The sequence below is a fragment of the Pseudophryne corroboree genome (assembly GCF_028390025.1).
Source record: "Pseudophryne corroboree isolate aPseCor3 chromosome 3 unlocalized genomic scaffold, aPseCor3.hap2 SUPER_3_unloc_1, whole genome shotgun sequence".
Lineage (NCBI taxonomy): Eukaryota > Metazoa > Chordata > Amphibia > Anura > Myobatrachidae > Pseudophryne > Pseudophryne corroboree.
In genome coordinates this window covers 1,663,211-1,735,299 of record NW_026967493.1, presented here as the reverse complement: position 1 = coordinate 1,735,299, position 72,089 = coordinate 1,663,211, and the positions used below count along the sequence as shown (strand labels likewise).

The 72,089-nt window shown below is 49.2% G+C and overlaps 1 protein-coding gene across 1 annotated transcript; it reads right to left on the bottom strand.

Annotated features, from left to right (window-relative positions):
- Positions 1 to 35,744: 35,744 nt before the first annotated feature.
- LOC134983106 (uncharacterized) lies at positions 35,745 to 67,779 on the bottom strand. Its single transcript, XM_063948814.1, has 9 exons — positions 67,664 to 67,779; positions 63,947 to 64,025; positions 63,730 to 63,827; positions 63,015 to 63,579; positions 38,091 to 38,257; positions 37,372 to 37,891; positions 36,945 to 37,298; positions 36,733 to 36,855; positions 35,745 to 36,623 (listed from the first exon to the last, which is right to left on the bottom strand). The coding sequence occupies exons 2-9, from the start codon at positions 63,975 to 63,977 to the stop codon at positions 35,932 to 35,934; spliced, it is 2,550 nt and encodes an 849-aa protein (XP_063804884.1). The 5' UTR covers positions 63,978 to 64,025; positions 67,664 to 67,779; the 3' UTR covers positions 35,745 to 35,931.
- Positions 67,780 to 72,089: the final 4,310 nt, after the last annotated feature.

Below are 72,089 nucleotides of genomic sequence, written 5' to 3'. Positions count from 1 at the left end.
TGAGAAGCACGGAGAGGAGCGCAGTGCGGCGGTGGAACGCACCGCCATTAAATGAAGATAGCGGTGGAACGCTATCCACCGCTATCTTCATTTAATGGCGGTGCGTTCCACAAGGGAACCTCAGACTCTGAGGAATTTTCTGAGGAGCCTATGCAGATTGGGGCTACCCGCCTCTCCTCGCGTGAGAAGACGCGGAGGAGACAGCAGGGGTTGTGTTTGTACTGTGGGAATAAAGGTCATGTGGTAGTATCATGCCCAGAAAAGCCGGAAAACTTCAGGGCCTGAGGGTGATGGGAAATATCCTGTCAGGCCAGAAGTCAGAATTTCCCAAGAAGACTTTTATCATTCCGGTGACCTTGAAGATCCTCGGTCAAACTGTCAAGACTGAGGCCTTTGTGGACAGTGGGGCCGACGGTGTTTTTATGGACCGCCAATTCGCCCTGAAACACTCTGTTCCCTTAGTACCCTTGGCATTGGAAATTGAGATTTGTGGGTTAAACGGAGAACAATTATCCCAAGGTAAAATTACCTCTTGCACTAGCCAGATTTCTTTGTTTATTGGAGCCACACACTCTGAAAAATTGTCCTTTTATGTGACTGTCTGTACTTTTGCCCCATTGGTGTTGGGGTTACCCTGGTTAAGGGCCCACAATCCTCAATTTGACTGGGTCTCTGGGGAGATTCTTAGTTGGGGTACTGATTGTTTCAGGAGTTGCTTGAGCCTTCCAGTCAGGCTCTCGCAGCTAAGTTTGCCAGGATTGCCAGGGTGTTATGCAGATTTTGCGGACGTGTTCTCCAAAAAAGTTGCAGAGGTACTACCTCCCCATCGCCCCTATGACTGTGTCATTGATTTGTTGCCGAATGCTAAGCTTCCCAAGAGCAGGTTGTACTCCCTGTCACGTCCTGAGACTCAGGCTATGGCAGAGTACATTCAGGAGAACTTGGCTAAGGGATTTATCAGACCTTCACAGTCTCCAGTTGGGTCGGGGTTCTTCTTTGTGGGTAAAAAGGACGGTTTGTTGCGACCCTGCATCGACTTCAGGGAATTGAACCGTATCACGATTAAAAACTCATACCCACTGCCTCTCATTTCGGTCTTGTTTGACCAGCTTCGTACTGCCACCATTTTTTCTAAGATTGACCTACGTGGGGTGTACAATCTAATCTGAATAAAGAGGGGGATGAATGGAAGACTGCCTTTAATACCCACTCAGGGCATTATGAATATTTGGTGATGCCTTTTGGGCTCTGTAATGCCCCGGCAGTCTTCCAGGATTTCATGAACGATGTACTCAGGGAATATTTGGATAGATTCTTAGTTTACTTAGATGACATCCTAATCTTCTCCCATTCCCTGGAGGAACATCGGAAGCATGTACGCTTAGTCCTCCAGAAACTCAGAGACCACCGGCTTGGGGCGAAGCTGGAGAATTTGAAGTTCAGCAAATCGCATTTCTAGGATATATTATCTCCCCAGAAGGTTTCCAAATGGAGGGTTCCAAGATACAGGCAGTCCTGGATTGGGTGCAGCCCACTAGTTTGAAGGCGCTTCAGCGTTTCCTGGGCTTTGCAAATTTTTATAGACGATTTATCGCTGGATTATCGTCTATATTGGCGCCCTTGGTGGCACTCACTAAGAAAGGGGCGGATGTTGCTCACTGGTCTTGTGAGGCTAAAGCGGCTTTTGCCCATCTCAAAAGGGCATTTGTCTCGGCCAAGGTGCTGCGACACCCAGATCCAGAGCGTCCTTTTGTGGTGGAGGTGGATGCCTCTGAGATGCGTATTGGGGCAGTGCTCTCTCAGATGGGAGTGTCTGATAATCGCCTTCATCCCTGTGCTTACTTTTCCCGTAAATTTTCGCCTGCCGAGATGAATTATGACGTGGGTAACCGGGAATTGTTGGCTATTAAGGATGCACTCGAGGAGTGGAGACACTGGCTTGAGGGGTCTAAGTTTGTGGTCTCAATTCTCACCGACCATAAGAATCTGGCATATTTAGAGTCAGCAAAGCGTCTCAATGCCAGGCAAGCACGATGGGCTTTGTTTTTTGCTCGCTTTAATTTTTTGATAACATATCGCCCTGGGTCAAAAAACATCAAGGCTGATGCGCTCTCGCTGAGTTTTGCTCCAATCCAGGAGACCACCGAGGAGCCGTTGCCCATTGTGTCCCCATCATGTATTAAAGTGGGCATTACCCAGGACCTCTTGTCATTAGTCCTTAGAGCACAGGAGCAGGCTCCTCCAGACCTTCTGGTAGGTCTTTTGTTTGTGCCTCCTAGGTTAAGACAGCGAGTGTGTTATGCACACCAGTGCCTGCAGGAAAGTACTGGTGTCAGAACTGTTATGCACTCCAGTGTCTGCAGGAATGTACTGGTGTTTGAACTGTTATGCAAAACAAATGGACTCACAGACAAACTGGGGAATATGACATAACGTACACAGAAGGTGATAGGGTAACAAAACACACACAAAGTGAACAGGGAAGCCCAGAGGCTAAGGAACTGGGTATCTCCCTTGTATTAGAACTGCTCAGATGTAAAAAGCAAGATGTTGTGTTTTAATACGTAGAGAACCCGAAATGCTGTTGCTAAGGGCAACAGCAAAACCCTAAAGGGTTACCAACGGGTGTGGCAGTAAACTCCTTGGTCAGAGATGGAATTATAGACACAAGGAGAGTCTCCACAATCCTATTTCTCACTTGCAGTGCACAGGTTTTAGCTTACTGCCACTAAACTGACCCCTGACACCTAGCACAGTGAGACAGGATTAGACAGGCAAGTCTTAGAATACAGCCGCAAACTTGCTAGGTTCACAGAGTAGTAACAGAACTCCAGCAAGCTAAACGACTGACTCCAGTCTTACTGCTAGGTCTGGATTGGCAGAGTGTAATACCAAATCCCCAGGCCTATTTGCAGTAAGCAACAAACAAATACAAAGCTACACAGTACTGGCTAATTTTCATGAACTGACTAACCAACAAAGATTCAGCAGCATCTGCTTACCCTGAAAAGAGGCCTTATAAAGCAGGTGCTGTCCACGCCCCACTCAGACCTCACAGACTGTGAGCACAAAAACCAGCACCGGATCCCCTGCCGTGCACAGAGCCTATAACCACTGCACAGCAAAAGACCCGAACCGGAGTATCAGCTGCGCTCAGGTTACTCCACTAGCACTTGTCTCCCGGTTGCCATGACGACGTGGCAGCACAGGGCAGGAGACCCTAACAGTACCCCCCTCTGACGAGGGGTCAAAGAACCCCTACCACCGGGTTTATCGGGGAACTGCGAGAAGAAAGAGCGTATCAGTCTGGGGGCATGAAGATCACAACTGCGCACCCACGACCGCTCCTCCGGGCCATACCCCTTCCAGTGCACCAAAAATGACAGCCGACCCCGAACCACCTTGGAGTCAAGAATCCTTTCAACAACAAACTCCCTCTGGCCACGTATCAGAAGAGGGGAAGGTCTTCCACTGGAAGAAGGATTACTAATCGCCCGTTTTAAAAGGGAACAATGAAATGTTTTATTGATACCCAAAGAACGGGGTAGATCTAACTGAAATGCCACCGGATTGATAACCCTGGTGTTCTTATAAGGGCCGATGAACCGGGGCCCTAACTTATGAGATGGCTGTCTCAACTTCAAATTATCGGTAGACAACCAGACGAAGTCTCCTAATTTGAAGCTGCAGGGTCTTTTCCGCTTATCAAAAACCCTTTTGGTCACTAATGACACAGACACAAGGGCTTTCTTCACTTTCCGCCAAATACCTCTAAGGACCGAAACCACAGAGGAACCACCAGGCGTGGAGTCCAGGGGGTCAAAAGAATTGGCCTTAGGATGATGCCCATACACACAAAGGAAGGGAGAGATCCCTGTAGCAGAGTGAGCCGCGTTGTTATAGGCAAACTCCGCCATGGACAGATGAGCAACCCAGTCAGTCTGACACTTGGAGACATAACACCTGAGGAACTGCTCCAAGGACTGGTTCACCCTTTCAGTCTGCCCATTAGACTGCGGATGGTAGCCTGACGACAAGCTGACAGAAATCTGGAGATCGGAACAAAATGCCCTCCAGAATTTGGCCACAAACTGGGATCCGCGGTCAGAGACCACATCAAGTGGCAACCCGTGGAGACGCACAACATGCAGCATAAATAATTCAGACAGGCGTCTGGCTGATGGCAGCCCAACCAGTGGAACGAAGTGCGCCATCTTCGAAAACCTGTCAACGACAACCCAGATGGCTGTCATCCCCGAGGATTTGGGCAAGTCCACCACAAAATCCATTGAAATGTGGGTCCATGGCTTAGATGGGATAGAGAGTGGATGTAATGGGCCAACAGGAACCCCTCTAGGAGTCTTATTTCGGGCACAGATGTCACATGCCCGAACCCACTGATCCACATCCTTAGCCACCGAGGGCCACCACACCGCCCTAGATAGCAACTCCCGAGTTCTGGCAATACCCGGGTGACCTGCCGACTTCTTGGCATGGAATTCCAGGAACACTCGCTGTCTTAACCTAGGAGGCACAAACAAAAGACCTACCGGAAGGTCTGGAGGAGCCTGCTCCTGTGCTCTAAGGACTAATGATAAGAGGTCCTGGGTAATGCCCACTTTAATACATGATGGGGAAACAATGGGCAACGGCTCCTCGGTGGTCTCCTGGATTGGAGCAAAACTCCGCGAGAGCGCATCAGCCTTGATGTTTTTTGACCCAGGGCGATATGTTATCAAAAAATTAAAGCGAGCAAAAAACAAAGCCCATCGTGCCTGCCTGGCATTGAGACGCTTCGCTGACTCTAAATATGCCAGATTCTTATGGTCAGTGAGAATTGAGACCACAAACTTAGCCCCCTCAAGCCAGTGTCTCCACTCCTCCAGTGCATCCTTAATAGCCAACAATTCCCGGTTACCCACGTCATAATTCATCTCGGCAGGCGAAAATTTACGGGAAAAGTAAGCACAGGGATGAAGGCGATTATCAGACACTCCCATCTGAGAAAGCACTGCCCCAATACCCATCTCAGAGGCATCCACCTCCACCACAAAAGGACGCTCTGGATCTGGGTGTCGCAGCACCTTGGCCGAAACAAATGCCCTTTTGAGACGGGCAAAAGCCGCTTTAGCCTCACAAGACCAGTGAGCAACATCCGCCCCTTTCTTAGTGAGTGCCACCAAGGGCGCCACTATAGACGAAAATCCAGCGATAAATCGTCTATAAAAATTTGCAAAGCCCAGGAAACGCTGAAGCGCCTTCAAACTAGTGGGCTGCACCCAATCCAGGACTGCCTGTACCTTGGAACCCTCCATTTGGAAACCTTCTGGGGAGATAATATATCCTAGAAATGCGATTTGCTGAACTTCAAATTCGCACTTCTCCAGCTTCGCCCCAAGCCGGTGGTCTCTGAGTTTCTGGAGGACTAAGCGTACATGCTTCCGATGTTCCTCCAGGGAATGGGAGAAGATTAGGATGTCATCTAAGTATACAACTAAGAATCTATCCAAATATTCCCTGAGCACATCTTTCATGAAATCCTGGAAGACTGCCGGGGCATTACAGAGCCCAAAAGGCATCACCAAATATTCATAATGCCCTGAGTGGGTATTAAAGGCAGTCTTCCATTCATCCCCCTCTCTTATTCGGATTAGATTGTACGCACCGCGTAGGTCAATCTTAGAAAAAATGGTGGCAGTACGAAGCTGGTCAAACAAGACCGAAATGAGAGGCAGTGGGTATGAGTTTTTAATCGTGATACGGTTCAATTCCCTGAAGTCGATGCAGGGTCGCAACGAACCGTCCTTTTTACCCACGAAGAAGAACCCCGACCCAACTGGAGACTGTGAAGGTCTGATAAATCCCTTAGCCAAGTTCTCCTGAATGTACTCTGCCATAGCCTGAGTCTCAGGACGTGACAGGGAGTACAACCTGCTCTTGGGAAGCTTAGCATTTGGCAACAAATCAATGGCACAGTCATAGGGGCGATGGGGAGGTAGTACCTCTGCAACTTTTTTGGAGAACACGTCCGCAAAATCTGCATAACACCCTGGCAATCCTGGCAAACTTAGCTGCGAGAGCCTGACTGGAAGGCTCAAGCAACTCCTGAAACAATCAGTACCCCAACTAAGAATCTCCCCAGAGACCCAGTCAAATTGAGGATTGTGGGCCCTTAACCAGGGTAACCCCAACACCAATGGGGCAAAAGTACAGACAGTCACATAAAAGGACAATTTTTCAGAGTGTGTGGCTCCAATAAACAAAGAAATCTGGCTAGTGCAAGAGGTAATTTTACCTTGGGATAATGGTTCCCCGTTTAACCCACAAATCTCAATTTCCGATGCCAAGGGTACTAAGGGAACAGAGTGTTTCAGGGCGAATTGGCGGTCCATAAAAACCCCGTCGGCCCCACTGTCCACAAAGGCCTCAGTCTTGACAGTTTGACCGAGGATCTTCAAGGTCACCGGAATGATAAAAGTCTTCTTGGGAAATTCTGACTTCTGGCCTGACAGGATATTTCCCATCACCCTCAGGCCCTGAAGTTTTCCGGCTTTTCTGGGCATGATACTACCACATGACCTTTATTCCCACAGTACAAACACAACCCCTGTTGTCTCCTCCGCGTCTTCTCACGCGAGGAGAGGCGGGTAGCCCCAATCTGCATAGGCTCCTCAGAAAATTCCTCACAGTCTGAGGTTCCCTTGTGAAGGAAGGAAATCTCAGTCTCCCTTTCAAGCCTACGCTCTCTCAGCCGTCTATCCACCCGGATGGATAACTGCATGAGCTGATCCAAGCTATCAGGCAAGGGATATTGTACCAGTTGGTCCTTTATCTGGTTAGAAAGACCTCTTCGGTACTGGTGTCTCAGGGCTGGGTCATTCCACTGGGTATCATGGGCCAACCTCCGAAACTCCGTACAGTAAACCTCAACTGGCCTTCGCCCTTGCTTAAGGATCGAAATCTGAGCCTCGGCTGAGGCCGTCTTGTCAGGGTCATCATACAACATGCCCAGTGCCGTAAAAAAAGCATCAACACTTTTAAGCGACGGACAGTCAGGCTGCAACCCATATGCCCAGACCTGTGGGTCTCCTTGTAGCAAGGAAATCACTATGCCCACCCGCTGAATCTCCGACCCAGAAGACTGAGGCCTAAGCCGGAAGTATAGCTTGCAGCTCTCCTTGAAACAAAAGAACTGCGAGCGGTCTCCAGAAAAACGATCCGGGAGATTTACTTTCGGCTCCTTAACCCCTGCAGGTGCTGCTGCTGCGGGAGATCCGCCAGCAGCCTGGGAGGTGTGCATTTTAATGGACAAATCATTAAATTGTCGAGTCAGGACCTGCACCTGATCGACCACCTGTTGCAACGTATTTTGAGGGGTATGCTCCATATTCCCACAAAATTTCAACAGGAGTATTAGGCTGCTGAATATGTTATGCACACCAGTGCCTGCAGGAAAGTACTGGTGTCAGAACTGTTATGCACTCCAGTGTCTGCAGGAATGTACTGGTGTTTGAACTGTTATGCAAAACAAATGGACTCACAGACAAACTGGGGAATATGACATAACGTACACAGAAGGTGATAGGGTAACAAAACACACACAAAGTGAACAGGGAAGCCCAGAGGCTAAGGAACTGGGTATCTCCCTTGTATTAGAACTGCTCAGATGTAAAAAGCAAGATGTTGTGTTTTAATACGTAGAGAACCCGAAATGCTGTTGCTAAGGGCAACAGCAAAACCCTAAAGGGTTACCAACGGGTGTGGCAGTAAACTCCTTGGTCAGAGATGGAATGATAGACACAAGGAGAGTCTCCACAATCCTATTTCTCACTTGCAGTGCACAGGTTTTAGCTTACTGCCACTAAACTGACCCCTGACACCTAGCACAGTGAGACAGGATTAGACAGGCAAGTCTTAGAATACAGCCGCAAACTTGCTAGGTTCACAGAGTAGTAACAGAACTCCAGCAAGCTAAACGACTGACTCCAGTCTTACTGCTAGGTCTGGATTGGCAGAGTGTAATACCAAATCCCCAGGCCTATTTGCAGTAAGCAACAAACAAATACAAAGCTACACAGTACTGGCTAATTTTCATGAACTGACTAACCAACAAAGATTCAGCAGCATCTGCTTACCCTGAAAAGAGGCCTTATAAAGCAGGTGCTGTCCACGCCCCACTCAGACCTCACAGACTGTGAGCACAAAAACCAGCACCGGATCCCCTGCCGTGCACAGAGCCTATAACCACTGCACAGCAAAAGACCCGAACCGGAGTATCAGCTGCGCTCAGGTTACTCCACTAGCACTTGTCTCCCGGTTGCCATGACGACGTGGCAGCACAGGGCAGGAGACCCTAACAGAGTGTTCCTGGAATTCCATGCCAAGAAGTCGGCAGGTCACCCGGGTATTGCCAGAACTCGGGAGTTGCTATCTAGGGCGGTGTGGTGGCCCTCGGTGGTTAAGGATGTGGATCAGTGGGTTCGGGCATGTGACATCTGTGCCCGAAATAAGACTCCTAGAGGGGTTCCTGTTGGCCCATTACATCCACTTTCTATTCCATCTAAGCCATGGACCCACAGGGCATTTTGTTCCGATCTCCAGATTTCTGTCAGCTTGTCGTCAGGCTACCATCCGCAGTCTAATGGGCAGACTGAAAGGGTGAACCAGTCCTTGGAGCAGTTCCTCAGGTGTTATGTCTCCAAGTGTCAGACTGACTGGGTTGCTCATCTGTCCATGGCGGAGTTTGCCTATAACAACGCGGCTCTCTCTGCTACAGGGATAACTCCCTTACTTTGTGTGTATGGGCATCATCCTAAGGCCAATTCTTTTGACCCTCTGGACTCCATGCCTGGTGGTTCCTCTGTGGTTTCGGTCCTTAGAGGTATTTGGAGGAAAGTGAAGAAAGCCCTTGTGTCTGTGTCATTAGTGACCAAAAGGGTTTTTGATAAGCGGAATAGACCCTGCAGCTTCAAATTAGGAGACTTCGTCTGGTTGTCTACCAAGAATTTGAAGTTGAGACAGCCATCTCATAAGTTAGGCCCCCGGTTCATCGGCCCTTATAAGATCACCAGGGTTATCAATCCGGTGGCATTTCAGTTAGATCTGCCCCGTTCTTTGGGTATCAATAAAACATTTCATTTTAAAACGGGCGATTAGTAATCCTTCTTCCAGTGGAAGACCTTCCCCTCTTCTGTATGTACTTAAATACCATGGAGTATAGATTGGGTCCATTGGAGCCTGGCACTTTAAAAAACCATTAGTGTGTGCTGTCTCCTCCCCTTTATGCCCCTCCTAGCAGACTCAGTCTAGGACACAGGTTCTCAAACTCGGTCCTCAGGACCCCACAAAGTGCATGTTTTGCAGGTCTCCTCACAGAATCACAAGTGAAATAATTAGCTTCACCTGTGGACCTTTTAAAATGTGTCAGTGAGTAATTAATACACCTGTGCACTTGCTGGGTTACCTGCAAAACATGCACTGAGGACAGAATTTGAGAACCACTGGTCTAGGAAAACTGTGCCCTAGGAGACGGACATACCATGAGAGAAGGAATACATAACAATAAAGCGGTGAGGTAATGAACCAACACACAACAATATAGGATAGCAGCGCTAACCAAAACAGAGGATAGCAACGCTAACCAGAACAGCGGATAGCGAACGCTAACCAACCTGGAACAGGGACAGCAACAGTAGACCCAAACAAGAACACTTACAATCATGTAAGCAGAAACACGAAGCACTGAGGTGGGCGCCCAGTATCCATCACGGAACTACGAGAAATGGAATTACCGGTAGGCACCAACAGGATAAAGCTTTGACTGTTCCCAGGATGCACTGCCTCCTCTATAGCCTCGCCTCCAGGCACTGGAGCTCAGTTTTGTTAATCAGTCCAATGCAGTAGCAGGTAAGAGAGACGGCAGATGTTAGCCACATAGAACCACATTCTCACGACAGGAGAAGGTACCAGCGGCTAATGCCATACAAACTCAAAGAAGCTAAGTGCGTCAGTCTTACCATCAATCTCCTTTTATGCATCGGGGTACACTGGTATTCCACAGGGAATAACATCGGGGATGTCCTAAACCAGTTCCTCATGGGAGGGGACGCAGTGTAGCGGGCACAAGAACCCGGCGTCCAAGGGAAGCATCCTGTATCAAAGGCATAGAACCTGATAAACGTGTTCATTGAGCACCACGTAGCCGCCTTGTACAGTTGTTCTGGGGACGCGCCACGACGGGCCACCCAAGAAGGTCCGACAAAGTAGAATGGGCCTTGATAGCAGCAGGAGCTGGGAGTCCAGCCTGTACATAAGCTTGTGCAATCACCATTCTAATCCATCTGGCCAAAGTTTGCTTATTCGCAGGCCAGCCACGTTTGTGAAAACCAAAAAGGACAAAGAGAGAATCAGACCTCCTGATAGAGGCAGTTCTCTCCACATATATACAGAGAGCCATGCCCCATCCAAAGACCGCTCTTTGGAGGACAATTCAGGAGATATAAAGGCTGGAACCACAATCCGTTGGTTAGGTGTAAAGATGACACCACCTTAGGTAGGAAACCAGGGCAAGTTCTAAGAACTGCACGGTCACGGTGAAAAATTAGAAAACGTGAACGACAGGACAAAGCATCTAAGTCCGACACCTTCCTAGCAGAGGCAACAGCCAACAGAAAAACGACCTCAAGTGTAAGACATTTAAGGTCCGCAGACTCAAGAGGTTCAAATGCAGGCTATTGCAGGGCATTCAGAACAACAGACAGATCCTATGGAGTCACAGGCGGGACATAGGGAGGCTGAATCCGTAAAACACTGAGTGAAAGTATAAACGTCAGGAAGAGACGCAATTTTTCTCTGAAACCGCACCGACAAGGCGGATATATGAACCTTGAGGGAGGCCAAACGAAGGCCTAAGTCCAAAGCTTGTTATAGAAAAGCCAAACGTCTGGAAATGCTGAACTTGCATGCATCATAATTCTTAGTAGCACACCAGGTGAAGTAAGAATTCCAGACCCTATAATAAATCCGAGCTGAAGCCAGTTTATAGGCTTTCAACATAGTTTGAATGACCACCTCAGAAAATCCTTTGGCACTCAGGAGTGAAGCTTCAAGAGCCACGCCGTCAAAGCCGGTCATGCCAGGTCCTGGTAGACACAAGGGCCCTGAACGAGGAGGTCTGGACGTTGAAAAGTAGAAGAGTACGCTCTATCAAGAGACCCTGCAGGTTTGAGAACCAATGGCGTCTGGGCCACGCTGGAGCGACTAGAAGCAGTACTCCTCCTTCTTGCTTGAACTTACGTATTACCCTGGGCAGAAGAGACACTGGCGGGAACACTTATGGCACTAACGCTGCTTGAGGATCCCTTGTCCTTGCTCTGAAAACCGGAACCATGTGATTGTGTCGACACGCCATCACGTCTACATCTGGTAGGCTCCACTTGTCCACTAGGAGTTGAAAGACCTCCGGATGAAGGCTCCACTCTGCTGCGTGTACGTCCTGACGACTGAGGAAGTCCGCTTCCCAGCTGAGGACTCCCGGAATGAACACTGCCGAAATGGCTGGCAGATGGTGTTCTGCCCATTGAAGAATTTTTGACATTTCCATTATTGCCATGCAGCTTCGAGTGCCGCCTTGATGATTTATATATGCCACCGTGGTGGCATTGTCCGACTGTACTTGAACAGGCCTGTTCTGTACCAGAGGCAGGGCAAGTTTCAGAGTGCACTGAACATTGCCTGCAACTCCAGAATATTTATCGGGAAGAGAGATTCCTCCTTGGTCCACCGACCCTGGAGAGAGCATCACTCCAACACCGCGCCCCAACCCCACAGACTGGCATCTGTAGTTAGGAGGACCCAGTTGAACCTTGCTCAATTGTTGGTCCAGTAGCCACCAGCTCAATGACAGATGAACCTCCGGAGTCAAGGAGATCATGTGAGATCTGATCCGGTGGGGGAGGCCATCCCACTTGGAAAGGATTAACCTCTGCAGAGGGCAGGAATGAAATTGAGCGTACTCTACCATGTTGAAAGCCGACACCATAAGGCCTAGTACTTGTATCACTGAATGTATCGACACTCTTGGACGAGAGAGGAAGCCTCTTATCCTGTCCTGAAGTTTCAGGACCTTCTCTGGAGACAAGAACGTTGGTTGTGTGTGTCCAGTAATGCCCCCAGGTGCACCAATTTATGAGCCACCCGTGGGCTTGTAGGAATTGTACCGTCAGTTCCAGATGACTGATGAGAACCTCTGGGGAGTTCGCTAGGATCAGCAAGTCGTCCAGCTACGGCAGGATCCTGATACCTTGACGGCGAGGAAGGGTCGTCATGACCACCATGACTTTGATGAAGATCCAAGGAGCTGTGGTCAGTCCAAAAGGCAAGGCCTGGAATTGATAATGTAGGCTGCCAATAGCAAACCGCTGATATTGCTGATGCGACATGGCAATAGGTATGTGTAGGTAAGCATCCTGTATGTCTAGGGATACCATATAATCCTTGGGCTCCAAAGCCAGTACAATAGAACGCAGAGTTTCCATACGGGATTTGAATACCTTCACAAATTTGTTCAAAGATTTGAGGTTGAGAATGGGCCAGGAGGATCTATTCGGCTTAGAAACTAGAAACAGCGTTGAATAGTACCCCCTGCCTCTCTGAGACAGAGGCACCGGCACTATCACTCCCGTGTCCAGGAGGGATTGTACAACCAAATGTAGCGTATTTGCAGTTAACGAATGCGAAGGGATAATCGTCGAGCAAAACTGGTGAGGGGGACGTTTCTTGAAAGAGATTGCGTATCCGTGAGAGACAACTTTCTGCACCCAGGTATCTGAAGTGGTCTTTAACCAGGCCTGGGCAAACTGCAGAAGTCGGCCTTTCACCCTGGGGTCCCCTTAGGGGGAGGCCCGCCCCGTCATGCAGTAGGCTTGTCTGATTTGGAAGCAGGCTCATGGGCTGCACAAGAATGTTTAGGTTTGAGCTTAAGAGGATTTGGAAGCGCAAGCTTGTCTCGGGTACGCCTTACCCTTTGCTTTACCTGAAGGTTGAAAGGAACGAAAAGTGGTACACTTAGCCTTCGGAGCCGAAGGATTAGTACTTGGGAGACACGCAGTTTTGGCTGATGCCAAGTCAGTCACAATCTTGTTCAAATCATCCCCAAATAGAATATCTCCCTTAAAAGGGAGCACCTCCAAGTAATTTTAGAGACCAGGTCCACTGACCAGGACCGTAACCACAGAATCCGGCGAGCCAGGATAGACGTAGTAGACGCCTTGGCTGCCATAACACCTGCACCAGAGGCCGCCTCCTGAATATAGTGGGAGGCTGTGTTAATATATGACAGATATTGTCTGGCATTGTCAGGAAACTTCAGAGGTAGCTACCTCAACTGCTTGAACCCAGGCTTCAATACCTTTTGAAACCCAAGAGGCTGCCATAGTGGGTCAATGTACAGCACCTGCAAGAGTGTAAACAGACTTCAAGCAGCCCTTCACACGCTTATCCGTCAGTTCCTTCAGAGAGGTGACGGTGCTGACAGGAAGAGTAGATGACACAAAACGGGCTACATGTGAGTCCACTTGTGGCGGGGTTTCCCACTTCTTACTTAACTCTGCAGAGATAGGATAACGAGCTAGCATCTTTTTAGACAGAGAAAATGTCTTTCCTGGAGAGGGACGCGGTCAAGGTGCCACCGGCCTGAATCCCGGCGGTCGAAATCCCGAAGCCGGAATCCCGACCGCCACAATCCCGACATAGTCTCCCTCCGTGGGTGTCCACGACACCCATAGAGGGAGACTATAATAGTGTGCCGAGCGTAGCGAGGCACCGTGCCCACAGCGTGGCAAACGAAGCGAGCCCGCAAGGGGCTGCATTCCGCTCGCCACCATTGTCGGTATTGTGTGGTCGGGATTCCTGCATGGGTATTTCGACCGCCGGGATTCCGTCCGGCGGCATTTGGTACTGATCCCCCTGGAAAAGACCAGAATTCCTGATGTATGTCAATTAAATGGTCAGAATGTGGTAAGACTAATTTAGAAGTATCAGGAGGGTCAATATTATCAATCTGAAGAATCAGCTTGATAGCCTCCACTACGTCAGGAACATCAACCTGTGTTGTAGATTCCTCATCAGAAGCAGCTGTATCAGTGTCTGATGGATCAGTATATTCCCCACCCTCATCGGAAGAAGTATCCGAAACATGGGTGGATTGTGAGGAAGAAATGGCCCGCTTAGGGACCCCCTTGGTCCCAGTCGGGCGAGGGTTAGGTTTTTGTTTTACTAAGGACTGATTTAATTGCTGTAACTGGGTTGACAGGGTATCCGCCCATGGTGGATTAACTACAGGGACAATATGTGGCTGTAATGGCACAGGAGGTCCCAGAGGGAGCGAAAGTCGTGTTACAAGCGTAGACAGCATATTTGAAAAAGCAGCCCAAAGTGTCTCCTGATTTGCCACTAGTGCTGCAGGCTGACTGGAAGGTGCAGAGCACCCAGTACTTGATCCCTCAGCTGAAATCTTTTCCCCAGGTAAATCCGTGGCATCAGTACTGCATGATGCAGGAGCGTCTGCGGATTTGCCGCCCTGTGTAGCAGACATTATTGGGAATGTAGCCTTAGGGCGTAACAGTACAATATAGCCAGGCAAACACAATACCGGCATGGAACCCCCTGTGTTATGTGACCGCAAATGCAGAACACAAACAGAGGATTTAAGCGGTATGAGGTGACTGAAACACAGTGAAATATACAAAACAGTATATCTTGTGGAACACTATATGGTATATGAGACCCTGATGCACTTAGACCCCCAGGGTACAGAATATAGTGGTAGCAATATGTGTGATACACAGAATAGAAACCACACAGCAGTTACAGGCACACAGTCACATGTACAATGCAGAAATTATCACATATAACAATAAAACTGCACTGGACTAGTAATACTACATATATGTATGAATCCAGATATAACAATGCACAGTAAACACTAGATGTATATCACAGAATACATGTACTAAATATTCATATATAAGTGCACTTGTTCTTAACTAATGCTGTCTAAATGACATGTAGAATACTTAAGTGTCCTGTAAATGCACAGCGCTGATGAGACAGGCGGCTTTACAGTGCTCAGCAGTCCCAGGATCAACGCAGCTCTGTGAAATGGCGCCCAAATGCTGACAGGGAGTGAGGGAGAGAGAGAGATGCAGCTCCAGGGTTGGAACACCTGCTGTAGATGGCGCGTGGTGCTGGGAAAGGGGCTACAGGTCTGCGCCTTATCCCCTCTGCTGGATTTCACCACCGGGTACTATGGAGCCTATAGAAACAGATTTTAGTAAATCCCTGCACGGCCACAGTGTCCACGCCAGCGGCGCGGTCCATCTCCTGAGACCGCGACCAGATCGCGATTTCGGCGGGTCCCACCTGGGAGACCCTCTTACCTCCTCACTGAAGTGCGGCCACACGATCCAGGAGAACATCAGCGGTATATGTGCATGATGACCGGAGCGTCTCCCATCAAGTACCCGGCAACCAGGGCGCGCTGGAGGAGGTGATGGAGCCACAGCACGTAATGTCAGCATGACAGACAGCATCTAGTGCCTGTGCTGCATCCCTTGAAGTCTTCTTTCTTCATACAAAGCTCTTAATAGGGATGCCTAACCCAGCCCCACCTGTTAGCTGCCTGCAATGGCACCAACTTACAAACTGAGCTTCCGTGCCTGGAGGCGGGGCTATAGGGGAGGTGGTACAGTGCATCCTGGGAACAGTCAAGCTTTAGCTTGTTGATGCCTCTGATCAAGATCCAACAATACACCCGATGTTATTCCCTGTGGAATACCAGTGTACCCCACTGCAGAAATGCACTTTAGTACCATGGGGGAAGTCCCAAAGCTCCCAGGTGAGAGAGTGCTGAGACCCCTGCAGAACCGCCTAACCAGACAGCAAGTCATCTCTGGCCAAGGAGTCGAACTTAACTCGGTATCGGCAATGCAGCCGAAGCATAGGCTTGTTGAATTGTCAACGAGCAATGTACTGCCTCGAAGCAGGTCAACCAATTTTGGTAGCATCACAAAGAACAAACAGCAAGTCAGACTTCCTGTGACAAGCTGTCCTCTTGATGTAAATTCTCAAAGCCCTCACCACATTCAAGGACAAAGCTTTTCAGTCGCTGTGCTGATCGGTGAGTGATTGACAGGAAGTGGGTGTTTCTGGGAGGTAACTGGCCGTTTTCAGGGAGTGTGCTAAAAAACGCAGGCGTGCCAGGGAAAAACGCAGGAGTGGCTGGAGAAATGGGGGAGAGGCTGGCCGAACGCAGGGCATGTTTGTGACGTCAAACCAGGAACTAAACAGACTGAGGTGATCGCAATCTAGGAGTAGGTCTGGAGCTACTCAGAAACTGCAAGGAAATACTTAATAGCAGAATTGCTAATCTTTCGTTAGCAATTGTGCTATGCTAAGATATACTCCCAGAGGGCGACGACTTAAAAGTAGCTAGCAATCGAACAACTTGGATTGACCACCAATATATCCAATACCTACATTTTAATAACTCATAGGAATGATAGAACAAAATATGGTATAAATACACATGAAAATGTATGTGAAGGATCTGCATAATTAGACATGGTGTTAATCTCCCTCAAACATTTTACATACTTCCACACCACTGTTAGCAAACTTCTTTTTCTCCGGAAGGGTCCAAAGGTTATCCACAGGATAACAATGGGATATGATGGAGCGACAGCGGATTGGCACCAAACAAACAAAAGCTTTCAGGCCTCCCAGGATGCAACGGGCCCGTCCATATATCCCCGCACACTGACTCAGGCAAATCAGTTTTTTGTTTGGTGCGGCAGGAGCCAGACCATGGTCAGAGGGCTGCGGTTTCTTTTAGCAGCCCTAAGCTTTCTTATGTTATTTTTTAGTCTTACTAAGTTTTTGAGTGATATTTTCTAAACAGCATCTTATACGCATATTAGAAAGAGTCGCTCCAACAACTCTCCGCCCGGCCGCGACAACGCTTACCCACGAGTACAGTGCTGTTTCGGCGGGAATCTGTGTTGGATATACTAGCAGGTCCATCAGATGTTACCAGGCTGTGGCCGGAGCACGGAGAGAAGGTAAGGCATCGATTCCGCTTAGTAGTTGGAATACGGACACAGCCGCACTGTATTGGGAGGAGACTACCAAAGAGTAGCTGATGCGGCTGCCACCGCGGGTGCACCAGCACTAGGCCTTAGGGATCTTAGGCAGTAGGAATAGTATGAGGCCGCGATCCCTAGGGTTGATGTCAGCAGGGGGAGTTAGACGCTCTCCTGGTCGCCCCTCCCCCCGGTTCGTGACCAGTTTCCGCCGAGTCTCCCACCATGAACTGTTTCCCCGCTTCCATCCCAGATGCAACCACGAGGGGACTCGGTTGCATAGGCTGCTGCGTCTGTGTTCAATAAGCGCTACCGCGAGGAGACCTGGTCGCAGCATGGGCTGTGTGACCGGTGCGTCTGTGTTCACTATAGGTTCCCGGAGCGATAGTGTACACTAGTAGCGTCTGGATCCACTCAGTGTTCGTAACGATCCTGGAAGCGAGGGGAGTCTCACTGTATCTCACTCTACGGAGTACGGGCTATACAGCACTAACTTTCTATCTACTTGTTCAGTATGAATATTTAAGTGCCTATTGCATGAGTCTGTGTACATTTACTGTGGTTTCCTTCGCAATGCGTCTGAATACGTTAGATCTGTGTAAAACAGGATTCGGTAATATGTACTCCTACATACTTTAAAATGTGTTTGTAGTTGAGAATGTGACTAATATATAACATGTGACTGACTGCTAGTGTGATTGCTGACTTTAATATATGTCTGTCAGTTGTTCTTCTGATCCTCAATGCCGGTGCATGGGTAGGGTCAGATTGATATCACTTTAGAAGGTTAAAGCGATTACAGTCACAAATTGTGTAGTACACTGTGAAAGTGCTGATTATTTATCATGTCTCTAAGAGCGGCAAAAGTGACAAAGGTACACTTACAGTAACACCAACACTCATATCATCTTTGTCTTGCAAAACTGTATTATACTCTCAGGATCTGGTTCGGGATGGTTTATGTGCAAATTGTTTTGCTTTTCAGCAATATACAGGGCAGATCCCGGTGCAACGTCAGGTACAGATGGATCCACCTTGGGCTATGTTTGCACAGACCTTGTCCAGTATAACTGAACAGGTAATTCCTACAGCTTCTTTACCAGGTATAGGGTACACTATTAACCCATACATGCAGCTCCCTACCTACGGTATATTATTTCCCCCAGCAGCTTCTCATATGAAACAAGCTGATAAACCGATGGTAAGTAAACCTTCACCTTCACAGGCTACACAAGATGATTCATCGGAAGATGAAAATTCAATTTACTCTACTTCGGCATACGAAGATGAGGAAGAGGGTCTCAGATCAGTGGATATAGCTGAATTAATTAGAGCGATGAAGGCCATTCTATCCTTAGAGGATTCAGCAGAGCCTGTATTAAAATCCAAGGCACCTGTATTTAAACGTCCCAAAACAGTTAAGATTGAGTTTCCAGGATCAGGTCAGCTGACAGAAATCATGGAAGAGGCTTGGGCTAAACCCATTAAAAAATATAGAATTCCCAAAAAGTGGGATTCCAATTATCCTTTTCCAGCAGGGGACTGTTTAAAAAGGGAGGTGGCTCCTAAAGTAGATACGCATGTAATTCGATTAGTGTGAAAATCTATATTGCCTTTACCGTCAACATCATTAAATGATGTCACGGATAGGAGAGTGGATGGTTTTCTAAAAACCATATTTTCTCTATCTGGGGCAGTCATAAGGCCAGCCATGGTTTCAGCTTGGATGGCAAAGGCAGTGGCTGCCTGGGCTAATGCACTGGAAGAGGATGGTTTCTCAGCTTCTACAGAACAAAAATCCTATATAGCTCATATTAAACAGGCTGCAGTATTCTTTGAAGAAACGGCAATAGACATGGGTACTATTGCTTCTAGGGCATCAGCCTCAACAATAACAGAGCACTTTGGTTACGTACGTGTAAAAGCTGATTCAGAATCCAAAAAGGTTTTAGAATCTTTGCCTTTTGCTGGAAATATTCTTTTTGGTAAAGAATTGACAGATATTCTGGAGTCAGAAACAGACTCCAAGAAGGTCAAGTTTCCTTCCACATATAATCCTAAACTTAAGGGTCCAGGTTTCTCGGCCATTTCGGTCGCAAAGAAAAGCGAAGGGAAAAAGTGATCGTAAGCAGCCCCAATAGAATAAGTTTGGTAAGTCAAAGAAGCATTGGGCTGCCAGAGGGCCAGTTGCCAAGCCAGAAGACAAGTTATCAGCTTGATGGTGCGGGCCTCCACCTGGGGGACCCCAGGGTAGGGGGCCGGCTTCATCAGTTTGCACAGATTTGGCAGCCATCTACAACAGATGACTGGGTGCAAGAAGCAGTATCTCTAGGTTATGTTTTCCCCTAAGTATCCTCCTCGAAGGTTCTTCTGCACCAGCCCGTCTCGGGTGGAGGCGAAGGCAAGGGCCTTGCAAGAAGCAGTTCAGAAATTGCTTCAGTCAGGAGTAGTCATTCCAGTACCCCCTGCACAATGGGGACAGGGTTTTTACTCCAACCTGTTTTTGGTTCAGAAGCCAAATGGGCCTTTTCGACCCATTCTCAATCTCAAAATGCTGAACAAATACATTTGGGTACCAAGGTTCCACATGGAGACGTTACGCTCCATAGTTTTGGGCATGGAGCCAGAGGACTATATGGTATCCCTGGATATTCAGGATGCATACCTACATGTTCCTATAGCACTGTCCCATCAGTGTTATCTCAGGTTCGCCATCCTCCAGCAGCATTTTCAGTTCCAGGCCCTACCCTTTGGGTTAAACACAGCCCCCAGAGTTTTTACCAAGATCATGGTGGTGATGGCAGTTTATCTCCGCAAGCAGGGGATAAGAATTTTTCCATACCTCGACGGCCTTTTAATCCTGGCACAATCACAGGAAATGCTCCTGTGCCATCTCCAACAGCCAATAACATGTCTGCAGAGGCACAGGTGGTTCATAAATTGGGTAAAGTCGTCTCTGGTTCCGTCACAACGTATGACTCACTTGGGGTCTGTAGTGGATTCAAGTCTGCAGAAGGTATTTTTACCTCGGAACAAGGATATCAAAGGTACAGTCAAAGATTCAGGAGTTGTTACACAGTCAAACAGTATCAATTCACGCAGCAATGCAAGTGATGGGTTTGATGGTGTCAACATTCGACATGGAGTATGCGCAATTCCACTTGAGGCCTCTGCAGTTTGTGATTCTGCGCAGATGGAATGGAGTACATCAAAGAAACAGACTATGATACTTCCAGTAAAAGGTAAGAAAGTAATTAGCCTGGTGGCTACAGACATCCCTTCTAGACAAGGGGAGATCCTTTTGGATATCAGATTGGGAGATCCTGACAACAGATGCTAGTCTTCAGGGCTGGAGAGCGGTGTCTGGAAAATTATGGTTCCAGTGACAATGGACCACAGAAGAAAGTTGTCTGCCAATAAACCTGTTAGAACTTTGGCCCATATACATGGCACTGATTCAGGCAAAGGACACTCTTCAAGGAAAACCAGTCCAGATCCACTCGGACAATGCGACGGCAGTAGCATACCTCAACCATCAGGGAGGAACCCGCAGCCAAACCGCAATGAAGGAGGTAAGTCACATTCTAAAGTGGGCAGAACTCCCATCTCCCAGCCTTGTCCGCAGTATTGGTTCCGGGAGTCCTAAACTTAGAAGCGGACTTTCTCAGTCGACACGCCATTCAGGCAAGTGAATGGGCTCTACACCCGGAGGTCTTTCAGACTCTAGAAGACAAGTGGGGATTGCCAGAGATAGATCTCATGGCGTCCCGTCTGAACAACAAAGTGCCCGCATACGGGTCAAGAACAAAAGGATCCCAAAGCGATCTTTGTGGACGCCTTGTCAGTGAAATGGGACTTTCATCTGGCATATATGTTTCCCCCGATCACGCTGCAAGGGTGCCGTGATTCTAATAGCTCCGGCTTGGCCCAGAAGGCATTGGTACACAGATCTGCAGAGAATGTTGAAGGATGCTCCACTTCTGCTCCCTCAACGTCCAGATCTACTAATGCAGGGTCCTTGTTATCACAGACATCTGGATCAACTGTCTTTGATGGCGTAGCTCTTGAAACCTCTATCCTAAAGTCAAAAGGATTCTCACAACAGGTAATTCAAACTATGCTCAGAGCAAGGAAACCCTCCTCAGCTCGTATTTATCACAGAATACGGCAGGCCTATATTCATTGCTGCAGTGAGAGAAGTATGGACCCGAAATCCTTCAGAGTTTCCAGGGTCTTAGCTTTCCTTCAGGCAGGAATGGATAAAGGTTTGAAGGTGGCTTCCTTGAGCGTTCAAGTATCAGCATTGACTGTAAGGTTCCAAGAGAAAATTGCCAATTTACAGGATGTGCGTACTTTTTTCCATGGAATGCTGCACATTCAAGCTGCTCTGTTTGAAGCAATTAATAAAGTGGATCTTAAATGGTTGACAGCTAAAGTTCTCTTTCTACTGACTATGGCATCGTCTAGAAGAGGGTCAGATTTAGGAGCGCTGTAATGTCGTTCCCCTTTTCTGATTTTTTTTTAATCCAGATAAAGCAGTTCTTAGAACTAGGCCTGGGTATCTGGGTGGTGTCTAAATTCTACCTTAATGAAGAAATTGTAGTCCCGGCTTTTCAGGTATCGGGACTTTCTGCGGGAGATGCGTCGCTGGACGTGGTGCGGGCATTAAGGATCTACATGGATCGTACCAGTGCCATCAGAAAGACAGATTCTGTCTTCATTCTCTACAGATTTAACAAGAGAGAAGGGCCTGCTACTAAACAGACGCTGGCAAGATGGCTTCGAATGACGATTTCAGAAGCACACTCTCAAGCTGATCTCCCTGTTCCGGCTAATGTCTCTGCTCACTCTACTCGTAGGGTGTCCTTCATGGGCAGCACAACATGGTGCTTCAGCAGAACAGATATGTAAGGCAGCCACATGGTCTTCCATTAACACATTCATTAGACATTATGCCTTGGATACTTTTGCCTCTCATGAAGCGGAATTCAGGTGCAAGGTTCTCCTGTCCAATCAGGAGCGCCCCACCACTTAATTGCTTTGGGAAATCCCATTGTTATCCTGTGGATGACCTTTGGACCCTGACGGAGAAATACACGTTATGGTAAAAACTTACCGTTGATAACGGTATTTCTACTAAGTGCACAGGGAACCCACCCTGACGCACCTGATTTGAGGATCCTTCTACTCACTAACCTCTTCCTTCTTGTATGGAAGGGTGTGCATGTGTGTTCTTCACACCTGATTAGGGCTCTACATGATGCTCCTGCCTAGTGCTTTGGAATACAACTGATTTGCCTGAGCCAGTGGGCAGGGATATATGGACGGGCCCGTTGCATCCTGGGAGGCCTGAAAGCTTCTGATCGTTTGATGCCAATCCGCTGTCGTTCCATCATATCCCAATGTTATCCTGTGAAACCTTTGAACTTAGGAGAAATACCGTTATCAATGGTAAGTTCTTATCATAACATACATTAATATATATATATATATATATATATATATATAGTATATAAACACAGCTCAAAAAAATAAAGGGAGCACTTAAACAGCACAATGTAACTCCAAGTCAATCACACTTCTATGAAATCAAACGGTCCACTTAGGAAGCAACACTGATTGACAATCAATTTCACATACTGTTGTGCAAATGGAATAGACCACAGGTTCTCAAACTCGGTCCTCAGGACCCCACACAGTGCATGTTTTGCAGGTCTCCTCACAGAATCGCAAGTGAAATCATTCGCTCCACCTGTGGACCTTTTAAAATGTGTCAGTGAATAATGAATACACCTGTGCACTTGCTGGGTTACCTGCAAAACATGCACTGTGTGGGGTCCTGAGGACCGAGTTTGAGAACCACTGGAATAGACAACAGGTGGAAATTATAGGCAATTAGCAAGACACCCCCAATAAAGGAGTTATTCTGCAGGTGGTGAACACAGACCACTTCTCAGCTCCTATGCTTTCTGGCTGATGTTCTGGTCACTTTTGAAAGCTGGCGGTGCTTTCACTCTAGTGGTAGCATGAGACGGAGTCTACAACCCACACAAGTGGCTCAGGTAGTGCAGCTCATCCAGGATGGCACATCAATGCGTGCTGTGGCAAGGTTTGCTGTGTCTGTCAGCGTAGTGTCCAGAGCATGGAGGCGCTACCAGGAGACAGGCCAGTACATCAGGAGACATGGAGGAGGCAGTAGGAGGGCAACAACCCAGCAGCAGGACCGCTACCTCCGCCTTTGTGCAAGGAGGAACAGGAAGAGCACTGCCAGAGCCCTGCAAAATGACCTTCATCAAGCAACAAATGTGCATGTGTCTACTCAAACGATCAGAAACAGACTCCATGAGGGTGGTATGAGGGCCCGACGCCCACAGGTGGGGTTTGTGCTTACAGCCCAACATCGTGCAGGACGTTTGGCATTTGCCAGAGAACATGAAGATTGGCAGTGGGTCAGTAAAGGTGTGGGGTGGCATTTCTTTGGGGGGGCCGCACAGCCCTCCATGTGATCGCCAGAGGTAGCCTGACTGCCATTAGATATCGAGATGAGATCCTCAGACCCCTTGTGAGACCATATGCTGGTGCGGCTGGCCCTGGGTTCCTCCTAATGCAAGACAATGCTAGACCTCATGTGGCTGGAGTGTGTCAGCAGTTCCTGCAAGACAAATGCATTGATGCTATGGACTGGCCCGCCCGTTCCCCAGACCTGAATCCAATTGAGCACATCTGGGACATCATGTCTCACTTCATCCACCAACGCCACGTTGCACCACAGACTGTCCAGGAGTTGGCGGGTGCTTTAGTCCAGGTCTGGGAGGAGATCCCTCAGGAGACCATCCGCCACCTCATCAGGAGCATGCCCAGGCATTGTAGGGAGGTCATACAGGCACGTGCAGGCCACACACACTACTGAGCCTCATTTTGACTTGTTTTAAGGACATTACATCAAAGTTGGATCAGCCTGTAGTGTTTTTTTCCACTTTAATTTTGAGTGTGACTCCAAATCCAGACCTCCATGGGTTAATAAATTTGATTTCCATTGATAATGTGTGTGATTTTGTTGTCAGCACATTCAACTATGTAAAGAACAAAGTATTTAATAAGAATATTTAATTCATTCAAATCCAGGATGTGTTATTTTAGTGTTCCCTTTATTTTTTTGATCAGTGTATATATACATACACACGCACAATAACATCTGTTTAACAGATGTGGTACAGGCCTCTTTGTGAGAAGCAATGACCTGAATTGTCAGGTGATTACTTACTAAGGCACTGGACACCATTATTAGCAGGTCCAATATGAACCAGCCTGTGTATTAGACAAGGTGTTGGACTATATTGTGGAACAGGTGTGAAAATTAATATATCCTTGATAGAGATTCACAGATCTATATTATCCACAAAGTCCAAACATCATTGTCAGCAAACATTGGACAACATATTATAAATTTCTGTTTGTATAATAGACGTGGTATGTTGAAGTGTTTTCCTTGCAAGGAAATTTAAATCTAATTCATTAGATGGAGTAGTAATAAAATACACAACCCCAAAGTTAATATTATTCGCACCATAGTTAGCAGACACATCACCATGTGTATTGATAAGATGAATAAGACAATATTTTCCATCTTCCTATGATTTGCCTACATGATAGACACAACGGGATTTGTGTATGTATCTAGAACAACAAAACCTAATATACATACAACTACCGACCCCTTGAATGAAATATAATGTGAAGATCCAACTTATCAATCATTCATACAGTTCTATCTATCAATTAATTATATTGAAATAAAAACAGTGATCCCAAAAGATATTACAATCATTTTATTAATTTATTAACTTTTTATATGTATGTTTAGATTTCATAACACAGGATATTTTAGAAAATAAGGAATAAAAGTAAAGTTTTACATAAAAATAATAATAATTATACGGATACTACAATACTCTCTTTTCTCCAAGTGTGCCAACAAAAAAGACAATCTTGTTCTTTAGTTTTTTTGTTCTTGTCCATGGGGAGGAATACCTTCTGGGACACCATGTCCAGTATCATTCCCAGAAACTGAATCCTTTAGCGATGGTTCCAGGTTGGGCTTCTTGAAATTCAGGATCCGTAAGAAGGGGAGTAGCCAAGCTGATGCTGTTCAGCAAACTCTCCCTGGACACTGCTGGCCCTTTATCAGGAGATCGTCCAAGTAAGGGACTATGTGGACTCCCATCTTGCGCAATTGCAGCATCATCTCCGCCATGACCTTGTTGAAAACCCTTGGAGGTGTGGAGAGACCAAAGGGTAAGACCTGAAATTGGAAGTGGTGGCTCAGTGTAGCGAACCGGAGGTACGCCTGATGAGGCCATATTGGGATGTGTAGATATGCATACTTGATATCCAAGGATACCAGGAACTCCCCTTCCTCTTCACCATAGACCACTGCCCATAGGGATTCCATCTTGAATTTGAACATGCGTAAATATGGGTTCAGAGATTTGAGGTTCAGGATTGGCCGTCCAGTTTCGGTACTACAAATAGGTTTGAATAAAATCCCTTGTTGTGGAACAGAGGCGGCACTGGAACAATAACCTGTTAGCAGCAGTTTTTGTACGGTGTCCTGCAAGGTAACCCTTGCTACAGGTGAAGCTGGCAAGCTTAACTTGGAGAATCTGAGAGGAGGTAGCTCTTGAAATTCCAGCCGGTACCCTTGGGATATGAGGTCCTTCACCCAAGGGTGCCGGCAGGAGTTCGCTCACACATGGGCGAAGTGTGGAAGGCCAGCACTTAACTGAAAAATGCCTTGCTGCTGGGGCCAACCGTCACGCGGTTTATGGGACTTACCTCAATTTCCTCTTGCAACATATGAGGCACCTCTTGCCCTGCCTCTGAATCCGGCCACACGAAAGGCCTGCAGAGAGGGCCCAGGGTAGGGACGTCTAGCAGGAGGTGCGTCAGACAGGTAGACTTACCAGCGGTCACTTGAGAAATCCACTTATTCAGTTCTTCCCCAAATAAGGCCTCTCCTGTAAAGGGATGATTTTCCACGCCTTTCTTGGAATCAGTATCATCTGACCATTGTCGCAGCCACAGAGCCCTTCGGGCTGAGACTGCTATAGCCGTGGTGCGGCCATTTATAATACACAATTCTTTAATAGCCTCACTCATAAAGGGTCGCAGCATCCTGGATATGATGCAGCACTGTAAAGAACTTCCTCTTGAGGGGAGTCAAAACCATCAATTATGTTATCAGACCATTTTACCATGGCCCTTGGAATCCAGCCGCATGCAATAGTGGGCCTTTGAGCCACTCCTAGTGCAGTATAGATTGATTTTAGAGTAGTCTCAATCTTAGAGTCGGCTGGGTCTTTTAGAGAGATAGCCCCAGGTAGAGACAGCACAAGTGCCTGGACACTGAAGTATCCACAGACCGGGAATTTTCCCATAATTTCCTATCTTCAGGAGGAAAAAGGAAAAGAATTTAATAGTCTCTGAGGAGTTTTGAATTTCTTATCAGGGTTGACCCACACCACCCCGGATAGGGAGTTTAACTCATTTGAAATAGGAAAAGTAGCAGAGGACTTTGGTTTAACATTAAAATACAACTGTTCTTCTGGCTCCGCCTACTTATCTGGAATGTTGAGGACCTCCCTAATAGAATAAATCAGGGCCTCTACACCCGGGGACAGACCACTGCCCTTTTCCATGTCAACCTCTCCCTCATCCAGCTCTAAGAATTTAGTCTCAAGAGTCAGACTGGAGTGCTTATGTGCGACCAACAGAGGGGGCTGAGGAGCCTGTCTGTGGTCAGCAGACTTAGGGTGCATACACACGGTGAGATTCGGACTTATCCGATTCTCACCGTGCGACAGGGGGCCGGGTCGGCACTTAGCCAGTATCGCAAGCACATAATGAGTGTGCTTGCGATGCGATTTTGGCTAAGTGTCAATCCTGACTATCTCTTCTATAGAGATAGTCAGGATTGACTTGCCTGCACAGCCTATTTTTTCGGCCGATGCCGACCGCGCGGGGCCGCGCATCGGATCGGGATCGCAAGGTGACTGTCACCTTGCGATCTGCACTATATTTTCTTCCGATTCTGACTATATAGTCAGAATCGGAAGAAAATATCGTACCGTGTGTACACACCTTTAGAGGTATATTCAATTGGTGTCAAATTCCCTTGTTTCGTCAAAAAACTGGGCTTTTTCGACAAAAAACCCATGCTGAATTGCATTCGACAATTCAATACGGCACTTTTCAATAAAAAAACCTGTTGGATCCGTTTCGACTTTTGAAATGTACCCATGATTCCCCAGTTTTACCCAGGTGAACACTTCTCCAAAGCCACGCCTATGCTTGAGACTTCAGGGAGAAGAGCAGCCCTTACAGTTACAGTCAGCTCTCTTGTGGAATCGTTTTTTTAGGGCAATCTGCGCTTTTAACATATATTTCATATTTTTTTTTACACGGACTACACGGATGTTCTGGATCGTGGCAAGTGTGGATAACGAACAAGCTTTTGAATTTCAGGATCGTGGTCAGCAAACGTCTGCACTGGGTTGGTCAGTGCGTGCATCATTTCCACGTCCACGCCAGTATCGCACTAGGCGTGTACTGGAGGATCTTTCAGAATTCGAGGGGATACAAAATTAATGCTTATCGGTTCGTGAAATATATTAGCTGTACGATCTGTTGGAGCCAGACCTGGAACCTAGTGCACGGATAAATCACGCAGTCAGTGGTTTCCAGAAACTGCTGGCTACTTTACATTTTTTTGGCACATTCCAGCCTAGTTTGTCTCAAACGTGCGGTTTTTCATAGCCAACACTGTCGCGCTGTTTAACACAGGTCATTAAGGCGTTTCGCAAATTAACGACCCAGTTCACTAAATTTCCATATACGGACAGCGGATGGCATGAGATCAAAAATAAGATTTTACTTACCGGTAAATCTATTTCTCGTAGTCCGTAGGGGATGCTGGGGACCATGGGGATAGATGGGCTCCGCAGGAGACATGGGCACTTTAAGAAATAATTTAGGTTCTGGTGTGCACTGGCTCCTCCCTCTATGCCCCTCCGCCAGACCTCAGTTAGAGAAACTGTGCCCAGAAGAGCTGACAGTACAAGGAAAGGATTTTGGTAATCCAGGGAAAGATTCATACCAGCCACACCAATCACACCGTATAACATGTGATAACAACCAGTTAACAGTATGACAAATAACAGAGCATCAGGTCCAACCCTGCTGCAACCATAACTTAACCCTTATTGAAGCAATAACTATATACAAGTATTGCAGAAGAAGTCCGCACTTGGGACGGGCTCCCAGCATCCACTACGGACTACGAGAAATAGATTTACCGGTAAGTAAAATCTTATTTTCTCTAACGTCCTAGTGGACGCTGGGGACTCCGTAAGGACCATGGGGATTATACCAAAGCTCCCAAACGGGCGGGAGAGTGCGGATGACTCTGCAGCACCGATTGAGCAAACACAAGGTCCTCCTCAGCCAGGGTATCAAACTTGTAGAACTTTGCAAAAGTGTTTGAACCTGACCAAGTAGCCGCTCGGCAAAGCTGTAATGCAGAGACCCCTCGGGCAGCCGCCCAAGAAGAGCCCACCTTCCTAGTAGAATGGGCTTTAACTGATTTTGGCAGCGGCAATCCAGCCGCAGAATGAGCCTGCTGAATCGTGTTACAGATCCAGAGAGCAATAGTCTGCTTTGAAGCAGGAACACCAAGCTTATTGGAAGAATACAGGATAAACAAAGATTATGTTTTCCTGACCCTAGCCGTTCTAGCTACATAAACCTTCAAAGCCCTGACCACATCAAGGAACTCAGAATCCTCCAAGTCAGTAGTAGCCACAGGCACAATAGGTTGGTGTATATGAAAGGATGAAACCACTTTCGGTAGGAATTGTGGACGGGTCCGCAATTCTGCTCTATCCGCATGGAAAACTAGATAGGGGCTTTTATGTGACAAAGCCGCCCACTCTGACACACGCCTAGCCGAAGCCAAGGCTAATAACATAAACACCTTCCACGTGAGATATTTCAACTCCACCGTTTTGAGCGGTTCAACTTCAAACCAGTGGGATTTCAGGAAACTCAACACCACGTTAAGATCCCAAGGTGCCACTGGAGGCACAAAAATGGGGCTGTATATGCAGCACTCCCTTTACAAACGTCTGAACTTCAGGTAGAGAAGCCAACTCCTATTGAAAGAAGTAATACCAATATATACACCTGGCGCTGTCACTTACAAGGTGAGAGCAGCTAAACTCAGGGAACTGATCCTAATTTCACACACTGAAGAAGCCGCTGAGACCGGAGGGTAGGCGGAGAAATGCGTTTGGACACTCATTTTTGGCTAAAAACCACACTTTGTTGCCTATAGCAGTATTGGAGAACCAGTGCTGGTAATACGGAGGAGAGGCATCTGTAAAGAACACGCTGCACAGATCTTCCATTATCCACTCCACTCCTTGGATGAGGCTGCAATGCCCACAACATAATCAGCTTATTGTACTCTAAGTGGACTTTGGACTGTAGTGTTCAATCTGCCTTTCATTCATTTGTTCTTGGGACCAGCTGAGCTTAGATTGCCAGCATATTATTAATAATATACAAAGTATACTAAAAAACTGCCTACTAGTATGGATGGATTCTAAGCAATTATCTCTGCTTTCAAATTGCTTGCTTAACATCTTGCTCTTTGCACATGCGGACTCTATTATTAACTATCTGCTGCTTGCTGGATTAACATCTTGAACTAGTTAGGACGTAGGTCTAACAATTAGATTGTGCATGGTTAAAAATTGCTTTAAAAATGAAAGTATAGCTAAATTGTTTGTTTAGAGCCTCATTGGGATTATGCCATAATACATATGGGTGGTAATCTGATGATACCAATGTGCTTTAAATAAGATTCCTTAATTTTGGAATTATCTTAACCAATTGTTTTTATTTATTATTATGTGTATATTGATACTGGCCGGTATCTTACTGTATTAATTGTGCATATTTAAAAGTAAAAATTCATTTTATACAAAAAGTGAGAAGCGCTGTCTTATTTGGTTGTTTGGCCTTTTGAAAGAAAATGGATAGGGACGAAATCTGGACCTTAATGGAACCCAATTTTAGGCCCAAATTCACTCCGGACTGTAGGAAGTGAAGGAAAAGGCCCAGCTGGAAATCCTCCGTAGGAGCATTCCTGGCCTCACACCAAGCAACATATTTTCGCCATATACGGTGATAATGTTGAGCTGTCACGTCCTTCCTAGCCATTCCTCATCCGGAATGCCTATCTCTGCTAGAATCCGGCGTTCAACCACCATGCTGTCAAACGCAGCCACGGTAAGTCTTGGAACAGACAGGGCCCCTGTTGCAACAAGTCTTGTCTTAGAGGAAGAGGCCGCGGATTCACTGTGAGCATTTCTTGCAGATCTGGATACCAGGTCCTTCATGGCCAATCTGGAACAATGAGTATTGTTCTCACTCCTCTTTTTCTTATTATCCTCAGCACCTTGGGTACGAGAGGAAGAGGAGGAAATACATAGACCGACTGGAACACCCACGGTGTCACCAGGGCGTCTACAGCTATCGCCTGAGGGTCTCTTAACCTGGCGCAATACCGCTGTAGCTTTTTGTTGAGGCGGGATGCCATCATGTCCACCTGTGGCAGTTCCCACCGACTTGAAATCTGTGTGAAGACTTCCTGATGAAGTCCCCACTCTCGCGGGTAGAGGTCGTGTCTGCTGAGGAAGTCTGCTTCCCAGTTGTCCACTCCCGGGATGAACACTGCTGACAGTGCGCTTACGTGATTCTCCGCCCAGCGAAGAATCTTGGTGGCTTCCGCCATCGCCACTCTGCTCCTTGTGCCGCCTTGACGGTTTACATGAGCTACTGCGGTGAGGTTGTCTGACAATCAGAACCAGTTGGTCGCGAAGCAGGGTCTCCGGTTGACATATGGCATTGTATATGGCCCTTAGTTCCAGGATGTTGATGTGAAGGTAAGTCTCTTGACTTGACCACAGACCTTGGAAATTTCTTCCCTGTGTGACTGCACCCCAACCTCGGAGGCTTGCGTCCGTGGTCACCAGGACCCAGTCCTGAATGCCGAATCTGCGGCCCACAAGAAGGTGAGCGCTCTGTAGCCACCACAGGAGTGACACCCTGGCCCTGGGGGATAGGGTGATTAACCGATGGATCTGAAGATGTGATCCGGACCACTTGTCCAGTAAGTCCCATTGAAAAGTCCTCACATGGAACCTGCCGAAGGGAATGGCCTCATATGATGCCACCATCTTTCCGAGGACACGAGTGCAGTGATGCACTGACATGTTTTGGTTTTACTAGGTTCCTGACCAATGTCATGAGTTCCTGAGCTTTCTCCATCGGGAGATAAACCTTTTCTCGTCTGTGTCTAGAATCATGCCCAGGAAAGGCAGACGAGTCGTAGGAACCAACTGCGACTTTGGAATATTTAGAATCCAGCCGTGTTGCCATAACACTTCCAGAGAAAGTGCTACGCTGATCAGCAACTGCTCTCTCGATCTCGCTTTTATGATGAGATTGTCCAAGTATGGACTAATTGTGACTCCTTGCTTTCGCAGGAGTACCATCATTTCCGCCATTACCTTGGTAAATATTCTCGGTGCCGTGGAGAGACCAAACGGCAACATCAATTGGTAATGACAATCCTGTACCACAAATCTTAGGTACGCCTGATGAGGTGGATAAATGGGGACATGAAGGTATGCATCCTTTATGTCCAGAGACACCATAAAATCACCCCCCTCCAGGCTTGCGATGACCGCTCTCAGCGATTCCATCTTGAACTTGAACCTTTTCAGGTATATGTTCAGGGATTTAAAATTCAATATGGGTCTGACCGAACCGTCCGGTTTCGGGACTACAACATGGTCGAATAATAACCCCCTCCTTGTTGAAGGAGGGGAACCTTGACCACCACCTGTTGAAGATACAATTTGTGAATTGCAGTTAACACTATTTCCCTCTTGTGGGGGGATGCTGGCAGGGACGATTTGAGGTATCGGTGAGGGGGCATCTCCTCGAATTCCAGCTTGTATCCCTGAGACACAATCTCTATTGCCCAGGGATCCAACTGGGAGTGAACCCACTTGTGGCTGAAATTTCGAAGACGCGCCCCAACCAGGCCTAGCTCTGCTTGTGGAGCCCCAGCGTCATGCGGTGGATTTTGCAGAGGCCGGGGAGAACTTCTGTTCCTGGAAACTAGCTGTGTTGTGCAGCTTCTTTCCTCTGCCCCTGCCAAGAAAGGACGCACCTCGGACTTTGCTTTTCTGTGATCGAAAGGACTGCATTTGATAATAAGGTGCTCTCTTAGGCTGTGAGGAAACATATGGCAAAAAATTTGACTTTCCAGCAGTAGCTGTGGAGACCAGGTCCGAGAGACCCTCCTGAAACAATTCCTCACCCTTGTAAGGTAAAACCTCCATTTGCCTTTTTGAGTCAGCATCACCTGTCCATTGCCGAGTCCACAGGACCCTTCTGGCAGAAATCGACATAGCATTTATTCTAGAACCCAGTAGACTAATGTCTCTGAGCATCTCTCATATATAGGACAGCGTCTTTAATATGCCCCAGGGTCAATAATAGTGTCCTTGTCTAAGATATCAAGTTCCTCAGACAGGGTGTCCGTCCATGCTGCTACAGCACTTCACACCCAGGCAGACGCGATCGCCGGCCTCAGTAAGGTACCTGAATGTGTATAAATGGACTTCAGGGTACACTCCCGTTTTCTATCCGCAGCATCTTTGAGGGTAGCTGTATCCTGTGACGGCACGGCTACCTTCTTGGATAAGCGTGTTAAAGCTTTGTCCACCTTAGGAGAGGATCCCAGCGTAACCTGTCCGTTGGCGGGAAAGGATACGCCATAAGAATCCTTTTGGAAATCTGCAGTTTTTTGTGTGAGGAGGGGGTGGGGGTAGGGGGAGGTTACCTGTAGCTTTTCCCCATACATATGTACCCTCCCGTCAAGGACTGGGGTTTCTCTGTGATGTGCAACACATCCTTAATTGCTATAATCATATAACGGATGGATTTAGCCAATTTTGCCTGTAGTTTTGCATCATCGTAATCGACACTGGAGTCAGAATCCATGTCGGTATCCGTGTCAACAATTTGGGATAGTGGGCGCTTCTGAGACCCTGTGGGCCTCTGCGACATAGGATCAGGCTTCAGCTTTTTCTAACCTTTTATGTAAGGAATTAACATTATCATTTAAAACCTTCCACATAGCCATCCAATCATGTGTCGGCGCCGTCGGCGGAGACACATTCATTTGCTCCCGCTCTGCTTCCACATTGCCTTCCTCATCAGACATGTCGACACAAGCATACCGACACCACACACACAGGGAATGCCCTTTTTGAAGACAGTTCCCCCACAAGGCCCTTTGGAGAGACAGAGAGAGAGTATGCCAGCACACACCCCAGCACTATAACCCAGGAATAACACAGTAACTTAATGTTAACCCAGTAGCTGTTGTTTATATTGAGTTTTTGCGCCTAATTTATGTGCCCCCCCTCTCTTTTTACCCTCTTCTACCGTGAATCTACAGGGGAGAGCCTGGGGAGCTTCCTCTCAGCGGAGCTGTGGAGAAAAAATGGCGCTGGTGAGTGCTGAGGAAGAAGCCCCGCCCCCTCGACGGCAGGCTTCTGTCTCGCTTAAATATGCATTTTCTTGGCGAGGGCTCATACATATACACAGTGCCCAACTGTATATATGTTTACTTTTGCCAAAAAGAGGTTCCAAATGCTGCCCAGGGCTCCCCCCCCCTTCCCCCTGCACAGCTGCAGTTCTGTGCGTTACCTCAGTGAAGAACGGAGTCTTCTGACGCCGATTTGAAGTCTTCTTGCTTCTCATACTCACCCGGCTTCTGTCTTTCGGCTCTGCGAGGGGGACGGCGGTGCGGCTGTGGGATCGGACGGCGAGGGTGAGATCCTGCGTACGATCCCTCTGGAGCTAATGGTGTCCAGTAGCCTAAGAAGCAGGACCTAGCTTCAGAGAGTAGGGCTGCTTCTCTCCCCTCTGTTCCACGATGCAGGGAGTCTGTTGCCAGCAGAGCTCCCTGAAAATACAAAACCTAACAAAATACTTTCTCTCCGCGAACCCTGGAGAGCTCACTGAAAAGCACCCAGCTCGTCTGGGCACAGTCTCAAACTGAGGTCTGGAGGAGGGGCATAGAGGGAGGAGCCAGTGCACACCAGAACCTAAATTCTTTCTTAAAGTGCCTATGTCTCCTGCGGAGCCTGTCTATCCCCATGGTCCTTACGGAGTCCCCAGCATCCACTAGGACGTTAGCGAAATTGGCTTTTACAATTAATTTAAATTCCCCTACGTACTGGGCACGATTGACTGTACGCATGTGCAATTCAGACCACCATCAAATTTGGAAGAATGTTTTCAGAACCGAAAACGCTTCCATTCCATGAACGTTCAGGCGGTCTGTGAGAGAGGAAAGAGGTTTACAAACCTTTTTGTGGGATTTCTTGGGTCATCGCATGGTTCCTTCATCCTAAGCCAGTCATTGCTGTTTCATGATTTTTAGACAGGAAAAATGCCGGATGACTGGCTGTTAGGTATGACTAATTTTTTTTTTTAATATTACCCACTATTTTTCTTTTTTCCATAGGCGATGCGGGTTATCCTAACAAACCTTGGCTCTTGACCCCATTGTCTAATCCTGTAGGTGAAGCCCAAGAACAGTACCAAGAGACACACATTACATCACGGGGAGTAATTGAGCGTGCCTTCAGTGTACTTAAAAGCCAGTTTCGAAGTATAGACTCTTCCAGTGGTGCTCTTTTATACTCACCGGCGAAGGTTTGCAGCATAATTAATGCATGTTGTATCCTACACAACATTTGTGTCGCAAACCATTTGCTGGTGACTATTCGTCGCAGGGCTTTCCGCAAAGGGAACCAATCTTCTGCTCCACCTGTGGGTATGGACGAAGGTAGAAACCATATAATCCAGACATTGTTTGCATCATCCTGTGAGTATACTTGTAATTTTTGTATTTTCATGTGAAATAAGTGTCATATTTTTAATTAATTTGTGATGTTACTTTTTTTTTTATTCCAAAGTTCTGTCCTGTTGACAGTTTGATCCCCACGTTCCGTCCCGTTGTTGAGTTGCCAGTTGAGTGTGTTTATCCCTTTTTTGAGTCCTGTCCTGTGTAAAGTGGACCTCTACCATTGACGGCCTAATAGTGATGTGGACCTCCCCCACCGCCATGTTACAAAGACCCTTCAGGTGAGATGCAGGGGACCAACCTCCCTATTGTCGGTGTAACCTGTGTGTTTGTATAATGTTGCTGGTACCTGCTGTTCTTTTTCAGGAGGGATGACACGCTTTCAAGTACCTTGAAATAAATCCTTTTTCTCTTCCGCAGATTGCCCCTGGAATGTACCTCCACGAACCTGAACCCTTTAAAGTGGACAGTGGCGCTAACACCCTCACCCCCGCTACCATGACGGCCTACCTCAAGACCTTCCCAACAACCACACCCCTTAAATGCTCACTTTGAAATTACCTTTACAATTTCTGAAAAGGAAAACACAAAACTTCTCAATTTAACATTTATTGTAGAAAATTAACAGACGTAATTTAATTGTTCATAAAAACAAAGACTACATATTAAATTTAAACACAGAAAATTAGAACATTAATACAAAAGAAAAAAAACTAATGGGAGAGAGAAAAGGGTAAGCAGCAACATTAACATTGGAAATAATGAAAAAATATGCCCGCTCTATTGTGTGTGGGGGCTGTCCTGATCCTCTTCCTCCTGAGGTGGCGACGGTGTCCTTGGCGGCTGCTGAGTGCGTTGTATTGGCCTTAGTGGCCGTTCTTGTGTAGATGTTGAGGCCGGTGTTTGTGGTAGAGGCATTTCGTAGATGGGGTACATCCCTGCATACCCTTGGTACTGATGTGACTGTCCATTCCAGGGTTGTGGTGGAGAAAGGCCAGGAGGCGTCAGTGTGGCTGGTGGTGGCAGATGTGGTGGCTGAATGGCATGTTGTTGAGCTGACTCTGGGAGTTTGTCGTAGATCATCTGGAGTGTCGTTGCGATGAGCTGTGCGCTGGCTGCGGAATGTCGCTGGCTTTCAGACATGTTGTGACTGCTTTGCGACAGGCATGCCGTGTTCTCCACCAGCCGGTTGATGGATGTCACCAGACTGTGGAGGACGTCCAGTCTCTCCCTGTGATCTTTCTGCCTGGTCTCTATCAACACAGCCATGCTGTGGGCCATGGCCTTTTGCATCTCAACCATAACTGTGGCCATCTTCTCCATTGACTTCTCAATGGCCCCCAGTCTGGTGTTGATGACATCCCGAAAACTGTCCTGGCGTTGCAGCATCTCTGTTGCCAGGTTGCTTACCCTCTGAACCCTTGAGGGATCCTGCCCTTGCTGAACGTCTGTCACCAATTGCATTTGTGCAGCTGAAAAGAAAAGTAGAAATAAATTAGAAGACACATATGCCTACATATGTTTTAAGGTTCAAGCTTAAAAAAAATTGTAAAAATAGTTTCTGTTTATCCAATTACTTACACAGGGTTGTAAAAACTGCAGGCTGCTGCACATCCATCTCGTCGTCCAACTCTTCCTGTAACAGATCCGGCCTGAAGTAGGGACTGATCCCTAACGCAAGTCCGCTGCTGGTGTGTGGCACCTCTGTTTACAAAAGTTCACCCAAAAAAACGTAACTTAGTAAACAATAGAAAATGGTGACCAAAAAAACCAGAATGGATTCATATATTAACCTTCTGCATTCTGTGCTGCCGATGCTCCAGGTGCTTCTCTGGGCCTCAAATCTGGAGACATTTCTTGGCTACGGATTGATGCGTCGGCACTGCTGTCATCAGACCCTGAAAATGTCTCATCGGTTAACCATGTCGACTCAAACAGGTCGGGTGATGGGTCCACAGTATAAAGGGTGATGTCTGCTTCTTGAGGCTCTTCGGTCACAGTCTCTGAGCTTCTGGAGGATTGATCACGAGCTGGTGATGCCCTGCGCGCAGGTGATGTACTGCGTGCTGTTGAAATTTGGCGCACAGGTGCTGGTCTGGGCGCTGGTGATGTCCGGCGTGTAGGTAAAGGTCTGCGCGTAGGCGTGTCTAGGGGAAAGAACAAACATTAGCAAAGAAAATAAATAATAGTTTAGTACAGCACATTTGAATGTATTCTTACCATCACGTCTCTTTTTGGACAGCTGGGCTCCCGCCATCTTCCGTCTTCTGGGCGGTTCTTCCTCCTCTTGAAAGCCAGCAGGACGGGTGGAGTCCACACTTCCTCGAACTCCTTGGACCATGACAGGGTTCATGCGCCTTTTTATAACTTTCTCCCAGGGCAGCCACTTGAAATTCAGAGGCGGACCGCCTCCGGTTGTTGTCTCATGTTGGCGCTGAATCCCCATCTTTTTCTTGGTCTGTCTACGGCAGTCACTGTAACGCTTCATGCAGTTTCTGGTGCTCCGACAGTTTCCAGATACTGCAATGACTTGATCCGTGATGGCCACCCAGATCTTCCTCTTTGTATTTGCTGCAGTATTCTGGGCCCTTAGTCCGTACAGAACGTCGTAGGACCTGTCGACACCATCCACTAGGGCACAGTTTTCTGCCTCGGTGTACCGGGGTCCACGCGGATTCTTCCGTCCTGTGTCTTCTCCAGAGGCTTCCTCATCTGACTGACGCTCTGGCTGGCTTGTTGCCTTTTAGGGAAATAAAACATGCAATTAATACTATCACAATGATCTGTAGGTGTCCATCGGAGTGTGTCAGTATCTCTGGCAGTGCGCAGATACCTGTAGGTGTGCCTTGGGGTGTGTTGGTGTGCCTGGCAGTGCGCAAGTGGCCCATGGGTGTGTCAAGTTGGATGCTAGTGTGGCTGCAGGCGCTGAAAGCAATTACCTGGCTTGGCCTTTTCTTTTTTCTCCTACGGCCTTGGTCCCTTGATGACCTCGGCTGCTCGCCTATCTCCTCCTCCTGGGTCGGGGCCCACTCATCGTTGCTGTCCAGCAATTTTTCTGAGAAGTGGGGGGAAGGGGTGGCGCGGGGGCGCTGGTCCCTGGACATTCCTGTTTTAAAAAACAAAAAAAATGACATATGTACCCCACAAAACACAACCAAAATACCCCAAAATTAAAACAGTGCTACACACCTCACATTATTCATAAAAAAAAGAAAATCACGATGCAAAATTTTTTTTTCAAAAAAAAAAACGCCCAAACTCCACTAAAGGCACCCCAACATGGCATGCTACAATTAAACCTGTGCTCAAGCATGTACCAAAAAAAAACACATTAGCACATAAAAACATGAAAATCCACGCCCAAACTCCACTAAAGGCACCCCTGCACGTCAACATGGTATGCTGCAATTAAACCTGTGCTCAAGCATGACCAAAAAAAATAGGATTTGAACTACCTGCCGGTAAATCCTTTTCTCGTAGTCCGTAGAGGATGCTGGAGTCCATATTAGTACCATGGGGTATAGACGGGTCCACCAAGAGCCATTGGCACTTTTAGAGTTTAAAAGTGTGGGCTGGCTCCTCCCGCTATGCTCCTCCTACCAGACTCAATCTAGAAACTGCCCGAGGAGACGACATACTTAGAGAGAAGGAATTACACAGATAGTGGCCAGATTCATACCAGCTCACACAAACATGCGAATCCGGCCAACATGCCGGAACAACTGCAGCAACAGCTGAAACAGTAAATAACGCAGAACTTACCTAGGAACCAGGTAACACTGAACCATAAAACCAATGCAGGAAAATGAAGCGGACTACGAGATAAGTATTTACCGGCAGGTAATTAAAATCCTATTTTCTCTTACGTCCTAGAGGATGCTGGGGTCCATGTTAGTACCATGGGGATGTACCAAAGCTCCCAGTACAGGAGGGAAAGCGCGGAGGCTCCTGCAATACTGCCTGACCAAACTTGAGATCATCAGAGGCCAGAGTATCAAACTTGTAAAACTTGGCAAACCTGTTTGAACCAGACCAAGTAGCAGCTCGGCACAGCTGTAGGGACGAGAAATCCCGGGCAGCCGCCCAGGCAGAACCCACGTTACGAGTAGAGTAGGCCTTAACCGATTTCGGACACGGCAGTCCTGCCGTAGAATACGCATGCTGGATAGTGAACCTGATCCAGCGCAAAATCGACTGCTTAGAAGCAGGACACCCAATTTTCTTGGGATCGTAGAGGACAAATAGAGAGTCAGATTTCCTATGACGAGCAGTTCACATAGATCTTCAAAGCCCGTACCACATCCAAGGCCTTTGAAGCAATTGAGGAGTCAGTAGCCACTGGCACCACAATAGGTTGGTTGATATGGAAAGCCAATACAACCTTAGTAGGGTGGCCAATCCCGGGATCGGCGGGATCCCGGGATTTAGGGCCAAAAATGGCCGGGATTCAATCCCGGGATTGGAAGCTCCAATCCCGGGGGTTGAGGGATCAGCGTTGAGCGTCCACAGGACGCTCAGACGCTGCCCGGCTTCCTCCTTCCGGGTCCCAAGCGCAGCGTGAAAGGTCACGCTGCGCTATCAGAAGCCGTCAGCAGCGATGAACAGACGATCCCCTCCCGCCAGCCCTCGGTATATGGTATGTTATATGTGCGGGGTGGGCGGGGCGGGGTTGGGCGAGGGGGCGGCCACCTATCTAAAAGCCAATCCCGGGTATCCCGGGATTGGCCATTTTTCAATCCCGATCCCCGGGATTGAAAAAATGGCCCGGAAATTGGCTTCCCTAAACCTTAGGCAGGAACTGTGGACGAGTCCTAAGTTCCGCCCTGTCTTCATGGAAGATCAGATAAAGGACTTTTGCAAGACAAAACCCCCAATTCCAACATGCATCGGGCAGAAACCAAGGCCAACAGAGTGACCGCCTTCCACGTGAGAAACTTGATGTCAGCCTCCAGTAGAGGCTCAAGCCATGCTGATTGTAGGAACTGCAACACCACATCTAGATCCCAAGGTGTCACTGGCGCCACAAAGGGAGGCTAGATGTGCATAACCCCTTTCAAAAAGGTCTGAATCTCAAGGAGGACAGCCAATTGTTTTTGAAAGAAGATGAACAAAGCAGAGATTTGGACCTTAATGGATCCCAATCTCAGGCCCATATCCACTCCTGCCTGCAGGAAAAGGAGAAAACGTCCAAGTTGAAGCTCCACTGCAGGAAACTTCCTGGCTTCACACCAAGAAACATATTTCTTCCAAATACGGTGGTAATGTTTAGACGTCACCCCCTTCCTAGCCTGAATCAGGATAGGAATGACCTTACTCGGAATACCTTTCCGAGCTAAGATCTGGCGTTCAACCGCCATGCCGTTAAACGTAGCTGCTGTAAGTCTTGATAGGCGAACGGCCCATGCAGCAGCAGATCCTCCCGAAGAGGTAAGGGCCGTGGATCTTCCAGCAAAAGATCCGCATACCAAGCCCTCCTTGGCCAGTCCGGAGCAATGAGGATTGCCAGAACCGTTGTTCTTCTTACCAGCTGAAGGACCTTTGGAATCAGAGGAAGTGGAGGGAACACATACAGTGACGTGAACACCCACTGCCTGCAGGAACCTCGATCTGGAACAGTACCTCCCCAGCTTCTTGTTGAGGCGGGAGGCCATCATGTCTATGTGAGGAACCATCCACCAACCGGTTACCTCCTCGAACACCTCCGGATGGAGGCCCCACTCCCCTGGATGGAGACTGTGTCTGTCGAGGAAGTCTGCTTCCCAGTTGTCTACTCCCGACACTCTTGACACCTCTGACATGGCAGCCCTGCTCTTCGTTCCGCTTTGTCGGTTTATGTAGGCCACTGTACACGGCCCTTAGCTCCAGGATGTTTATTGGGAGAAGAGATTCTTGATTCGACCACCTTCCTTGGAAGGTTTCCCCCAGAGTGACTGCTCCCTTACCTCTTAGACTTGCCTCTGTGGTTAAAAGGATCCAGTCCTGAATTCCGAACCTTCGGCCTTCCAGAAGGGGAGAAAGTTGTAGCCACCAGAGGAGTGAAATCCTGGCTTTTGGAGACAGGCGTATCCTCTTGTGCATGTGTAGGTGAGAGCCCGACCACTGGTTCCATAGGTCCAGCTGAAAAGGTCGAGCATGAAACCTGCCATACTGCAGAGCCTCGTAGGCGGCAACCATCTTCCCCAGAAGGCGTATGCATTGATGAACCAATACCCGGGTAAGACATCCCGGACCAACGCTTTCTCCACAGGGAGAAATAACCTCTGCACTTCCGTGTCGAGGATCATTCCCGGGAAAGACAGCCGCCCTGTCTGTTCCAGATGAGACTTTGGAAGGTTTAGGATCCAACCGTGCCTCCTGAGCAGTTGTGTTGTGAGCGCAATGGACTGCAACAACCTCTCCCTGGACGACGCCTTGATCAGGAGATCGTCCAGATATGGAATTATGTTCACCCCCTGTTTGCGGAGGAGAACCATCATCTCCGCCATCACCTTTGTGAAGATCCTCGGTGCTGTGGAGAGGCCAAACGGCAGCGCCTGGAACAGATAGTGATCGTCCATCAGCGCAAATCTGAGATATGCTTGATGCGGCGCCCAAATGGGAATGTAAAGCTAAGCATCCTTGATGTCCAGAGACACCAGGAACTCCCCCTCCGTCAGTCCTGAGATGACAGCTCTCAGAGATTCCATCTTGAATTTGAACTCCCTGAGATAAGGGGTTCAAAGGCCGTACCGAACCATCCGGCTTCGGTACCACAAAAAATAGATTTTACTCACCGGTAAATCTATTTCTCGTAGTCCGTAGTGGACGCTGGGGACTCCGTAAGGACCATGGGGAATAGACGGGCTCCGCAGGAGACTGGGCACTCTATAGAAAGATTTAGGACTATCTGGTGTGCACTGGCTCCTCCCCCTATGACCCTCCTCCAAGCCTCAGTTAGGAACTGAGCCCGGAAGAGCTGACACAATAAGGAAGGATTTTGAATCCTGGGTAAGACTCATACCAGCCACACCATATAACACGTGATAGGAACCCCGGTTAACAGTATAACAATTGGAGCCTCTGAAGAGATGGCTCACAACAAAACCCGATTTTTGTAACAATAACTATGTACAAGTATTGCAGACAATTAGCACTTGGGATGGGCGCCCAGCATCCACTACGGACTACGAGACATAGATTTACCGGTGAGTAAAATCTTATTTTCTCTGACGTCCTAGTGGATGCTGGGGACTCCGTAAGGACCATGGGGATTATACCAAAGCTCCCAAACGGGCGGGAGAGTGCGGATGACTCTGCAGCACCGAATGAGAGAACTCCAGGTCCTCCTCAGTCAGGGTATCAAATTTGTAGAATTTAGCAAACATGTTTGCCCCTGACCAAGTAGCAGCTTCGGCAAAGTTGTAAAGCCGAGACCCCTCGTGTAAGGAGTTGACACTTTCACGTAATCCTTCCATAAGTCCAACCACACCGGTGTCGACCCCGCAGGGGGTGACATCACATTTACAGGCATTCGCTCCGCCTCCACATCAATATCCTCCTCATACATGTCGACACAGCCGTACCGACACACAGCACACACACAGGGAATGCTCTGACAGAGGATAGGACCCCACAAAGCCCTTTGGGGAGACAGAGGGAGAGTATGTCAGCACACACCAGGGCGCTATATATCACAGGGATATCACCTATAAAGAGTGTTTTCCCTTATAGCTGCCTATACATATTTTATACTGCGCCTAAATTGTGCCCCCCCCCTCTCTTTTTACCCTTTCTGTAGTGTATTAACTGCAGGGGAGAGCCAGGGAGCTTCCCTCCAGCGGAGCTGTGAGGGAAAAATGGCGCCAGTGTGCTAAGGGAGATAGCTCCGCCCCTTTTTCGCTGACTTTTCTCCCGCATTTTTATGGATTCTGGCAGGGGTTAAAAAGCACCTATATAGCCTCTGGGGCTATATATGGTGCCAGTTTGCCAGCCAAGGTGTCAGTATTGCTGCTCAGGGCGCCCCCCCCCCCCCAAGCGCCCTGCACCCATCAGTGACCGCAGTGTGTGGTGTGCATGAGGAGCAATGGCGCACAGCTGCAGTGCGCTACCTTGGAGAAGACCGAAGTCTTCAGCCGCCGATTTTCCGGACCACCTTCTTGCTTCTGGCTCTGTAAGGGGGGCGGCGGCGCGGCTACGGGAACGGACGACGAGGTCAGGTCCTGTGTTCAATCCCTCTGGAGCTAATGGTGTCCAGTAGCCCAAGAAGCCCAAGCTACCACCACTTAGGTAGGTTCGCTTCTTCTCCCCTTAGTCCCTCGATGCAGTGAGCCTGTTGCCAGCAGGTCTCACTGAAAATAAAAAACCTAACATATACTTTCTTCCTAGGAGCTCAGGAGAGCCCCTAGTGTGCATCCAGCTCGTCCGGGCACAGAAATCTAACTGAGGCTTGGAGGAGGGTCATAGGGGGAGGAGCCAGTGCACACCAGATAGTCCTAAATCCTTCTTTGGAGTGCCCAGTCTCCTGCGGAGCCCGTCTATTCCCCATGGTCCTTACGGAGTCCCCAGCATCCACTAGGACGTCAGAGAAAGGTTCGGATAATCACCCTTGTTCCACTGCTGAAGTGAGACCGAAACAATGACCTCTGACACCACCAATTTTCTGATGGCCTCCAGAAGAACTGCCCTGACTGCCAGCAGGGCTGGCAAGCCTGATTTGAAGAAACGGTGAGGCAGGGGATCTTGAAACTCCAGTCTGTACCCTCTGGACACTATATCCAGTACCCATGGGTCCAGACCCGACGACACCCAGACGTGGCTGAACTGCCCGAGTCTTGCCCCCAACCTGACCTTCCTCCAGGCCTAGCTGTCCACCGTCATGCGGAGGAGGACTTAGGGGTATCAGAAGCGGGCTTTTGGGCATGAAAACCTGCGGGAGCAGGTTTCTTTCCCTTGGCACGACCACCTCTGAAGGTGTTCGAAGGCTTATTATTTCTAGGCCTCCCGGTCCCAAAAGGACTGTGACATGGGAGATGAAAAGGGCTTCTTCGTAGCCGGTGCAGCTGAGGGGAGAAAAGGAGACGTACCCGCGGTAGCTGTGGCAATCCACGCATCCAGCGCCTCCCCAAAGAGAGCCTGACCCTTGTTTGGCAGGCCTTGCACGCACTTCCTGGATTCCACGTCCGCAGACCAGTTGCGCAGCCAGAGACTTCTGCGAGCCGAGACGGACATGCACGAGATCCCCGCAGCCATGGAACCCAGGTCCTTCATGGAATCCACCAGGAATCCTGCATATTACGTAAAAATAAATCAACGTCACCCTTATCCAGCGTAGTCGATTCCTCCTGCAGAGTGATTGACCACCTGGCAATAGCTTTATCCAATCTAAGCACAGGCAATAGTAGGCCGCAATATAGCCCCTGAAGCCGTGTAAATGGATTTCAGCGTAGCATCCACCTTGCGATCTGCCGAGTCCTTTAACGCAGTAGGCAGTAGATCTTGGGACCGGTAATACCACCTCTTTGGACAGCCTGGAGACAAAGTCGTTGACTATCGGCGGGGACTCCCATCTCTTCCTATCTTCCTCTGGGAAGGGAAAAGCTACCAAGACCCTCTTGGGAATCTGGAATTTCTTTTCCGGAGTTTCCCATGCCTTTTCAAAGATAGCATTTAATTCTTTGGATACCGGGAAGGTGAGGGGGAGCTTCTTATCTGTAATAAAGGCTTCCTCCACCTGTTCCGGAGTCGTGTCTGAGATGTGTAAAACATCCCTGACAGCATCAATCATCAACTGCACCCCTTTGGCAAGTGATGCCGCCCCCCTCAACACATCCCCGTCACCGTCTGCAGTGTCAGAGTCGGTGTCCGTGTCATCCTGCATAATTGCCAGCGCACATTTTTGAGAATGTACTGCAGGGGACCCTGAGGAGGCAGTATCAGACCATACCACCATAGAGGACTGGAGGACCCGAGTGGCATGCTCAGTCCTGGCAGCCCCATCAGAAATCTGAGAAATAGTCCCCCTCAGAGAAACAAACCATTCTGGCTCTCTAGCTGGGATCTGTGCTAAAACAGTGCAATCCTTATTACATGGAATGGAGTCTTCCTGGGAAGACAACTCCTCTGCAGCATATGAAACAGTGCCCCTAGACATGTTGATATACAACCTCAAACACCCCACAAACACACAGGGTACTGGGCAGAGTTTCCCCAGAGAGACAGAGATTGGAGCCAACCCCCACACAGCACTGTTATAGTATAGGGAAACCTTAAACCCGCACTGACTGTGTCCCTTAATAGGTGACACAGCCTTAACACAGTCTCCTACCCCCCTTCTACAGCCCCCTGGTACCGTACAGATAGCTGGAGTTGAGCAGGAGGGACCTGGCATCCACTTGAGCTGCAGGCTGGAAAATGGCGCTGAACGCTGCTGGGTCCGCTCTGAGGAGAAGCCCCGCCCCCTCAATGGCGCCGTCTTCCCGCTCTATGCAGATTATACTGGCCGGAGGAGTTCAAGCTGGCTTGGATCCTTAGACCCCGACAGGCTGCTTGTGGTCAGTTTTGGGTCCGGAGCTGGCCCAGGGCGTGGCGTGGCGTGTCGTGTGTCCCCCCCCCCCCCCCCGCGCCACGAGAAAAGGATTTACCGGTAGGTAATTAAAATCCTATTTTCTATTATGTCCTAGAGGATACCGGGGTCCACATTAGTACCATGGGGATGTACTAAAACTCCCAAACAGGGTGGGAGAATGCCGATGTCCCTGCAGAACTGATTGACCAAACTGAAGGTCCTCAGAGGCCAAGGCATCGAACTTGTAGAACTTAACAAACGTGTTCGAACCTGACCAAGTAGCAGCTAGGCAGAGCTGTAAAGTCGAGACACCCCGGGCAGCCGCCCAGGAAGAACCCACCGAACTAGTCGAGTGGGCCTGTACTTTAGGAACCGGCAAACCTGCCGTAAAATAAGCCTGCTGGATAGTACACCTGACCCAGTGAGCAACAGACTGCTTGGAAGTAGGACACCCAATTTTCTTGGGATCGTAGAGAACAAACAGCGATTCAGATTTCCTGTGACGTGCTGTCCTCTTCACATAGATCTCCAAAGTCCTCACAACATCCAAGGACTTTGAGGAAGCCGAGGTGTCTGTAAATACCGGAACCACAATAGGTTGGTTGATATGAAATGCAGACATCACCTTAGGAAGAAACCGCTGACGCGTTCTGAGTTCAGCTCTATCTTCATGAAAAATCAATAGGGGTTTTTGTGCTACAACGCCCCCAGTTCCAACACACGCCTTGTGGAAGATAAGGCCAACAGTGTAACGGACTTCCAAGTAAGAAACTTTACGTCAACCTCCTGTAAAGGCTCAAACCACTCCGATCGGAGAAACTGCAACACCACATTGAGATCCCAAGGTGCCGTGGGAGGCACAAAGGGTGGTTAGATGTGCAGAACCCCCTTCAAGAATGTCTGAAACTCAGGGAGGGAAGCAAATTGTTTCTGGAAGAAAATGGATAAGGCCGAAATCTGGACTTTCAAGGAGCCCAAACATAGGCCTACAGCCACACCTGTCTGTAGAAAAAGGAGAAAACGTCCCAGCTGAAATTCCACTGCAGGAAATTTCCTGTTTTCACACCACGAGCCATATTTTTTTCAAAAACGGTGGTAATGTTTAGACGTTACCCCTTCCCTGGTTTGGATCAGCGTTGGAATAACCTTGTCCGGAATGTCTTTCTGGGCTAAAATTTGACGCTCAACTTCCATGCCGTCTAACGTAGCAGTGTTAAGTCTTGATAGACGAATGGCCCATGTTGTAGAAGATCTTCCCGCAGAGGTAGAGGCCAGGGGTCCTCTAGGAGAATCTCCAGTAGACCCACATACCAGGTCCTTCTTGGCCAATCCGGAGCAATGAGAATTGCTTGAACGTTTTCCCTTTTTTAATTCTTTTTTTATTGAAGCCATGGATTCAAAGTACATACAGAGTAGAAAACATTGATCATTTGCATTTTGTGATTACAAAATTAGCATCAATTAAAAAATATAGGATTTTAAATTACCTACCAGTAAATCCTTTTCTCGTAGTCCGCAGAGGATGCTGGGGTCCATTTTAGTACCATGGGGTATAGACAGGTTCCTTGGAAGCCATGGGCACTTTAAGAGTTTAATAGTTTGGGCTGGCTCCTCCCTCTATAACCCTCCTACCAGACTCAGTCTAGAAACTGTGCCCGAGGAGACGGACATACTTCGAGAGAAGGAAATACACAGATAGTGGTGAGAATCACACCAGCTCACACTGAATTGAAAAACCATGCTGACCAGCATGCAACATGGAGAAACCATGCAAACCAGCATGCAACATGGAGAAACCATGCCAACCAGCATGAAACAAAGAAACCATGCCAACCAGCAGGAACTAGAAGAAACCATGCTAACCAGCATAAAAGAGGAACAGCGACAGCTGAACCAATACTTAACCAATTAACAATGCAGGAAAACGAAGCACAGGGCGGGCGCCCAGCATCCTTTACGGACTACGAGAAAAGGATTTACCGGTAGGTAATTAAAAATAGCATTTTGATACCGACAGGCAAATCCTTTTCTCCTAGTCCGTAGAGGATGCTGGGGTCCACTCCAGTACCATGGGGTATAGATGGTTCCGCAAGAGCCATGGGCACTTTAAGACTTTCAAGGGTGTGAACTGGCTCCTCCCTCTATGCCCCTCCTCCAGACCTCAGTTATAGGAACTGTGCCCAGGGAGATGGATATTTCGAGGAAAGGATTTACTTAATACTAATGGTGAGATTCATACCAGCTCACAACTCAACCATGCCGCATAACATGACATTCAACATGACACACGCCAACAGGAATGAAACCATTTTACAGCAACATGCTGAAAACAAATGAAACACAACTTGTGTAACTATAAGAACAAACTGCAGGTAAATTACGCACTGGGCCGGGTGCCCAGCATCCTCTACGGACTAGGAGAAAAGGATTTACCGGTAGGTATCAAAATACTATTTTCTCATACGTCCTAGAGGATGCTGGGGTCCACTTCAGTACCATGGGGTTATACCAAAGCTCCAGTACGGGCGGGAGAGTGCGGATGACTCTGCAGCACCGATTGACCAAACTGGAGGTCCTCATCAGCCAAGGTGTCAAACTGAAAAAAAATTAGCAAATGTGTTTGACCCTGACCAAGTAGCCGCTCGGCAAAGCTGTAACGCCGAAGCGCCCTGGGCAGCTGCCCAGGATGAGCCCACTTTCCTAGAAGAATGGGCTTTCACCGACTTCGGTAACAGCAATCCTGCCGGGGAAGGAGCGTGCTGAATCGTCCCTCTGATCCAGCGCGCAATAGTCTGCTTAGAAGCAGGACACCCAATCTTGTTGGGAGCATACAGGACAAACAGAGCCCCTGTTTTTCTTATCCGAGCTGTTCTTGCGACATAAATCTTCAAAGCTCTAATGACATGTAGAGACTTTGACTCAGTGAAAGGGTCAGTAGCCACTGGCACTACAATAGGTTGGTTTATGTGGAAAGACTAAACCACCTTTGGAAGAAACTGTTGACGAGTTCTTAACTCTGCCCTATCTTCATGGAAGATCAGGTACGGGCTCTTGTGAGACAAGGCCACCAAATTCAGACACCCGCCTTGCGGATGCCAAGGCCAAAAGCATCACCACCTTCCAAGTGAGAAACTTCAACTCTATCTCTTGCAGAGGTTTAAACCAATCCGATTGAAGGAACTGCACCACCACATTAAGGTCCCATGGTGCCACTGGAGGCACAAATGTGGATGCGCAGAACCCCTTTCACGAAGTTCTGAACTTCTGGAAAGGAGGCCAATTGTTTTTGAAAGAAAACTGATAAAGCCGAAATCTGGACCTTGATTGACCCCAATCTAGGGCCCGCATCCACACCAGCCTGCAAAAAATGGAGAAAACGTCCCAACTCAAACTCTTCCGTAGGAGCTTTCTTGGATTCACACCAAGACACACATTCTCCAAATACGGTGGTAATGTTTAGACGTTACTCCTTTCCTGGCCTGAATAAGAGTGGGGATGACTTCCTTGGTAATACGCTTTTGGGTTAGGATCCGGCGCTCAACAGTCATGCCGTCAAACGTAGCTACGATAAGTCTTGATACACGCACGGCCCCTTCAGCAGCAGGTCCTCGCGAGGAGGAAGAGGCCGAGGATCTTCTATGATTAACTCCTGAAGATCTGGATACCAAGCACTCCTTGGCCAGTCTGGGGCAATGAAGATTGCTCGAACTCTTGTTGTTATTATTTTGAGAACTTTTGGAATCAGTGGAAGTGGAGGGAACACATATACCGACCGAAACACCCACTGGGTCACCAGTGCATCCACTGCTATTGCTTGAGCGTCTCTCAACCTGGAACAATATCTCTGAAGCTTCTTGTTTAGACGAGATGCCATCATGTCTACTTGAGGAACTCCCCAAAGACTTGTCACCTTTGCGAAGACTTCTTGGTGGAGGCCCCACTCTCCTGGATGGAGATCGTGTCTGCTGAGGAAGTCTGCTTCCCAGTTGTCCACTCCCGGAATGAAACTTGCTGACAGAGCTCTTACATGTCTTTCTGCCCAGAGGAGAATCCTTGTCACCTCTACCATTGCCGCTCTGCTTTTCGTTCCGCCTTGTCTGTTTATGTACGCGATTGCTGTTACATTGTCAGACTGGATCTGCACGGGGGTATCCTTTCACATGGGCGACCAGGTTATGGTGGACAGTCATTAGGTCGACCACTACTGATCGACATTGACATGGTCGACATGGACACATGGTCGACACATGAAAGGTCGACACATGAAAAGGTCGACATGAGTAACTTTTTTTTCTTTTGGGGAACTTTTCCATACTTTACGATCCACGTGGACTACGATTGGAACGGCAATCTGTGCAGAGCGAAGCGAAGGCACCATGCGAGGGGACGCGGTGCACTAATTGGGGTTCCCAGTCACTTTACGCAAAAACCACACCAAAAAAAAGTTACTCATGTCGACCTTTTCATGTGTCGACCTTTCATGTGTCGACCATGTGTCCATGTCGACCATGTCAATGTCGACCAATAGTGGTCGACAATAACATGGTCGACCATTCATACCGGAACCCTGCACGGGTTGATCTTGAAGGTGGTGTACCGCTTGTAGAAGGCCGTTGTAAATTGCTTTCAATTCCAGAACTTTTATGTGAAGGCAGGCTTCCTGACTTGACCATTTTCCTTGGAAGCTTTCCCCCTGTGTGACCGCTCCACAGCCTCAGAGACTTGCATTCGTGGTTACCAGGACCCAATCCTGAATCCCGAACCTGCGTCCCTCTAGTAGGTGAGAACTGTGTAGCCACCACAGGAGAGAAACCCTGGCTTTGGATGACAGGACTATCTTCCGATGCATGTGTAGGTGGGATCCGGACCACTTGTCCAACAGGTCCCACTGGAATACTCTGGCATGAAACCGGCCAAACTGTATGGCCTCGTAGGCCGCTACCATTTTCCCCAACAAGCGAATGCATTAATGGATTGACACGTATGTTGGTTTCAATGTTTGACCATTTTCTGGGATTCCAGAGCCTTTTCCACTGGAAGAAATACTCTGTACTTCTGTGTCCAGAATCATCTCTAAAAAGGACAATCTTGTCGTTGGTTCCATCTGCGACTTTGGAAAATTCATGATGGGAGAGTGCGATATTCTGCACCAACTGTTCCTTGGATCTCGCTTTTATCAGGAGATTGTCCAGATAAAAGAATTATTTTGACTCCTTTTTGACGAAGGAGGACCATCATTTCCGCCATCACCTTGGTGAATACCCTCGGTGCAATGGAGAGACCGAATGGCAACGTCTGGAACTGGTAATGGCAATCCTGTACTGCGAATCTCAGATAAGTTTGGTGAGGAGGATAAATGGGAATATGCAAGTAAGCATCCTTTATGTCTACTGACACCATAAAGTCCCCATCCTCCAGACTGGAAATCACTGCCCTCAGGGATTCCATCTTGAACTTTCTCAGAGATTCAGATTTTTCAGGTTTAAAATCGGTCTGACCGAGCCGTCCTGCTTCGGAAACTACAAAATGGCTTGAATAAAAACCTTCTCCTTGTTGTGACATGGGTACCAGGACAATGACCTGATCCTGACATAATTTTTGAATTGCCGTTGTTACTGCCTCTCTTTCTGGAAGAGAAACTGGCAAGGTCGATTTGAAAAAACGGCATGGGGGGACGTCTTGAAACTCCAGTTTGTACCCATGGGACACTATTTCTAAGACCCATGGGTCCAGGCCAGATTGAATCCAGATCTGACTGAAAAGTTTTAGATGTTCTCCCACCTGCGCGGACTCCGGCAAGGGAGCCCCAGCGTCATGCTGCAGATTTGGCAGGAGCAGAGGTTGACTTCTGCTCCTGGGATTCTGGAGACGCTTCTCTTCCCCTCCTTCTACCGGCAAAGAAGGGGGAACCTTTGGCCTTTTTTGTATTTGTTGGGCCGAAAGGACTGCATGTGAGTGTGATGTGTCTTTTTCGCCGGTGTAGGAGCATAAGGCAAGAATGTCGACTTACCTGCGGTAGCCGCCGAGACTAACGCATCCGGCCCATCACCAAATAAGGCCTCATCTTTATACGGGAGAGCCTCCATATTTCTTTTGGAATCTGCATCAGCATTCCACTGGCTAATCCACAACGCCCTCCGAACCGATACTGCCATGGTGAACCCAAGAGTCCAATATCCTTCATAGCTTCCAGCATGTACGCGGCAGCGTCTTTGATATTACCTAATGTTAGGAGTATCTCGTCTCTATCTAACGTGTCAATTTCAGATGACAAGTTACCAAACCATTTTTCAAAAGCACTACTCACCCATGTGCAAGCAATGGTGGGCCTGCGCAGGGTACCATTGGCCACATAAATAGATTTTAATAGTGGACCCCCAAGAGGGAGAGAAAAAAAATGACGGTATACCGGCGGTTGGGATTCCAGCGCCGGTATGCTTGGTCGTCGGGAGCCCAGCCGCCGGCAAACAGAAGACCACCCAAAATCAAGTAGGGGCTCTTGCTTGACAATGTCCCCAATTCTGACACATGTTTAGCAGATGCCAAACCTGATCCAGCAAAAAATTGTCTGCTTAGAAGCAGGACACCCAACTTTGTTGGGATCATAAAGGACAAACAGAGCATCCGACTTCCTGTGACGAGAAGTTCTCTTCACATATTTTCAAAGCCCTCACAACATCCAAGAACTTTGAGGTAATGAGGCATCAGTAGTCACTGGCACTACAATAGGTTGGTTGATATTAAAAGCTGACAACCTTTGGAAGAAATCGCTGATGCGTTCAGCTCTATCTTCATGAAAAATCAAATATGGGTTTTTGTGCTACAACACCCCCAGTTCCAACACACGCCTTGCGGAAGCTAAGGCCAACAGTGTAACAGACTTCCAAGTAAGAAACTTGACGTCCACCTCCTGTAAAGGCTCGAACCAATCCGATTGCAGGAACTGCAGCACCACATTAAGATTCCAAGGTGCTGTAGGAAGCACAAAGGGTGGTTGGATGTGCAGAACCCCTTTCAGGAATGTCTGAACTTCAGGGAGATCAGACAATTGTTCCTGAAAGAAAACGGACAAGGCCGAAATCTGGACTTTAATGGAGCCCAAGCGTAGACCCACATCCACGCCTGCTTGCAGAAAGAGGAGAAACCGTCCCAGTTGAAACACCACCGTAGGAAACTTCTTGGATTCACACCAAGACACATACTTTTTCCAAATCCGATGGTAATGTTTAGACGTTACTCCCTTCCTTGCCTGTATAAGGGTAGGAATGATCTTGTTCGGAATGCCCTTCCGAGCTAATATCAGGTGTTCAACCTCCATGCCGTCAAACGAAGCCGCGGTAAGGCTTGATAGGCAAACGGCCCCTGTTGTAGGAGGTCCTCGCGAAGAGGAAGAGGCCTCAAATTCTCCAGCAGTAATTCCAGAAGATCCGCGTACCAAGCCCTTCTTGGCCAGTCCGGAGCAATGAGGATCGCCTGAACTCTTGTTCTTTTTATTAGCTTGAGAATCCTTGGGATGAGTGGAAGTGGAGGGAACACATACACTGACTGGAACATCCACGGAGTTACCAGTGCGTCCACCGCCACTGCTTGTGGGTCTCTCACACTGGAATAGTACCTCCGAAGTTTCTTGTTGAGGCGAGAGGCCATCATGTCTATCTGAGGTACACCCCATTGGCTTGTCACCTCTGCGAACACCTCCGGGTGGAGGCCCCATTCTCCTGGATGGAGATCGTGTTTGCTGAAGAAGTCCGCTTCCCAGTTGTCCACTCCCGGAATGAAGATTGCCGACAGCGCCACTGCGTGCTTTTCTGCCCAGAGGAGGATTCTTGTTAACTCTGACATTGCGGCTCTGCTCTTCGTTCCGCCCTGTCTGTGTATGTAGGACACTGCCGTTACATTGTCCGACAAACTAAATGGCGTGAACTTGCAGATGATGTGCCGCTTGTAGAAGACCCTTAGTTCCAGAATGTTTATCGGAAGGATGGATTCCAGACTTGACCAGTTCCCTTGGAAGTTTTACCCTTGAGTGACTGCTGCCCAACATCTGAGACTTGCATCCATGGTTAGAAGGATTCAATTCTGAATCCCAAACCTACGGCCCTCGAGTAGATGAGAAGTTTGCCGCCACCAGAGGAGTGAAATTCTCGCTTTTGGAGACAGGCGTATCCGCTGGTGCACGTGAAGAGGTGATCCCGACCATTTATCCAGGCGATCCAGTTGGAAGGGCCGTGCATGGAATCTTCCGTACTGTAGAGCCTCGTAGGAGGCTACCGTTCTCCCCAGAAGGCGAATGCACTGATGAACCTATATCTATCTGGGCTGGCTTCAGGACATCCCGTAGCATTGATTGGTTCACCAATGCTTTCTCCACCGGTAGAAACACCCTCTGCACTTCTGTGTCGAGTATCATACCCAGGAAGGGCAGTCTCCTTGTCGGCTCCAAATGTGACTTTGGGAGGTTCAAAATCCACCCATGATCCTGGAGTAACTGACTTGAGAGAGCAATACTCTGCAACATCCTCTCCCTGGAAGATGCTTTTATCAACAGGTCATCTAGAAATGGAATTATGTTCACTCCCTGCCTGCGGAGGAGTAGCATCATCTTTGCCATGACCTTGGTGAACACCCTCGGTGCTGTGGAGAGGCCAAATGGTAGTGCCTGGAACGGATAGTGACAGACCAGCAGTGCAAATCTGAGATAAGCCTGGTGAGGCGGCGAGATCGGAATGTGAAGGTACGCATCCTTGATATCCAGGGATACCAGGAACTCCCCCTCCTCCAGACCTGAGATCACTGCTCTCAGAGACTCCATCTTGAATTTGAACTCCCTCAAGTAGAGGTTCAATGACTTTAGGTTTAATATTGGCCTTACCGAACAGTTTGGTTTCGGTACCACATAAAGGTTTGAGTAATAACCCTTGTGTGTTAGGTGTGGTGGAACTGGAACAATGACATTTGTTTGAGCCAATTTTTGAATGGCTTCCTGTAGGATAGCACTTTGTCAGCGAAGCTGGTAAGCCTGATTTGAAGAATCTGTGAGGTGGGAGTTCTTGAAACTCCAATCTGTATCCCTGGGAAACAATATCTGTTACCCAGGGGTCTAGGCATGACGACGCCCAGAGGTGACTGAAATCTTTTAGTCTCGCTCCCATCTGCCCGATCACCAGGCTGAGAGGTCCACCATCATGCTGAGGATTTTGAGGAAGCAGAACCTGGTTTCTGTTCATGAGAATCTGTTGGTGCAGGTTTTCTGTATTTTCCTCGACCTCCTCTAAAAGAAAGTGGAAGGGGGTTTGGATTTTCCCAATTTTGCGGTCCGAAAGGACTGCAGTGTAGACGTAGGATAAGATTTCCTAGCCGGTGGTGCTGCTGGGGGAAGATGCAGTGTAGACGTAGGATAAGATTTCCTAGCCGGTGGTGCTGCTGGGGGAAGAAATGTTGACTTACCTGCAGTTGCCGTGGAGATCCACGTATCCAATGCGTCCCCAAACAGAGCCTGACATGTGAAGGGTAGGGTCTCCACACTTTTTTGGGATTCTGCATCCGCAGTCTATTGGCGTTACCAGAGTCCTCTGCGTGCCGAGACCACCATGGAAGTAGCCCTTGCACTCAGCATGCCAAGGTCCTTCATGGCCTCCACCATGAAACCTGCAGAATCCTGTATGTGATGCAAAAACATTTCAATGTCACTCCTATCCAGAGTATCTAAGTCCTCTAGTAATGTGCCTGACCACTTTACTATGGCTTTAGAAATCCATGCACAAGCAATAGTGGGCCTTAAAGCTACGCCTGTAGCTGTGTATAGTGATTTGAGCGTAGTCTCAATCTTGCGATCAGCCGGCTCCTTTAAAGCGGTTGAACCAGGGACAGGTTAACTCCTTAGAAGCCGGGAAGGTAAGCAAGGATTTCTTACTTTCTATAAAAAAAAAAAAGATTCCTCAACCTGTTCAGGTACCTTCTCTGTAATATTTAAAATTACATTGCAGTTCTGAGTACATGGAATAAACTTCTCAGGAGAAGATAAACACTCTGCAGCGCAGGACACAGAGTCCTTAGATATGGTAATGTGGATATACACGCTTACACACACACAGAAAAATGTCAGACAGTTTCCCCCAGAGTACCTTCAGAGAGTCACAGAGTATAAGGAGCCAGCCACACACAGCGCCCCTGTAGGCAATTATGATAAAAGCCTGGTGCTAACTAACTAACTAACCTTAATCGGATAATCAGAACTACTACCACACTCCCCCCCTGGTACAGCAGAGGATAGCTGGAGTTATGTGGAGGGCAGCGCTCCCTGTCAGCGTCTCTTTCCTATGATCTACAGAGAGAAAATGGCGCTGGCGAGTGCTGGATCCGCTCTGCGGAGAAGCCCTGCCCCCTGTAATGGCGCGTGGCTTCCTGCACAAATTGTTTATACTGGCCTGAGGATTTTATTACCAACCGCGGGATTAGCACCTGTTAGCTGCTTGACCAGTGTAGGGTTATCCGCGCTTGTTTAGGACGCCCCTCAAAGCTTCACCATGTGTTGCTGAGCCTTCCTGGAGCGCAGCATGTCAGAGCTGCGTTCCCACCCTTGTGCCGCCATTCCCGCCGGCGACCCACTAACTGAGCCGCCGGCGCTGTACTCACCACTATTCTTTCTTCTGGCTCTGTTAGGGGGTGGTGGCCGTGCTGTGGGAGTGACTGGTCGCCTCGTGGGCTTGCAATCAGCAGCCTCAGGAGCTCAGTGTCCTGTCAGCGGAGTAGAGGACCATTAACTTCAAGAGTTGGGTCCTACTTCCTCCCCCCCAAGTCCCACGAAGCAGGGAGGCTGTTGCCAGCAGCCTTCCTGTAACCTGATTTACTCTATAAAACAAAAAACTAAGAAAACTCCTAGGAGCTCCCCTAGCTGTGACCGGCTCCTCCGGGCACATTTTCTAAACAGAGTCTGGTAGGAGGGGCATAGAGGGAGGAGCCAGCCCACACTATTAAACTCTTAAAGTGCCCATGGCTCCTAGAGGACCGTCTATACCCCATGGTACTAAATGGAACTCCAGCATCCTCTAGGACATAAGAGAAAAGTAGCTGAGGAATTCTTCTTTTCATTAAACAAGATCCCTCCTTGTCTACTGTCACCTAAAAGGAATCTGCTTCTATCAGAGATTGCACCCCCTGAGCCAGAGCTGCATCGCCCCCCTTATATCCTCACCGTCCCCTGCATCTGAGGCATAGCCATCAGTGTCAGCCTGCAAGATCTGGGCCAGTGTACACGTCTCTCTATTCATCAGGTCATCCACAGACTTAAATAATGCGTCTCATTACGGGATAATATATGTTCATTATCAATAATCATACCCCCTTTTTGGAATCCAACCATGCAGGGTCAGACCCACATCCTGAAAATGTGTACTGAGTACAGTGTAATATGATCCCCCAGGGGAATAGTAACAACCTGTTAGTAGGAGGGGCATAGAGGGAGGAGCCAGTGCACACTATTGATTTCTTAAAGCACCCAAGGCTCCTAGTGGACCAGTCTATACCCCATGGCACTAATGTGGACCCCAGTATCCTCTAGGATGTTAAGAGAAACACACATACGCACATAAAAAAAAAAAAATTACACAACATGAAAAGCCCCGCCCAAACTTCAATAAAGGCACCCCTGAACCCCAACATGGCATGCTGCAATTAAACCAGTGCTCAAGCATGACTAAAAAAAATAAGAATTTACTCACCGGTAATTCTATTTCTTGTAGTCCGTAGTGGATGCTGGGTACTCCGTAAGGACCATGGGGTATAGACGGCTCCGCAGGAGACTGGGCACTCTTAAAAGAAAGATTAGGTACTATATCTGGTGTGCACTGGCTCCTCCCTCTATGCCCCTCCTCCAGACCTCAGTTAGGGAAACTGTGCCCGGAAGAGCTGACATTACTAGGAAAGGATTTGGAATCCAGGGTAAGACTCATACCAGCCACACCAATCACAGCGTACAACTTGTGATAACCATACCCAGGTAACAGTATGAACAACAACTGAGCCTCATTCAACAGATGGCTCATAACAATAACCCTTTAGTTAAGCAATAACTATATACATGTATTGCAGAGAGTCCGCACTTGGGACGGGCGCCCAGCATCCACTACGGACTACGAGAAATAGAATTACCGGGGAGTAAATTCTTATTTTCTCTGACGTCCTAATGGATGCTGGGTACTCCGTAAGGACCATGGGGATTATACCAAAGCTCCCAAACGGGTGGGAGAGTGCGGATGACTCTGCAGCACCGAATGAGCAAACTCAAGGTCCTCCTCACCCAGGGTATCAAACTTGCAGAATTTTGCAAAAGTTTTGAACCCGACCAAGTGGCAGCTCGGCAAAGTTGTAAAGCCGAGACCCCTCGGGCAGCCGCCCAAGAAGAGCCCACCTTCCTCGTGGAATGGGCTTTTACTGATTTAGGATGCGGCAGTCCAGCCGCAGAATGTGCAAGCTGAATCGTGCTACAGATCCAGCGAGCAATAGTCTGCTTTGAAGCAGGAGCACCCAGCTTGTTGGGTGCATGCAGGATAAATAGCGAGTCAGTTTTTCTGACTGCAGCTGTCCTGGAAACATAGATTTTCAGGGCCCGGACTACGTCCAGCAACTTGTTCAAGTCCCGAGTAGCCGCAGGCACCACAATAGGTTGGTTCACATGAAACACTGATACCACCTTAGGAAGAAATTGGGGACGAGTCCTCAATTCTGCCCTGTCCATATGGAAAATCAGATAGGGACTTTTACACGACAAAGCCGCCAATTCGGACACCCGCCTGGCCGAAGCCAAGGCAAACAGCATGACCACCTTCCACGTGACATATTTTAATTCCACGATCTTAAGTGGCTCAAACCAATGTGATTTTAGGAAATCCAACACCACGTTGAGATCCCAAGGTGCCGCCGGAGGCACAAAAGGGGGCTGAATATGCAGCACTCCCTTAACAAAAGTCTGAACTTCAGGCAGTGAAGCCAGTTCTTTTTGAAAGAAAATAGACAGGGCCGAAATCTGGACTTTTATGGATCCCAATTTTATGCCCCTAGTCACTCCTGACTGTAGGAAGTGCAGACATCGACCCCGCTGGAATTCCTCTGTTGGTGCCTTCCTGGCCTCACACCAAGCAACATATTTTCGCCATACAGGTGATAATGTTTTGCTGTCACATCCTTCCTAGCTTTTATCAGCTTAGGAATGACTTCATCCAGAATGCCCTTTTCCTTTAGGATCCGGCGTTCAACCGCCATGCCGTCAAACGCAGCCGCGGTAAGTCTTGGAACAGAGAGGGCCCCTGCTGCAGCAGGTCCTGTCTGAGAGGCAGAGGCCATGGGTCCTCTGAGATCATTTCTTGTAGTTCTGGGTACCAAGTTCTTCTTGGCCAATCCAGAGCAAAGAATATTGTTCTCCCTCCTCCTTTTATTACAATTCTCAGCCCTTGGGTATGAGAGGAAGAGGAGGAAATACCTAGACCGACTGGAACACCCACGGTGTTACTAGTGCGACCAAAGCTATCGCCTGAGGGTCCCTTGACCTGGCGGAAAACCTTTTTATTGAGGTGAGACGCCATCAAGTCCACCTGAGGCAGTTCCCATCAAAACTGCGTGAAGACTTCCTGATGAAGTCCCCACTCTCCCGGGTGGAGGTCGCTCCCGGAATGAACACTGCTGGCAGTGCGCTTACTTGATTCTCCGCCCAGCGAAGAATTCTGGTGGCTTCTACCCTCGCCACCCTGCTCCTTGTGCCGCCTTGGCGGTTTACATGAGCCCCTCCGGTCTGATTGGATCAGAACCGGTTGGTCGCGAAGGAGGATCTCCGCTTGACTTAGGGCGTTGTATATGGCCAACAGTTCCAGGATATTGATGTGAAAGCAAGTCTGTTGACCTGACCACAAACCTTGGAAATTTCTTCCCTGTGTAACTGCCCCCCACCCTCGGAGGCTTGCATCCGTGGTCACCAGGACCCAGTCCTGAATGCCGAATCTGCGGCCCTCGAGAAGGTGAGCACTCCGCAGCCACCACAGGAGAGACACCCTGGCTCTGGGGGATAGGGTGATTAACCGATGCATCTGAAGATGTGATCCGGACCACTTTTCTAGTAAGTCCCATTGGAAGGTCCTCGCATGGAACCTGCCAAAGGGGATGGCCTCGTGTGATGCCACCATCCTTCCCAGGACTCGAGTGCAGTGATGCACGGACACTTGTTTTGGTTTTCAATAGATTCCTGACCAGTGTCATGAGCTCATGAGCTCTCTCTATCGGGAGATAAACCCTTTTCTGGTCTGTGTCTAGGATCATGCCTAGGCGAGGCAGATGAGCTGTAGGAACCAACTGCGACTTCGGAATATATAGAATCCAGTCATGTTGCCGTTTCACTTCCAGAGAAAGTGATACGCTGTCCAGCAACTGCTCTCTTGATCTCGTTTTTATGAGGAGACCATCCAAGTATGTGATAATAGTGACACCCTGCTTCCGCAGGAGCACCATCATATCCGCCAATACCTTGGTGAAATTGGTAATGACAATCCCGTACCGCAATTCTGAGGTACGCCTGATAAGGTGGATAAATGGGGACCTGAAGGTATGCATCCCTTATGTCCCGATTCACGATAAAGTCTCCCCCTTTTCAGGCTTGCAATGACCGCTCTTAGCGATTCCATCTTGAACTTGTAGTATATGTTCAGGGATTTTAATTCAATATGGGTCTAACCGAACCGTCTGGTTTCGGGATTACAACATGGTCGAATAATAACACCCTCTTGTTTAAGGAGGGGACCCATGACCACCACCTGTTGAAGATACAAATTTGTGAATTGCAGTTAACACTGGCTCCCTCTCTTGGGGGGAAGCCCGCCAGGCCATCGGTGAGGAGGCATCTTCTCACAGTCCAGCCTGTATTCCTGCGACACAATTTCTATTGCCCAGGGATCTAACAGGGAGTGAACCCCCTTGTGGCTGAACTTACGAAGGCGTGTCCCCACCGGGCCTAGCTCCGCCTGTGGAGCCCCAGGGACATGCGGTGGATTTTTGTAGAGGCCGGGTAGGACTTCTGTTCCTGGGGACCTAGCTGTGTTGTACAGCTTCTTTTCCTCTGCCCCCGGCTGACAAGAAAGGATGCACCTCAGACTTTCTTGTTTCTTTATTCGAAAGCTGCATTTAATAATGTTGTGCTTTCCTAAGCTGTGCAGGAATATAGGGCAAACTAGCAGAATTACCCACTATAGCTGTGGAGACCAGGCCCGAGAACCTTTCTCCACACAATCCTCAGCCTTCCATATGCCTCTTAAGTCGGCATCATCTGTCCAATGTATATTCTACAGGACACGTAAAGCAGAAATCGACCTAGCTTTAACTCTAGGACCCAGTATACTCATGTCCCTTTGGGCATGCTTTATAATTATATATCTATCACTTAAGACAGCATCTTAATATATTTATATGCATACTAGGGCCTCAATCTCTGCTGATAAGGTACCTGTCCACGCTGCCACAGCGCTATAAACCCATGCCGACACAATCGCCGGTCTGGGTAGTATAATAGAATGTGCACACTATCTGCAGGATCCCTGAGAATAGCTAGTGCAAACAGGACAACCAAGGGGAAGATTCTCAACACATCCTGGCCCTAGTGGGAAAGGATACAGCCTGAGAATTCTCTTGTGGGAAGCTGCCGTCTCTTGTCTGGAGATTCCCGATCTTTTTCCTCATGAGAGGAGGGAAATTTACCTCAGCATTCTTCCCCTTAACATGTGTACTCTCGTGTCAGGGACAGATGAGTCATCAGTGATATGCAAATCATCTTTTATTCCAATAATCATATATTGAATACTTTTTGGCCCTCTTGGCTGTAACTTTGCATTATCGTAGTCGACAGTGGAGTTAAACTCTGTGTCGATACCAGTGTTTGTTAATTTGGATAGTGAGCATAGAGAGACACTGAAGGTCTCTGTGACATAGGGACAGACCAGGGTAGATTTCCTTTCTGTTCCCTAACCTTTTGTGCAATAAGTTTACCTCAGCACTTACACATATCCAAACAGGTGTCGGCGTTGTCGACGGAGACACCCTGCCACACACATATCCACTCTACCACCTCCTTAGAGGAGCCTTTTACCTCAGACATGTCGACACACGCGTACCGACACACCACACACACAGGGGATGCTCTATTTGAAGACAGTTCCCCCACAAGGCCCTTTGGAGAGAGAGAGAGAGAGAGAATAACATTTTTGCGCCTAAATTTATGTGCCCCCCTCACTTTCCACCCTTTGTGTACCAGGATACTGCAGGGGAGAGCCTGGGGAGCTTCCTTCCAGCGGAGCTGTGAAGGAAAAATGGCGCCGGTGTGCTGAGGAAGAAGGCCCGGCCCCCTCAGCGGCGGGCTTTTGTCCTTTTATGTACTTTAATGGCGGGGGTTTTTACACATATACAGTGCTAGACTGTATGCGTTTTTATTGCCAAAAGGTAATCTAATTGCTGCCCAGGGTGCCCCCCAGCGCCCTGCACCCACCAGTGACCGGAGCGTGTGGTGTGTTGTGGGAGCAATGGCGCACAGCTGCAGTGCTGTGCGCTACCTTATTGAAGACCGGAGTCTTCAGCCGCCGATTTTCTCCTGGTTCTTCCGTCTTCTGGCTCTGCAAGGGGGACGGCGGCGCGGCTCCGGACGACCGAGGACTGGGCCTGTGTTCGATCCCTCTGGAGATAATGGTGTCCAGCAGCCTTAGAAGCCCAAGCTAGCTGCAAGCAGGTAGGTTCGCTTCTCTCCCCTTAGTCCCACTAAGCAGTGAGTCTGTTGCCAGCAGATCTCACTGAAAATAAAAAACCTAACAAATACTTTCTTTTCTAGGAAGCTCAGGAGAGCCCCTAGGGTGCATCCAGCTCTGGCCGGGCACAGATACTAACTGAGGTCTGGAGGAGGGGCATAGAGGGAGGAGCCAGTGCACACCAGATATAGTACCTAATCTTTATTTTAAGAGTGCCCAGTCTCCTGCGGAGCCCGTCTATATCCCCCATGGTCCTTACGGAGTACCCAGCATCCACTAGGACGTCAGAGAAATGGGGGACAATTGAATATTGCTCTGCAAACTCCTGTCACTTTAGACGGGAGATTGGGCGCAATATTACAATTGAATATCGCCCCTTGTTTTATAAACACCCAACTGAGAACAGGGCTGATGGTCATAGACTACACCACTGGGCAGATACATTTCCTTCATTAGTTTGTAATGACAAATGAGGGAGTAGAATAAGAGATTGTTGTAGTAACTGAGCAAGGATAATGTGACTTTTGTAATAAGTGTTTATTACTCACCTGTGCCGATATCTGTAGGGATTTCCTCCTCCTTACTCTGCTGATCTATCATCACATACGTCTCTTCTCCCTCTATATCTTCTGCCTTTATATCAGTCACATACGTCTCTTCTCCTTCTATATCCTCTGCCTTTATATCAGTCACATTTGGCTCTTCTTCTTCTATATCTTCTGCCTTTATATCAGTCACATTCGTCTCTTCTTCTCCTTTTATATCTTCTGCCTTTATATCAGTCACATACGTCTCTTCTCCTTCTAGATCTTCTGCCTTTATATCAGTCACATACGTCTCTTCTCCTTCTAGATCTTCTGCCTTTATATCAGTCACATACGTCTCTTCTCCTTCTAGATCTTCTGCCTTTATATCAGTCACATAAGTCTCTTCTTCTTCTATATCTTCTGCCTTTATCACAGTCATATATATCTCCTCTTCTTCTATATCTTCTGTCTTTATATCAGTCGCATATGTCTCTTCTCCCTCTATATCTTCTGCCTTTATATCAGTCACAAACGTCTCTTCTTCCCCCTCTATATCAGCTATCTTAATATCCGATAGACGTTCTATCTAAATAACCCAAAAAACAATCTCATGACATTTGCATAGTGTTAAAGTGAGGTGATACAGTATAATATCTGTGTATAAGACACAGGTGTTCTACAGATCATATAGTGACAGTCACTTTGGTGTATGGGTGAGACCCTAAATACCACCTACCTGATCCTCCTGTGGGATCCTGTGATTCTCCTCTGTACAATCCTGGGAATACAGAGAACGGGGACATCTCTCTGGGGTATCTCTGTTACTGGGCCCATCTGTAGGAGACACACAGTGACTGAGTACAGTGTATATATGTGATTATCAGGTAATTTGTGTACATAGGGTTCCCCCATACCTGCCCTCCCCTGTACAATACATGACAGTCTCCTCTTACCCAGTGATGCGAGGGGTCGGTGGTTCTCCATCAACCCGTCCTTGTACAGACCCTTTTGTTTCTCTATATACTCTTCCTCCTGCATGGAGACATAGACAGTGACATCCTAACACCTTATAGACACCTGACACACACACTCACTGATACAGTCATCACCCAGACACAGCCCTTGGTGTTACTGTATAATGTCGCATTCACAGCAGTCACCTCTCCAGTCATCGCCCAGACATCCCCTGGTGTTACTGTATAATGCACAATTCCCAGCAGTCACCTCTCCAGTCACCCCCACCCCCGGTGTTACTGTATAATGCCCCATTCGTCACCTCTCCAGTCACACCCCCCGGTGTTACTGTATAATGTCCCATTCCCAGCAGTCACCTCTCTAGTCATCACCCAGACATAACCCCTGGTATTACTGTATAATGTCCCATTCCCAGCAGTCACCTCTCTAGTCATCACCCAGACACATCCCCTGGTATTACTGTATAATGCCCCATTCCCAGCAGTCACCACTCCAGTCATCACCCAGACACATCCCCCCGGTGTTACTGTATAATGTCCCATTCCCAGCATTCACATCTCCAGTCATCCCCCGGACACATCCCCTGGTGTTACTGTATAATGCCCCATTCCCAGCAGTCACCTCTCCAGTCATCACCCAGACACATCCCCTGGTGTTACTGCATAATGCCCCATTCCCAGCAGTCACCTCTCCAGTCATCACCCAGACACATCCCCTGGTATTACTGTATAATGTCCCATTCCCAGCAGTCACCTCTCCAGTCTCATCCCCCGGTGTTACTGTATAATGTCCCATTCCCAGCAGTCACCTCTCCAGTCATCCCCCGGACACATCCCCTGGTATTACTGTATAATGCCCCATTCCCAGCAGTCACCTCTCCAGTCAGTATCTCCATGTCTCTACTAGAGATAAGTGACATCATATAGAAACTCCCACATACCCTCACCTCCCCAGTCATGTCCCTGTATTATTATTAATGATATAAGTGATGTCACGGTGGCACTCCCTGATCCCTCACCTCCCCAGTCATATCCCTGCAGAGTTTGGCTGTTTCTCACCCAGTTTTAAGCCTCATACACAGCTGTTTCTATTTCAGTTATTGACTGTTTCTACCTACATATGAAAATTATCATTATTAACTGTTTGGTATGATTGGTGAATTATACACCTAACTATGGGGCTAATTCAGACCTGATCGCTGAGTGATCAGGTCTGAACTGCGGATGCCAGAAATGATATCAGCATCTCAGCCCAGCGATCGCCTCTGCCTGATTGACAGGCAGAGGTGTTCGCTGGGTGGGAGGGGTCAAGCCGACATTTTGGGGGCGCAGTCTGGGCAACGCAGGCATGCCCAGACGGTGCGGGGGGCAGGCCTCTGCAATCCGGACAGCGACAGGTAGCTCCCTGCCAGCGCGCAGAAGCTGCGCTGGTAGGGAGCTACTCCTCAGGTACAAAAGCATTGCAGCCATGTGATGCATTTGTACCTGTGCAGCGGGGGGAGGGCCAGACATGCGGAGCAGACTAGCCCTGTGCTGGGCATGCCCCCCCGCATGTCAGGGTGGCTGACAGGTGCCGTGAAAAATTTTGCATGGCTACGATCAGGTCTGAATTAGGTCCTATAATCCTACAAAATCCCTAACTTTGTGCAAGTGTACCTAAAAAGAACTGATCTGTGTTGAAGGCAAAGGGTGGTCACACCAAATAATTACATTTCTGTTTATTCACTTTCCATTTTAAATTGATAAAAATGTATTAAAACTTCTAATTTTGAATGAAAGCACTCTTACTTTGACACATTTTTTTCCACACCATCCCAAAACGTTTGCACAGTATTGTAAACCTATAGTTATAATACAGGGACATGACTGGGGAGGTGAGGGGATCTGGGAGCGTCACAGTGACATCACATATCTATTATAATAATACAGTAACATGACTGGGGAGGTGAGGGTATATGGGAGAATTACAGTAACATCACTCATATCTATAGTAATAATACAGGGACATGACTGGAAGGTGTGGGGGTCTGAGAGCATCACAGTGACGTCAATTATATAGTAATAAGTCACATGCAAAGGCACTGCCAGAAGATAAACCGGTCACATGCATCTCCAAAGGCAGAATACAACACACAAATCCCTAACTCGGTAGTAAACAAACAGGGGGCAACAGGCAGTAGGTGGCAGGTGACGGGGTAGTGGGTAACTGGCTGGGGGCAGCAGGTGACAAGTAAAGGGCATTAGGTGAGGGCGCAAAGGGAGACAGGAAGGGGGCAGCAGGTGACACATTGGGGGCAGAGGTAGACAGGCAGGGGCAGTCAGGAGATAGGCACAGGGTAGTAGGTGAGGGGGCGGGAGGAGATTGGCAGAGGGCAGCAGGTGAGGAGCGCAGGAGGAGACAGGCAGTGGGCAGCAGGTGAGGGGATCAGGGGGAGATGAGACAGCAGGTGAGAGGGGCAGGGGGAGACAGGCAGAGGGCAGCAGGTGAGGAGCGCAGGAGGAGACAGGCAGTGGGCAGCAGGTGAGGGAATCGGGGAGATGAGACAGCAGGTGAGAGGGGCAGGGGGAGACAGGCAGAGGGCAGCACGTGAGGGGACAGGCAGAGGGCAGCACGCGAGGGGACAGGCAGAGGGCAGCACGCGAGGGGACAGGCAGAGGGCAGCACGCGAGGGGACAGGCAGAGGGCAGCACGCGAGGGGACAGGCAGAGGGCAGCACGCGAGGGGACAGGCAGAGGGCAGCACGCGAGGGGACAGGCAGAGGGCAGCACGCGAGGGGACAGACAGAGGGCAGCACGCGAGGGGACAGACAGAGGGCAGCACGCGAGGGGACAGGCAGAGGGCAGCACGCGAGGGGACAGACAGAGGGCAGCACGCGAGGGGACAGGCACGCGAGGGGACAGGCAGAGGGCAGCACGCGAGGGGACAGACAGAGGGCAGCACGCGAGGGGACAGGCAGAGGGCAGCACGCGAGGGGACAGGCAGAGGGCAGCACGTGAGGGGACAGGCAGAGGGCAGCACGTGAGGGGACAGGCAGAGGGCAGCACGTGAGGGGATCAGGGAGAGACGTACAGCAGGTGAGGGCTGAGGGGGGCAGAGGGTGACCGGCAGCGGGTGAGGGGGTCGGGAGAAGACAGGCAGAAGGCAGCAGGTGAGGGGATCAGGGGGGAGAAAGGACAGCAGGTGAGGGGGGCAGAGGGAGACAGGCAGAGGGCAGCAGGTGAGTGGGTGGGAGGAGAGAGGCAGAGGGCAACAGGCGAGGGGGGCAGGAGGAGAAAGGCAGGGGGCTGCAGGTGAGGGGACCCGGGGGAGAAGGGCAGAGTGCAGCAGATAAATGGATCAGGGGGAGACGGGGCAGAAGGCGAGGATGCAGGGGGAGACGGGGCAACAGGTGAGGGGGGGGGGGTAGGAGGAGGCAGGCAGAGGGCAGCAGGTAAGGGGGGCGGGAGGAGAAAGACAGCGGGCAGCAAGTAAGGGGATCAGGGGGAGAAAGGCAGAGGGCAGCAGGTAAGGGGTTGTGTCCATGTTACCTTCGTGCCCAGGTAAGGGATTCAGGGGTAAACGGGCAGAAGGCAGCAGGTGAGGGGATCAGGGGTAGACGGGGCAGCAGATGAGGTGATCAGGGGTAGACAGACAGAGGGCAGCAGCCAGCAGGTCACATGTAGGAGGGCAGCAGGGGAGGGATAAGCGGCCATTACCTGGAAGAGATGGCGGCATCAGTTACACGGGAAGTGGGCGGATCTACATTTCTGGGATAGCGTAGGCCCTAGTATCGAATAGGATTATGGGTAAAGACAGCCGCAATCACTCGGCTGCCAGAACAGCCCCGCCTACTCTCCCACCCATAGGCCGCAGCAACCGGTCATTCATCGGCCAGCCCCTCCCATTCTCTCGCCCTCATGTCGCTGCCCGGCCCACTCTAGTACCCATAGGCCGCAACGTTCCGTCGCTCAGAATCCACCTCCCCTGCCCCGCCCTCTCTCCATCACATAGGCCGTGGCCCCGCCCACTTAGCTTCCCATAGGCCGCAAAAACCCGACATCCGCCATACAGCCCGCCCATTCTATCGTTCATAGGTTGAAGCTCCCGTCACTCATCAACCATACAGGACGCAACTATACTACTATAAGACCCGCACACAAGTCGTAGCCCCGCCTTTTCTCCCTCCCATAGGCCGCAGCACAGTCCCGCCCCCAGGCTGCTATTGGCTACTGGGTCAATCAATGAAAGAACAGGGATTAGTATTGAAGGGTGAAACCATTGATGGTCTTCCTCCATAACATAGTCTCCAACGAAGGCTTTGCCATTGATGGTGAGCACACCGATGGCCATCCCTAGTCTAACTTCACCTTCCCAGAGATGACAGCTTTCATGTACCTCAAGATGTCCCATATTGCTGGCTACATGTGGTGCACAGTGTCGCCTTGCTTCCTCAACTTGTTTGAATCTCTTTGCTACCACACAACCCTGGTAACGGGTATGATCTGTATCCTGAATGGCTCCCTTTTATGTTTAACTGACCAATAGAAACGCCAGTTGGAGTTGGACTGAGGTTACCTGCTCAAGGGTGATGCCTGGTCCATCCTAAGAGAAGGATTATCTAATGGGCCCTACACACTGGCCGACATGACTGCACGATATGAACGAGATACCGTTCATATCGTGCAGTGTGGAGGCACCAGCGTTGAACGATGCGCGGCCCCGCGCTCGTTCATCGCTGGTCCCTCGTCGGGTGTACATGCTGGCCAATATGGATGATCTCGTCCATATTTGCCTGCACATTAATGGTGACGGGGGGAGTGAATGAACTTCACTGTCCCCCCCCGCCGCCGGGTCGGCCGTATCTGCCATCGGTCAGCTCGGTGGCGGATTGGCCAGTGTGTAGGGCCTATAAGTACTTCATCTCTAAATTACTAAAAGATAACCCATACAGTTTACTACCGCAGGCACGTACTGTAGTACCCATTGGACTGCACAGCATTTATAGCTGTCTACCACATTGCCAGGAGAGACCGCGGCGGCCCATGCTCCTTTGCTCACATTGCTGGGAGAGAGTGCGGCGCCCTGTGCTCCTTTCCTCACATTGTTGGGAAAGACCGTGGCGCCCTGTGCTCCTTTCTTCAAATTGCTGGGAGAGACCGCGGCGCCCTGTGCTCCTTTCCTCACATTGCTGGGACAGAGTGCAGAGGCCTGTGCTCTTTTCCTCACATTGCTGGGAGAGAGTGCGGAGGCCTGTGCTCCTTGCCTCACACTGCTTGGAGATAGTGTGCAGGCCTTTGCTCCTTTCCTCACATTGCTGGAAGAGAGTGTGGAGGCGTGTGCTCCTTTCCTCATATTGCTGGGAGAGAGTGCGGCGCCCTGTGCTCCATTCCTCACATTGCCGGGAGAGACCGCGGCGCCTGTGCTCCTTTCCTTACATTGCTGGGAGAGAGTGCGTTGGCCTGTGCTCCTTTCCTCACATTGCCGGGAGAGAGTGCGGAGGCGTTTGCTCCTTTCCTCACATTGCCAGGAGAGACCGCGGCACCCTGTGCTCCTTTCCTCACATTGCCGGGAGAGAGTGCGGCGCCCTGTGCTCCATTCCTCACATTGCCAGGAGAGAGTGCGGTGGCCTGTGCTCCTTTCCTCACATTGCCGGGAGAGAGTGTGGCGCCCTGTGCTCCTTTCTTCACATTGCCAGGAGAGAGTGCGGTGGCCTGTGCTCCTTTTCTCACATTGCCAAGAGAGACCGCGGCACCCTGTGCTCCTTTCCTCACATTGCTGGGAGAGAGTGCGGAGGCGTGTGCTCCTTTCCTCACATTGCCGGGAGAGAGTGCGGAGGCGTGTGCTCCTTTACTCACATTGCTGGGAGAGAGTGCGGCACCCTGTGCTCCTTTCCTCACATTGCTGGGAGAGAGTGCGGTGGCCTGTGCTCCTTTCCTCACATTGTCGGGAGAGAGTGCGGCGCCCTGTGCTCCTTTACTCACATTGCCGGGAGAGAGTGCGGAGGCGTGTGCTCCTTTCCTCACATTACTGGGAGAGGGTGCGGAGGCGTGTGCTCCTTTCCTCACATTGCTGGGAGAGAGTGCGGAGGCCTGTGCGCCTTTCCTCACATTGCCTGGAGAGACCGTGGCGGCCTGTGCTCCTTTCCTCACATTGCTGGGAGAGAGTGTGGAGGCCTGTGCTCCTTTCCTCACATTGCCGGGAGAGAGTGCGGAGGCATGTGATCCTTTCCTCACACTGCTGGGAGAGAGTGCGGAGGCCTGTGCTACTTTCCTCACATTGCCGGGAGAGAGTGCGGAGGCGTGTGCTCCTTTCCTCACATTGCCAGGAGAGACCGCTGCGCCCTGTGCTCCTTTCCTCACATTGCCGGGAGAGAGTGCGGTGGCCTGTGCTCCTTTCCTCACATTGATTGGAGAGAGTGTGGAGGCCTGTGCTCCTTTCCTCACATTGCCGGGAGAGACCGCGGCGCCCTGTGCTCCTTTCCTCACGTTGCCGGGAGAGAGTGCGGCGCCCTGTGCTCCTTTCCTAACATTGCTGGGAGAGAGTGGGGAGGCGTGTGCTCCTTTCCTCACATTACTGGGAGAGAGTGCGGAGGCGTGTGCTCCTTTCCTCATATTGCAGGGAGAGAGTGCGGAGGCGTGTGATCCTTTCCTTACACTGCTGGGAGAGAGTGCGGAGGCCTGTGCTCCTTTCCTCACATTGCCGGGAGAGAGTGCGGAGGCGTGTGCTCCTTTCCTCACATTGCCAGGAGAGAGTGCGGTGGCCTGTGCTCCTTTCCTCACATTGCCAGGAGAGAGTGTGGCGCCCTGTGCTCCTTTCCTCACATTGAATGGAGAGAGTGCGGTGGCCTGTGCTCTTTTCCTCACATTGCCGGGAGAGAGTGCGGCGCCCTGTGCTCCATTCCTCACATTGCCAGGAGAGAGTGCGGTGGACTGTGCTCCTTTCCTCACATTGCCGGGAGAGAGTGTGGCGCCCTGTGCTCCTTTCCTCACATTGTCAGGAGAGAGTTCGTGGCCTGTGCTCCTTTCCTCACATTGCCGGGAGATAATGTGGCGCCCTGTGCTCCTTTCCTCACATTGCTGGGAGAGAGTGCGGTGGCCTGTGCTCCTTTCCTCACATTGCCAGGAGAGAGTGTGGCACCCTGTGCTCCTTTCCTTACAATGATTGGAGAGAGTGCGGTGGCCTGTGCTCCTTTCCTCACATTGCCGGGAGAGAGAGCGGCGCCCTATGCTCCATTCCTCACATTGCCAGGAGAGAGTGCGGTGGACTGTGCTCCTTTCCTCACATTGCCGGGAGAGAGTGTGGCGCCCTGTGCTCCTTTCCTCACATTGCCAGGAGAGAGTTCGGTGGCCTGTTCTCCTTTCCTCACATTGCCGGGAGATAGTGTGGCGCCCTGTGCTCCTTTCCTCACATTGCTGGGAGAGAGTGCGGTGGCCTGTGCTCCTTTCCTCACATTGCCGGGAGAGAGTGCGGCGCCCTGTGCTCCTTTCCTCACATTCCTGGGAGAGAGTGCGGAGGCGTGTGCTCCTTTCCTCACATTACTGGGAGAGAGTGCGGAGGCATGTGATCCTTTCCTCACACTGCTGGGAGAGAGTGCGGAGGCCTGTGCTACTTTCCTCACATTGCCGGGAGAGAGCGCTGCACCCTGTGCTCCTTTCGTCACATTGCCGGGAGAGAGTGCGGTGGCCTGTGCTCTTTTCCTCACATTGATTGGAGAGAGTGTGGAGGCCTGTGCTCCTTTCCTCACATTGCCGGGAGAGACCGCGGCGCCCTGTGCGCCTTTCCTCACGTTGCCGGGAGAGAGTGCGGTGACCTGTGCTCCTTTCCTCACATTGCCGGGACAGTGTGGAGGCGTGTGCTTCTTTCCTCACATTGCTGGGAGAGAGTGCGGAGGCCTGTGCTCCTTTCCTCACATTGCCGGGAGAGAGTGCGGCGCCCTGTGCTCCATTCCTCACATTGCCATGAGAGAGTGCGGTGGACTGTGCTCCTTTCCTCACATTGCCGGGAGAGAGTGTGGCGCCCTGTGCTCCTTTCCTCACATTGCCAGGAGAGAGATCGGTGGTCTGTGCTCCTTTCCTCACATTGCCGGGAGAGAGTGTGGCGCCCTGTGCTCCTTTTCTCACATTGCTGGGAGAGAGTGCGGTA

Bases quoted from the DNA above. Each gene is read 5' to 3' on its own strand.
- LOC134983106 (XM_063948814.1), bottom strand. From the start codon at position 63,977: ATGGAGAACCACCGACCCCTCGCATCACTGG. The intron at 37,892-38,090 runs GTAATTGCTTTC...TTTCCCTAAAAG, and splicing joins AAAAGAAAAGGCCAAGCCAG to GCAACAAGCCAGCCAGAGCG. The intron at 36,624-36,732 runs GTAAGTAATTGG...TTTTCTTTTCAG, and splicing joins TGCAGTTTTTACAACCCTGT to CTGCACAAATGCAATTGGTG.